Here is a 72,089-nt window from a genome sequence, read left to right on the forward strand (position 1 = left end):
CCGCCTTGGCGAAGCGGGCCTGCGCCTCGTGTAAAGACGGCCAGCCACATCGTTATCACCATCAAGCAATGGCGTGCGCCTATGAGTTATTTTTTGTTTTGTTTTGGGTGGCGGTGTGGTCGCAACGCGCATTTTCGGTGAAACTAAGCGTCCGGAATGTATAAAAAGTTACAGATAGCTGGCGCTATGCTTATTTTATTGTAAAATAATTGTTCAAACCCAGCCCAAATCATCGAAAATTTCGTTGAAGCGAAAGCAAGCCTGACAAATGGTTCGTTGTGGCGAGGACTTTGTTGCATTGACTTCTATGGCTAGCTGACGGGGAATTGGAAATATTTCGTTGAAGCAAAAATTTCGTTGAAGCGGCGTTCGTTGTAGCGGGGTTCGACTGTATTATCTTTTTTAGGGTTTAGCGGGGAAGTCCCTTAGGGGCTGGGGCTGTTAACATCTCCTGTCGTTGTCGTCGTCATAATCGCCGTCTCATGTAGTCGCGCTACTGAAACACCGAGAAACTCGTTTACGCCTCGCGGTAGAACGTAACACGTTCTCAAAAAGCACCAAGACCCTCACTTACGCCTTGCGCTAGAGAGCTTCGTGCTTCAAAGACAAGACTTTTACGGCAAGGGTGTATACCTCTATACTCGGTTACAACTTAAGAACGGCACCGAAGTTGCCGCTCTGCCTCATCACCGCAGCCGGATGTCACTCCGCGCAGCACAAGTAGCGCGTTACTGGGAATATTTTGAACATGGCACGAGCCGTTTTTGTATCTTTTTGGACCTAATATGCTTATAAACTACTGCAGCGACGGCAAACAAACTACGTGAGAAAAGGCAGACGATATTACGCATTCGTGGCAGTCTCCTTTCAAAACGCGCGCGCCCGTTGACATCCGGGTCCGTCGCTTAGGCGGAGTGATACCGTACATGAGCTGGTGCCGTTCTTAACTTGTTCCCGAGTATACCCTCCAACAGTTTCATCTCCGTTGGCAAAAACGCCAAGGTGCCAAGAAAGCACTTACCTTATTTTCACGCGTATCACCCGCACCAAAAATGCAAAAATTTCAATGGCAAAGTAGGGGTACAGATAACACGCTGGGTTTTTTCTTTAGTGCAGCTTCTCCTACGTAGTAACACTGAAAGCCTTCCATGGCAGTGATTGCGGAAAACATACAAGGTAGAAAAAACAAGGGCGAGCACACGCTAACGCTAACTGAATTTTATTAGTGAATTGTGACTTTCACCTTGCATCAGTGTATTCTACTTGCTAAATATACGTGCTTTTTTTTTTTTTTTGTCTATATAGTATGTGAGCAGCAGCTTTGGCCTTTCCTATATCAAATGTGCGGGCAATACGCAAGGATTTTTTTTTTTCTTTTCCAGTGGGCATAAAGTGGGGGTGTGGATTATATGCAGGGGTGGGTTATACGCACGGAAATACGGTATGCGCTGCGTGCTTTGCCCCTCCCCAGGTTTCCTCTTAGTGGAGATGGCCAGGGATTTGTTTTTAACTCTCTCTCTCTCTCTCTCTCTCCCCCTTAAAACTGGTGCTTCAGGAGTGGTTAGGAGCGCTTACATTGAAGCCACATCTTAAATGACATTTAAAGTTCTTGGTGGGGAGGGGGTGCTTAGAATCTCAGAAATATTTTTGTTTTTTTAAATCCCACGCCAAATTGTTTGGGTATGGAATGACCATGAATCAAAATAGATGTGCTTGTTTGAAAGAAAAACTGAATTCTCATTTTTTACTTCCCATTTCTCCTCAGCCAAACCACAAGCGTCAAGCAGGTGGAAGTCGTCATTTCAACCCTCGACTTCCTGTGCCAGTTCTCCCTGAAGCTCGAGAATGCCGAGCAATGCCTGCACGAGCTTCTTCAGGTGGGCCCGCTTTCGTAGGAGTTCCTGCGGTACTGCTGCCAGATGCCACATGCGTTTTACTGTCGTGGTGCCTTTCGCTTGTATCCGAAAAAGCGTGTGAAGTTGCACGCTGAATTTGTGTGGAATTATTTGCAGTTTCTGCTTTTAACCAACAAAACTTGTGAGCCCATCTGGTAAGCAACAGCTACCAGGGACACTGCTTGCAACAGGAACTCTGCAGCAGAAATTTTCTTCATCACAAAAGGGACCCCTTCCCCCCCTTTCTTACCAGCCCCAAAAGACACACCTGTCTGCTAGTACACCACATAGTTGCTGTCATATTGGCTACAAAACTACTAGCTTGGCATGGCTTCAGTTGATTTTGCAGCCAGCTTATTAAAAAAAATGTTGCCGGCATTGTTAGAGTGTTAAGGAGATACCATAATCCGATCTGTGTCTAAAATAGATTTTCTGGTTCATAGCTTCAAGCTGAAATTCAGTGCACTCCTACTTGTTTGCTTTATGAAGGGCAAAAGTAGGGGTTGGGGCATGGCCAAATTTGGCAGTTGTGGTGAAATATCTGTTTTCATTGGAACGGGCGATTGGGCGAGTTACTGCATAATGCTTAGAAATAGCGCAAAAAAATCACGACACAAGAAGGGAGAAGAGCACAAGCATGGCGCTCTCTTGTGTCCTGCTTTTTGCACTATTTCTAGGCATACCGTTCTTGTTGCTCATGTCACCAAGCGGGAGCAGGCTTTATTTGTGTTGGTATATGCTTAAAGTTGATCTGTAGTTGGACCCAGCTGGTTTCTGCTAATGGCTTCCTGGATCTGGCAGGCCATTATAGCAGAGACCAGCTGGGTACCGACAACCCCTGGTACCAACTGTTCTTCCTTTCTGATTGAGGGGGAAAGCGAAAGCGCACGTGTGTTTGAGATTTCGGCGCATGTTAAAGATCCCCAGGTGGTCATAATTGATCCGGAGCCCTCCACTACGGGGCGCCTCATCACTTGCGTTGCATTGACGCGTTAAACCCTATAATCAATCAAACCAACTGTTATTTCATACTGAAGCCCAGCTGAGACCAGCAGGAAGCAGCAAAGATCAGCTAGAACCAGTTTATAAATGCTTTCTTTTGGGCGGTGTTTTTCTTTATTGCATCATTGCCTTTGTAAGGCATAAAATAAAGCTTTTTAACACTTCTTCCGATTTTTCAATTTAAGCAATGTCTTTCGTGGCTTTAATGGCTGAGTGAGTTACCAAATTCCAGTTCTTTGAAAACGAACAAGGTTGCATTTTCTCTTTATGGCCCCTTTAAAGGGGCCCTGCAACACTTCTTCAACTTTTTCTGTGTAGTTTTGAAATCTGAAGTGCCTGCAGAATGTAGTCACCCAACACAGCCAGTACTTGGATTAGAGGGTGGCGAGGTACCTCGACCAAAAATTACTGCTGTATGCCCATCAGGTAACTTGGAAACTCGCTCAAAAGATTTTTCTCTCTTTTCCGGTCTTGACATTCTTCGATGGCCCGAATTACGTCACTAAGGCCATGTAGCTGCTGTTGGCCGCATTCTGTTGCAGCAATGAACGCTTTTCGATGGCAACTTTAAAAATAAAGCCACAAAAACAAAGGCAGAAACGGAGGAAGGCATAAATGCTACGACAAGCAAACCAAGCAGTGCCGCTCCGTGCTGGCAGTAACTATAGCTTTCGCAGTGTTTCCAGGCGCGAAGGAAAGAGTGAAAGTCTTTATCGAAAGTGTTGCAGGGTCCCTTTAAGGGGGCAGACTGGTCATAGAGCTATTTTTTTATTTACTAATCAATTTTAATAAAACTGCACTGCATTATAGAGTTTTTTGTGCTGATTTCAAATCTGCCCTTAGATTTTTTGTAAGTTGATTGTATTTTGAGTTAATGATTAATTGCCATTATTTTGAGTCACAATTACAAAATAACCACTCCATACAGAATGGCAATTACCATGTGACCCGCCGTGGTGGCTCAGTGGCTAAGGCGTTGCGCTGCTGAGCACGAGGTCGCGGGTTCGATTCCCGGCCGCGGCGGCCGCTTTTCTGATGGAGGCGAAAAGCAGAAACGCCCGTGTGTGCGAGATTTCGGCGCACGTTAAAGATCCCCAGGTGGTCAAGATTAATCCGGAGCCCTCCACTACGGCGCGCCTCCTCGCCTGCGTTGCGTCGGCGCGTTAAACCCCACAATCAATCAATGGCAATTACCATGTGGCTAGGCAGACAAATATAACTAAAGAATACAGTCAAAACCCGCGATAACGAAATCCCGCTGCTACGAAATTCCCGCGGCAACGAAATATTTTCGCATCCCCGGCGAACGTCCATAGACGCCCATGTATTTTATATCTCGCGGCAACGAAACATTTTCGGAAACTGATCCCGCGTTAACGAAATTCGGTGCAAGTTTGGTCGGCATTTTACCGACCCGTTGGAGGGTAACTGTATCCAAAAAGTGCTCAAGTGCATTTTTTTTGGACTCAAAGTGCGTAAACTTCAGCCACAGCACGTTTGCATGGCCGCCGCCATATTTGTTTACAAAAGACCGCGCAGCCGGCGGCCGTGGAGGCAGCCTCGCAGCTGCACCACCAGGGGGCGACACATGGTGACTCAAGTCGCGGCTTTGGCTTGGGCTACGCTAGCCCACTACCGCTGAACAGAGCGCGTGTGTTTGTTGTTTGTGTGTGGCGATTGGCATGTTTGCTCTCAGTAAGATGCCTTCGCCAGCTCAAAAGTGGAGGTTTTTATCGCTACGAGATAAGGCAGCCATCATCGCCCAAGTCAGTGGCCCAAGGGAGGATAGCGCCGACGAGTTTGGAAACGCCCTGCGCGTGTTTCGCAACGCCTGCAACTAGCTCAACCATTTTGAAAAGCAAGGATCCCACCAGTTTTCAATGGCGCACGTGCGCAAAACAAAACAGTTACAGCTGTGACCTTTCTGGACGTCTAGAAAGCGGTGCTCGCTAAGTTTTGTAAACAGCATTGGCGCAACGAGGTGCCACTCTGTCTGGCAAAGTTCGTAAACAGAAGCTGGACTCCACTTGCATGATCGGACGTACTCGGTGCCGAGGGCCAGGGCGGAAAACGTGCAGAGAAGGTGAACCCACGGAATGTTTTGGATGCGTTTGACACGATCTCGTTCTTGGGCGCGCACGACGACTAGCAATGAACCACTTGTACAGTGATAGCTGAACTGTGACGTTTTCTGCAAGGTGAGGCTCACGAAGTAATATAACCGACTTTAGGAAATAAATTTTTGGTTTGTGGCCAATTTTCCGGTCGTTTATGTTTCATTCTCGCGGCAACGAAATTCCCGCAAAAGCGAATTTTCTTGCTTTCCCCGGCGGTTTCGTTATTGCGGGTTTTGACTGTACAACGTAGGAAGAACTTTTTTGATTCAGCTATTTTTGGTCGTTGTACAACTCAGTGAACTTCGCTCCTCCCGCGCTCTGCCAGAAATGGCTCGCAAGTGGTGCCAGTCGAACGCAATAATAATTTTCCAAAGCCTCCATTTGAAAAATTTGTTTCCAACATTGTATTGTCCACAGACTTTGGTATCAGAAGCAAAAAGAATTGCAGTTGTACCTGCTCTGGGTTCCAAGATATCAAAGATGAAATGCTAGCTTTGCATTGCAAGAAAAGTGCCGTTTCACCATCAAATTCTGCGTTGAGCTGTAGAGTGCACATTAAAATGCTATTATAATAAACAGCAAAATATGGTGCCTTTTGATGAGGAAATTTACAGACTGATAGAAAAATGGCCATGGAGGCTGAAAATGCCATTTTTCAGAAAACGCCTCCTTTTTAACGTTTTTCGGCCCCAAAGACCCAGCTGCCTCCTTAAGGCTTTCAGTCCAAGAGGCACGCTTTAGTGAACCTGTGGGCCCTTGTTTAGAATCGTCCTCTCAGCCAGTCATTGAGCTTTGTTGGGGAGACTTACTGCACTCATTGCTTCTTTTCATCTTCTTCTAGGAGTCGACGACTGCCAATTACCTGTCCGTAGCGCTCTCCCTCACCAAGGAAAGCGTCGTCGAGCCAGCTTTCAAGCTCGCCGTGATGGCCAACTTTCAGCCAAACTTCAGCAAGACTGAGTAAGTCCCTAATGGCCCTTTGCAGGGTGGTCAAACTTCCAGGTGTATTGAAATTTTGCGTACTTCTGGTGGGAAAAAAAAAAAAAAAAAAACCATTGTGATTCAAGTTGTGCCAAAAGCGGCGTCTGTGACAAGTCGAGTTCACAGGAAGCATTTAATCAAAAATACTGTCGATATTCACCCCAATCAGAAGTTCGCACTTCTGACATCTCAAAGGATTCAGCTCTGCAAACACAAGCAGTTTTACTCTTTCGTTACGGCAGAAAAATGCCCTATTTCGGGTGCTTCCACAAAACTTTTTTTTCTCTCTAGAGCTACTGGGCACATTTACCATTGCTGTTCATGAAATTGTACCTTATAGATTGCTCCTTCGAACACATAACAGCAGTTTTGTGAAAGGTACAATTATTTACAGCTTATTGGTCAAATAAGCAGAACAAAATGCACCAAAAGTATGCACACAACACATATAGGTGATTGTATTGAGCCTAAACCTAAAATTTATTTTCGGAATTCTAAGACATACAAGTTGTTCCTTCGTTCTTAAGCTATGATTCAATATATAAATCAATGCTGTTCACCCAAGTCTTGGATTTTTGCGCGCCCACCAACCTAGCGGCCTGACGGCTGTGCCACTCCGCGAAGCCACTCGAGGGTGGGTCGGTACCCAGGGGTGAGACAGCTGCGCATATTGCGCAGTTCTGATACAAATGTGTTTTCCTGCGCCGGGCTGCTCCAAAAGCTTGAAATTCCCAAAAATTGCACCAAACTGCTCCAAAATAGTCTGAGAGCCAAGGATTGTAACGCTCCCGTCAGTTTCGGTGGGGGAAAATGCTTACTGACGGCATAATTTTCCAGCACCACAAAGGTGATGCTGTTTGTAAAGGTTTAATCGATTGACCATTTAATAAAAAACCCGCTTAAATTTCCCCTGAGGTAGTCTTTTTGAAAGTCACAATGTCGGGTGGCATTTGTTATATTCTGTGAGATTTTAAAGTCTTCCCATCCAAAACCATAGCAAAGTCCTGTATAAAAAATACTTATGTGTACTGAGGCGACAAACTACTTGTGTAAGTTGATAAGAAAACGGCAATTTTCGGAGCTCCGTATCTCCGGAACGACATCACGGGGCGCCCCCATCTTGGTGTGGAGAAGATTGGGAAACATGGCCGCCGAGCGAAGCAGTTGCTCGTGGTACAGGCAGAGTGCTCTTCGCCGATTTCTACCGTGGTTTTGGTTATGAGGCTGGCTGGGTTTACATTAAGTCGTTTGATCTGTTGCGGGGAGTTGCACGACTAGAAAAACCGGAGTTCATCCAAAACAATGTGGTGCCCGTGAATTCGCCGTATTTCGGCCTTGAGTGCGTGCTTGAAGTGAAATTTCGGACTCGTTGCGGTGTTATAAAACGCTGAGTTATTGCGGCCTTTGACAGCGAGCGTCCGAGCGGCGGTAATGGGACGATCGACACTGCAGAAGTGGCGGCGCAGGCTACACCGCCGCAAAATGTTCAAGCAGTGTCCGGTAGCGGGACGGGCTATTATTGCAGGCTAGTAATAATAGTTCGTCTATCTGAAGCGAAATTTAATGCCAAGAGGGAGGTGGCTAAATATACCAACATTACTCAAATTACGATCGTAATGAACATGCACATTGGGAATTGAAATGGGAGGGCTGGTGGGGTGCGACGACTGTCACCTCGTTTAGCGCAACTTTTGCCGTGGCTCTACACTTGTGCATAAAACCCAGTCTGGGATTAGAAAAATATTAATTTCTGCATTCACATGATAGTAAAAATGCGTTGAAATTGCTTAGTTTTTCAATTCAATATTTCCAACGGCACGCTATCTATGCATAAAGCCTAAGAATTTAAAAATGGTTTGCGTAAGGGTAGTGGAATAGAAAAAAACTTTATTGAAATGCTGTATCAGTGTTATGTACGTTCAAAACAGATTAAGAAGTGCACTTTTCTCCCCGGAGTCGCCAAAAATTTGATTTTTTAGGCTCCTGAGGTGACGTAATAAATGACGTTCTTCTACTCCAAATTAAGGTTCTTCTGCTCCAAAATCGAGATTTCGCTGCTCCAAAAACTGCTCCCAAATCTGATTCAGTTGTCTCACCCCTGGGTACCTCTAAAATGTGCATCCAAGCAGACGTGTTTGTGTTCTCACACAAAATCCTTGTAACATCAGTGGCAAAAAGCCAAAAGAAAAAAATCCAGCGCTCCTCAGAAGCGGCCTATGTCGCTCCACAGCGCTATGTTTACATGAGCGCCAGGCTATCTTGGATGTGATAACGCGATATAGTGCAGTGTATTTGGCAAAATATTCCCGGCGCACATTGTCCAGACCCTACACATGAAACTGAGAAACCGCAGTCATCAGATAAGAAGCACGTTTTGTTTATGAACACAGCACGAAGTCAAAAACGAACCTTCCCTGGCAGCACCTGTCGAAGTCTAAGGCTGTTGAATGGGAGCGCCTTCATCAGAACTAAAATCTGACGAAGCCCACCTCGCCAGCCAGCGTCTGCGACTAAGCACGACGCCCTGCGGGAGGAGTCTCCTCACCAGACTGGGAATGGCGTCCCCCGAAGAAAGATCCGAGCAAGTACGCGACGTACAGTGGAATCTCGGTGATACGAATTCGGTTGATACGAATTTCGTTGTGATACGAATTTTCAAAATTCCCCGGCCAAAATGCATTGTACGCAATGTAAAAAAATTCGGATGATCCGTTCGCATTTATCACCCGGTGCGGGTGATACGAACACGCGAGCCGCGAGCAGATGACTGCGGCGTGGATGGGAGGCGGGAGTGTTTGTGCGGCCGTGTGGCCTTGGTCGCACGGAGGCAGAAAATCATTAAGCGTGAACCACATGAAGCGTTTTCTGCTCATGAAAACGTGCCGCGCACGCCACAGGCGCGCTGACGCCACCGCGAATACCACTCGCATGCGGCGCGCGGCGCAGTAAGCCGCGGCAACATGGCGGCGTCAACAGCCGCGAAGTAGGGCGGGTAGCTCGACCGACCGCTTCTGACCGCTCTTAAAAGTAACAAAAGAAGTTGCTTATGAAGTAAGGGAGCTGATAATGTGTCCGAAAACGACACTGTAAAGCATCGTCCGCGCGGCTAGGGAAAGCGCCTATCAAATATCCGCCACCGTGGTAAGCCTAAACATCTCCGGCGGAGCCAGCGGGCTGTCCGGAGCGCTTTCAAACTGGCGCCATGAAGAGTGTGCCTCCCCGTTGGCGCAAGTCGGCAGGCTCCTCCCACTGTCGCGCGTCATTTTACGAGCGAGGTAAAATCTGACGTGGGGGCGAAATCGTCGACGCGGGCATCAAAAGAACGCGCGCGCAAACGCCGACGCGCCCGAATCGCATGCGGTTCACGCTTGAGTTCGTGTGCGCGCGTCGCGTCGGCGATGAGCGCGCGTTCTTTTGACGCCCACGCTGACGATTCAGCCCGGCACTCAGGCGCCAGCCTCTGCCTCGGTTACCGCTAACGGCATTGGGAGGAGCCTCACGACTTGCGCCAATGGGGAGACGCGCGCCTCATTGTGATTGCGGCAATTTCGGAGCGCTAGCAGCAGCTGGCTGGGCCACCTCCGCGGTGGATATTTGGCGTAGATGACATTTTATAGTGCTTCTCCCATACTGCCCGCTCCTTTCCCGCATGAGCAATTTAATTTACACCTTGAGCTCCGTTTTAACAAAAGGTTAGAAGCGGTTGCTGAAGCTACCTGCACCTCTTCGCGGCAAGAGCCGACGCCATATTGCCGACGCCTGTGGCATGCGCAGCACATTTCCATTTTTTCTAGTTTTCTGATGATACGAATTTTCGGGTGATACGAATATTTTTGCCGCCCCTAGAGATTCGTATGACCGAGATTCCACTGTACCTCCAAAAATAAGAATAAACATTGACGTTGCACCTATACCCCGCAAGATGGACCCTACTCACCACGCAGGGAGAAGAGAATCAAGAGTGCGCACTCTCGACAAACGACACAGGGACCGAGACCGCACGGTTTACACCGACGACGCCGACTACGCCAGAAGGGGAGCCATGACCGCCGTGGTTACTTCAAGAGAGAACCACCTCACCAGTATCACCTTGCCCTTCACAACCACTACCCAGGCAGAGGAAGCAGCCATTGCTCTGGCCATCTCCCAGACAAATGCGGATACCGTTATTACGGACTCGCAACAGGCTTGCCGAAACTTCCTTCGTGGTAGAATTTCCAAAACAGCTCTGAACATCCTGCTGCAAAAGCCACCCGAAAGAAAAGTGAAGATTATTTGGACGCCAGCCCACTCAACCCTCAAGGGCAACACGACCGCCCATGACATCGCCCGAGATCTATCCCGCCAGGCGACACGAGGGTGTAGGTTAGAGACTGCATGTCCTTTGGTTACGTATCAGGACATAACGGGGTACTATAAGTGCCAAAGAATGATCTATCCCCCCGGTCATGCATCCCTAACCAAAGAGCAGGAGCACTGCCTCCAGCTCCTCCAAACGAATACGTTTCCTCATCTGTCAAAACTTCACTTGCTCCATCCCACCCAGTACTTCCAGCTGTGCAAATTTTGCGCTTCCCCGGGCACCCTGTACCATATGGTATGGGAGTGTTCGGCAAACCCCCAAATTCCAAGAATCGCACACCCTTCCCGTGAGCAGTGGGAGAAGGAGCTGTCCAGCTCCAGTCTCGATTCCCAGCTTAGGCAGGTGGAAAGGGCCGTAGCGGCAGAAGTCTCTAATGGAGTCCTGGAATGAGGGCCCCACACCACATTACGATGCTCCCAATAAAGTTTATCCTCCTCCTCCCACATTGCTACTGGAGTCGTCACTGCTGCTGGGGTAAAAAAAAAAAATCAGCAGCAGCAGTGGCCGAAGACCCTGAAACCGCTGTTTGCCTTTGCAGAAGAGCGCACAGTGAAACAGGACGCCATTTTCACCCAACTCGCTGCGCTACCCTGGGTTCAAATTTCACTCGCGCCGCGGTCTACCCACGCGAAATGTAAATAAACGGCAACGAAACCGAAAAAGGGGTTTCCAATGAACACGCCAGCTGGTGGCAGTTATCTGAATAGTGCTGTTTTTAGTTTTTGCAGGAGATTTGAAAATCATTGTTCACCAGTGAACGATGGCCTATGGCGTGGTCACGAAACAGTTAAAAGCTTCCGTAAAACTTCTTCATGGCATGAAGCAAGTACACATACACTTCTGCTGCTGTGAGTTCTTTAAACCTCATATTTTGATATGGGTGCTGGTGTCATCTCATGTGGTGACCTCAAGCACAAGTGTTTCTTAGTGTGATGAGGGCATATATCCTGACAAGCTTCTCCTGGTGTGTATTGTGATGCAGGTTGCCTGCATTTACTGTCTGCCTCACCAACGTGTAACTGAGGCCCCTACAAATAATGTTTCGTTTCTTTTTTGATATTGAGTAAGTTCCACTTGGGGCCTTCAATTTCATCAAACCTGCGGTGCCACTTAATGGCTGAATTGAAATAGGCGAGAACAACCACCAAATAATGAGAACCTTTTTGTTTTCATTGTGAAAATATTTGCAAAGTTGTAGAGTTTATTGATTAGGGGGCTTAACTCTTTCAGTACGGCGCCATAGGCCATCGGACGCCGGTGTCCGATGATCTTAAACGTCCCGCGAAAGCTAAAAACGGCGCCTGGTGGACAACTAACACCATCTGGCGTATTTATTGACAACTCATTTTTCGATTTATTATGTTTTGTTGATATTTCGCGTGCAGAGACTGCGCCAAGAGTGAAATTTGAACCCGCGATAGTGGCGAGTTGTGTGAAAATGGCGTCCGCTGTATTTGGGCTGTATTTATAAACAAAACGAGCTTCCTATCGGATGACTGTGGCTTTACACATTGATGTGTAGGGTCTGGACAACGTACGGTAGGGATATTTTGCCAAATGCACCGCGTCATATCGCGTTATCACCTTCATGATAGCCTGGCACTCGTGTCAGATTACCGCTACGGAGCGATGTGCGACACTTCTCGAGAGCGCTGGATTTTTTTCTGGTTTTTTACCACTAAAGTGAAAAGGATTTTGAGTCGAAACACAAAAAAAAGTGTGCTTGGATGCATGACTGACTTACACTCGAGTGGCTTCGAGGAGTGGCACAGCCGTCAGTTCTGCTAGGTTGACGGGCCCACAAAAATACAAAACTTGGTGTACAGCGTTGATATATATATTGAATCATAGCCGAGAAATGTAGGAACAATTTGCACATCTTAGAATTCCTAAAATAATTTTTAGGCTCATTACAATTGCCTATATACGTTGTGTGTATACTTTTTTGTGCATTTTTTTCTGGCTATTTGACTAATAAACTGTAAGTAATTGTACCTTTCACAAAACTGCCGGTATGGGTTTGCAAGAGCAATCTATAAGCTAAAATTACATGCATAGCAACGCTAAATCTGTCCACTAGCTCAGGAGAAAAAAATAGTATTGTGGAAGCACTCAAAATCGGCCGTTTTTCCGCCGTAACGAAAGAGTTAATGTGCTGAAGCTACAGAGGCAATGAGGTGACCCATAGTGGAGGGCTCCGGATTAATTTTGACCACCTCAGGAAATGCGCCAAAGTCTTAAACACATGGGCCTTTTTCGCTTTTTTTCGTCCTTCAGAAAATTGGCCGCCTGAGCCATGAATTGGACCCGCGTGTTTGTTCTCAGCAATGCAGCAGCGCCTTAGCCACGGAAGTTGTTGAGCCAACCAGAACAGAGTGGTTCACATCCCCCTAAAGACTGCGTATCTGAAATGAAGTCAAACAGCGGAGTCAAAACATTCGCGAGTGCTGCGCGTTTTCTTCCCTATGCTGTTGCGTTGTGGACAGAATCCTGGCTTCTTCTCTAATGCAAGTTACTGGCTGAAGGTAATTTTAGCCTAGCTGAAAACATGGCTACGACGGCAGCTATCGTTAAAAAAGACTGCAGCAGGTTGTCTGAGCAAGTCTCGTGTCATCGTTTAAATTAAAGGGAGCCGGGATTTAGTTTCTTCTTGTTTAAATTTCGATGCAGAGCAGTGTACTCATACATTGAGCAAATAGTTATGGGACAACAGGGGTCAGAAGTGTGTTGAATAACTCCGTAATTAGATATTTAGTTGCTCTAAAGCAGCGCTCCGAAATCCATATTTAGGTGTTCCAACATTCTCTACAATTGATATTTTGTTGCTCCAGAAATTGTTGCAAACCACAGCTTGGCTGTGCGCTCCCAGAAACCCATGGAGGAAAGAAAAGGTTAGGAGAGGCCGTGACGTCACATTTGTGAAGCCGAGTCCCGCCATGACTTGAGCCCACGGAGCCCAGCACTCTATCCCATCATCCTTTGCTGTCTCCGGTTTGATTTGACTAACATGGCGTCGCCCTGCCCTCCCGCTTCGAAGCGAAAACAGCTTCGTCGCTAATTCCTCGGTGCGATGTGATGTTCTAAGCTGTTGATTTCGCCTTCAATTTGCCCATTCTAATTCTCACCCAAAGTTTCAATCGAAAAACGGCCTTCGTTTTTGAGATAGAAGGACGATTTTTCAGCTCTTCAGCCCGGCAAAGTAGCGTTTGTCGTCGTCATAGCAACAGGCTCGCGGGATGGCGCAACGACGGCAGAGTTTTCAAACTGGCCTAATCTAAAAACGTTTGTCGTAGTGACTGCGCTGGTTTGCAAGCGTAGCCAGGCAGCGAAATGCCAAGCGCCTTAAAAATTTGTCCGTTCTATTTGCCCAAATTTGGCGCCGCAGTTATAAACAAGTAAGCAACATTGTCCATGGGCTCAAGAAAAATGACGTAACTTCCTCCACACTTTTCGCAATGCATTGGGATGCCAGGGGCCTCTCCTGAGTATTCTTTCCTCCATGCAGAAACCTGTTTCTGACTGACCCAGAGTCTCAACTAAACGTTCAACGGTCTTTTCGTGTCGCTCTGATGAAGGTGAAAAGCGAAAACGCCCGCGTGTTCGCGATTTCAACATACGTGGAAAATCCCCAGATGGTCAAAATTACTGTATTTAAACGATTGTAACTCGACTCGAATGTAGGTCGACCCCCCCAAAATTGCATCTCTCTCTCAAAAAAAATGCGAGCGCGGAAAGCAGTCCAGTTGAACGCTGCTGTGAACAAGCTCCGAGAGAGTTCTTAAAGGGACACTGAAGTGAATTTGTCAAGCTCCCGTTTTTGCTTGCACTGTATAGACTGGCTCAAATTAACACACTATTCATCGTTTATCCGGTTGACAAACCGGTAATTATTTTACAAAGCGCAAAAGAAGAAAAGCTACCATGCGCGGTTCGCGGTGGCCGCACCAACTAAAGGCTGTGACGTCAGGAGGGGGGGCACCGTGATTGGACGATGCCCAAGGTTAGCAATCAAACAAGTTTCGGTTTCGGTTCTGTAAAACAACATGCTTGACATCCGATGGCGTTGTTGGATGGCCATTCTCGATATCTCAGTAATCGCCGTACCGCGCTTCTGCCATGTTGTCGGCTGTCAAATGTCTAAGATAAACCTCCCAGGGCGGCTTGGAATCGTAGAAATCACTAGACGAGGCCTACGCAGTGGATGAACGCCCTCCGCGTCACCGCAGACTCTCAAATGCCATGCGCTTTTCTCGCATATTCGGAGCTTGCCCCACTCATGTCTGTTCGTAAAAAGCTAGTTCGCATCAGGCCAAGGGTGTGCTGATTGAGGCCTGGGCCCACTGCCCGCAAGCAGTCGGTGCTTATGGCAACAGCACGCCAACGAGAACTCGCTAGCGCGTCATTGCCAGTGTGCGCGCGTTCTGCGATCTCGCTCGTGGAGCAGTGAACGTTACGGCCCAAAAAGGGTGAACTTAGTCCAGAAAACATCGGCCGCATACGAAAAAATCAACTTAAAAAAAAAAACGTACTCTCGGGGATTCGAACCTGCGACTTTCGAAACATAATCCCAGCGCCTCAAACCGCTAGGCCACGAGCCGGCACAGACTCGGCTGGATATATAAGGTCTATAATGTATAACCAGTTTACACTTTTATTTATTTTAAGCATTTCAAGTACTTTATGTGACTATTTGTTGTATAGCGCTCCTGCAGTAAGCGTCCCCCAGACTTCCACAATATCTCACGTCTAGCAATTGCATTTCTTTGACGGAAAAGCGTTCGCAGATGTGCGGTCGTGCTGCTGACCGCTGTGCTTGTTTACCCAGCGCAAAAAGTGCTTCCTGCTCCCTAGTTTTGCGCTGTACGGTAAAAGTTTGTTGATTTTATTTTCTTAGTACCTATATTGACTTCGCTGACTCTTCTCCCGCCTTCAATTGGCCTTAGATTTTCCTACTAGCGTAAAGTCAGCGAAGCGTCGCATGTGCACTTGTGCAGCGCTTGTGTGGAGTGACCCGGACACTGAGTTTGACACAGTGTACAAACTAACAAAGTAAAGAAAGGCACATTCTTTCATTCACAAAGGTGTTGTGGCTTAGTTTAAATTGAGCGAGCGAATAGCGACGACCCGTCGGCGGCCGGCGGACGAAACGCTGGGCCGACTGACTCGATCGGTATAGGTCGGCTGGTCGGTGAACCGTGCAGTAGCGCAGCCATTTTCCAGCTCATCTCCTGCTGACGGCACACGAAAACGCCACAGAAAATGGGCGAGCGTAAAGAGAGGAGGGCAGCATTTTCGAATTGATTTTTCTACTAAATAAATTCGCGTAAACGCGCCCAGAGTGGTCGAAACAAGGCCTACGGACTCCGAACTACAATTTGCGCTAGTAATCCCGCAATGTTTACAAATCACTTCAGTGTCCCTTTAAGGCCCAGGGCACTCGTGACAGACGGGACGATTCAGCACAACACAGAAGTGACATAAACACGCGACAACGCGGCCGCCTAGAAAATCGTATCACAAGAAGAAACTCTTCCGTCAACTACCAATACCCCCTATACGGCGGCTCTTCCATCAATGATCAATGCTCCCACAAGAGCCGTACACGTGGTGCATGCAGTAGATTTAAAGAAGAAAATCTTTGTATAAGCATGCGGAATAACCATGCACCGTGGGTTGAGCGGGAAATTTTATTCCCAGTCATGAGAACACATTCGCTGCGAGATGACAACCATCGAAGCTACCGGCAGCAGCCACTGCCGCGCGATATCAAAACAAACAACATGGCAGCTGACGGAAGCGGCCGCTCACCATTTCCTTTGATTCGTGAGTACGTTACTCGCATTCACGAAGCGTTTTGTTCGTCTCTAATAAAAAAAAATAGTATCATTGAATCCCTTGAATCAATGCACGGCGGTGACGTAGGCACAATCACATCACGTTGTTCAGTACACTTCCGAACGCGGTGGTGGAAGGTTAGCTGCTCAAGGTACGGTGGACATAGGGCACAGATCGGGTTCGCCAACTTTCAAATCGGCATCACCTTTATTGACACCAAAATGTATGCAGTGGTAAACGTCACGCTTTGACCATAGCCGTAGAAATGAGGGTGTTACGCTTTCCTCAACTCATAGCACCCCTGATTTATGATTTCTTGTGCCGTTACAAGCGGCACAAAGTTCGATTTTGGTTCTAAGTCAACCCCCCAACATTTAATTGTCAAACTTGAAAAAAAAAAAAGGGTCGACCTACAATCGTGTAAATACGGTAATACGGAGGAGCCCTCCACTACGGCGCACCTCATCGCTTGTGTAGCGTTGGCGTGTTAAACCCTACAATCACCGTCATCATCTTTTTGTGCATCGCACGCAGGTTTGTGCAGTCTCTCATCTCGGTCAACCGAAAGCGGAAAGCCCTGGAATCGCCCGAGAGGCGGGAACGGCCAGCGGTGCCCGGCCCTTCTGCGGCCACTCCGCACTGCAACCGCTACTGCAGCAACCACAACCGGCGTCTCTCGGTCGAAAACAGCATCGAGAGGATATCGCGCAAGCTGGAGCAGAGCTTTGACGTTTGTGCCTCTTTGCTTTGACTTGATTGGCTCGGTTTTGGTCCAGGGGCCTTTTTTTAGCTGGCTCAGGATCTTTGGTAATTTTGCCTAGAGTCATGGCGGTGGTGGGGTTCCGGCCGGTACCATTTTGTTTCCGGGGACGGCGATGGTCGTTGTGGCTTCAAGGAGCCATGAAGACAGAATACAAGTTGGGTTTATTAGAAAGACTGCTTAGTCCCGATAACAATGATACCAATATTATCGCAATCTTCGAACAAATAACGGAGATATAAAAGAAAACGTGTGAAGCAGTCGCGACCCCCTAGCCAATTTCCCGCAACTTTTCTATGACGTCATGGAACCTTGTTTGTGCGATTGGCGGCCGCCTAACTGACCTGTCGCGACGACACATGACTGGACGTCTGTAATGAGGCCTCTGGTTCCATTTGACCGCATCACTTGAATGCTAACGTGCAGTTAACGCACTGAAACTTATGTTTTATTGTTGGCCCGTATGACGTCATTCTTGCTCATAACACGTCACTGTGGCGCAAAATTTGAAAGTTTTTAAATACTTCTTGCTTTTCCTACTTCTTTCAAATTAAACGAAGTTGTATTTTCTCTTCATGGCTCCTTTAATAATAACGCCAAGCCCACTTACAATAGCCGCAGTTATAGCGAACACTCGGTTACAACGAACGACTGTAGCTTTATTTGTAGGCATTTTATTTTTAGAAGCTTTAGATTTTAGTTTGGGGTTCAGAAATTACGTGAGGATGCACTAAGTATAGTAGTTTAAACAAGTTTTTAGCCCGCCTGTCGGTTGAGACAGTCTCCAGTACCCCGCTCATACGACACCCCGGTCACACGATGCTTTCGCGCGGTCTCTTTGGAAGTCATATTATCCAGGAATCCAATGTATTATGCCTATTCAACTGAGACTGCACCTCCAGGTCATTTTCATAGCTTTGAAATAAAAGAGCTCATGTGTTATGCTGCATTGATTGTCTACCACCAAGTCCGCGGGATGGAAACGTCTGACGGACTTTCGCTCCTTGATCAAATGTGGACGTGGTGTGTGGATCAACCCTCTCAACTTTGTTTTGCAGATGGGTGAGCTGAAGCAGTCAGAGATTTTGGCAGTGTATGAAACCAAGATATTCAAGCTCAAGGTGGGTTTCTCAGCCTTTTTCTCCCCGTTTTGTTTGCTTTGGTATGGGACATTTCCAGCATTTTGGTTGCCTGCATTACTGCAGGCTTTTTTTTTTTCTCTCCCTCTTTTGTTTCCCCGCTCTTTAAATGAGCCAAGCTTACTTTTTTTTCAATATTTCGTTCAAAGTGGGAGTATTTTAGCTGGTTGGGTTTGGGCGAGTTGGTTCATATTGACTAGGCCCTGTCTGTTGTGTTTGTGTCTCCTCCCCGAGTCTTGTGGTTTTCATTCAAGCTGAATTTTCAAGTATTTGAGAATGTAAAAAAAAAAAAAAAGTCATTGAGAAATTACCAGAGTAGTTGGCAAGTTGCAACATCTTTGTATGTTTTCTTCAACACCTCCTTTATTTGTTTGAAATTTGCCATATAATTTCCAGTGTTATCAGGACAAGACAGTTATTTTATGGAAAGAGAGTTGAGCTTTGTCTTCAGGTCCATTTTAAGGAAACCCTGTCATAACTTGTGCTTCCACTTTAAGGGAAACCTGTCTTAACTTGTGCTTTGTCTTCCGGGCTGCTTCGAGGGAAACCTGTCTTAACAAGTCGCCTTTCTTCTCCCTGTCTTGGAAGGCGCGGGAGGAGGAGCTGTTGGCGCTTCTCGAGACGAAAACGGCCGCCCTGCAACAGGCCGATCGTCTAGTCACCAAGTACACCTGCATTGAGGCCAAGAATGAAGCTGAGGTCTGGTGTTCTTTGTTCTGTCCTCGTTTACAACGTTACTGTCCACAAACGTGCGAGCATTTTCTTTTTTCTGTCACTTTTTAGCACACTTTAAGATGTACTGTTTGGGAATGCTCGAGTGACATCGCCAAACTCTGGTGGGATTCTGTGGTGTGGACGTCTTGTTTTGTTTTTCGCCGAAAATTATTTCAAGGAAACTTCTTTTTTTTTTTTTTTTTTTTTTTTCCAGCTGATTCTGCTGCTTGCACTTTTAGTGGCTGCTAAAGCAGGCTGCTCGAAAAACATTGGACTGTAGAAACTCAACAATGAGCACTCAGCACTTCTTGCTGCAGTAGAGGAAGTTTGGCCGTACAGCTTATGCTGTATTATTTTCTGAACTGAACTGTACGCAGTTCCTTATTAAGCTTTCGAGTAGTTATATTTTTGCCTCGTTGTAATAGCTAAAGCTGTGAAGGTCTCTTGCTATGGTGCACTCGTGTTAATACAATGCAGATTTTGTACAAAAAAACATGGTTTCCATGAGCTAGTAGCAACCGCTTGCGTTGCGGTATTGAAAAAAAAACACCAAATTCACTGGCACTAACACAAAAACGGCTGCCCTTAGTTAAATTGTAAGGGCTTTGTTATCTTCCGTTTATACGTGTATATTTTTTGTGGTGCGCAAATAGTTATTTTTGGTTTCGAAGCTAATACAAAGTGAATAAGGATTTCCTTGAAATGGTTGCGAATCGAAGCAAATATTTTTGAATCGAAAGGAATATTCTGCCATTTTCAGTAAGAGAACTGACATACAGTCGAACCCCGCAATAACGAAACCGCCGGGGAAAGCCAGAAAATTCGCTTTTGCGGGAATTTCGTTGCCGCGAGAATGAAACATAAACGACCGGAAAATGGCTACAAACCGAAAATTTATTTCCTTTTAAGTCGGCTATAGTGCTTCGTGAGCCTTACCTTGCAGCCAACGTCACAGTTCAGCTCTCACTGTACAAGTGGTTCATTGCTAGTCGTCGCGCGCGCCTAAGAACGACGAGATCGTGTCAAACGCATCCAAAACACTCCGTGGGTTCACCTTCTCTGCACGTTTTTCGCCCTGGCCCTCGGAACCAAGTATGTCCGATCATGCAAGCGAAGCCCAGCTTCTTCTGTTTATGAACTTTGCTAGACAGAGAATGGCACCTCGTTGCACCAATACTGTTTAGAAAACTAAGTGAGCACAGCTCTGTTGACGTCCAGAAAGTCTACAGCCGTCACTGTTTTGTTTTGCGCACGTGTGAACTGGGATGGTTGAGCGAGCTGCAGGCGTTTCCAAACTCGTCGGCGCTATCCTCCCTTTATACTCCCTTCCTCCACTTGGGCCACTGACTTCGACGATGGTGGCTGCCTTATCTTGTAGCGATAAAAACTTCCACTTTTGGGCTGGCGAAGGCATCTTACCGTGAGCAAACACGCCAATCGCCGCACACACACAACAAACGCACACGCTGTTTAGCAGTAGCGGGCTACGTAACCCAAGCCAAAGCCGCGACTTGAGTCACCATGTGTCGCCCCCTGGTGGTGCCGCTGCGAGGCTGCCTCCACGGCCGCCGGCTGCGCGGTCTTTTGTAAACAAATATGGCGGCGGCCATGCAAAAGTGCTGTGGCAGAAGTTTACGCACTTTCAGTCCGAAAGAAATGTATTTGAGCACTTTTTGGACACAGTTAACCTTCAGTGGGTAGGTAAAATGCCGACCAAACTTGCAGAAAATTTCGTTAGCGCGGGATCAGTTTCCAAAAACGTTTCGTTGCCGCGAGATATAAAATACATAGGCGTCTATGGACGTTCGCCGGGGATGCGAAAATATTTCGTTGCCGCGGGAATTTCGTACGCGCGGGATTTCGTTATCGCGGGGTTTGACTGTATACCATTTCTCAAACCTGCTCCACTAACTCTATTGTTTAGACAAATAAATGGCTCAGTTAGAACAATTACCAAAATTTTTCTGTGGCATAAAGCAAATATACAGTAGCTTTCTGCTGCCTTTAGTTTTATTTATGATACTATATTTCATGTGGAGTAAACTTTCATCTCGTGGTGACCTCAACCACAAATGTTTCAGTATTAGTGTAATAATGGTATATATTCTGACAACCAGAATGAGCACGTCTTTTAAAAATAAATGTAAATGGCAGTTACATAGACGTTTATATCAGTTTTGGTAAGGCAACTCGGTGTATAGGGCAGCACGCGGCATGAAAAATTAGCCTTATTCTTTTAAACCAAACTTTTCATTTGGTCATGGAACTGTTTCTAAGTACTAACTGTCCATAAATCTTAATTTTAAAGAGAATTTGGGCTGTGATTGTCCCTGTGGGCACTTAATAGAATCTTCAGCAAAGAGCATCTATTTCTAAAATATGAAAAAGGGTTGAGACCTAAATTGGTGCAAGTGTGTGTTAACAAACATGCTCAGTCCCGAAACCAGATATGGGAGTTATAGAGCTTAAAGGGACCCTGACACTTGCCGTCGACTACTCGGAATGTATTTTAAGGTAAAGTCTATCGTCCCAGCAATCTACTCCCGCAAAAATTATAAAAATCTGTTCACTATCGCTGAAACTACGCTCAATGAAAAATCGCGCATAATTGTTCCCTCTCAACTCGACCGTGGACAACGCGACGAAAGCTGCGCACTCTCTCCCGGAAAGAGGGGGCGGCTTGTGGCGTCATTTCCGGCGGCCTTCGATATATGGCAGGCCGGGGAGTTTTCCCTTTTTCTCCGAAACGCGGGGGGGGGGGGGGGGGTCTGTTTCTGGTTAGGTGCCACAAAAAAGCAGGCATGGCTGCCTGCTTGTAAGCGCGCGCTCGGGTTGGTATGGCGTTGATGAACGTTCGTTGTCGAGTGGTCTGGTTGAAAGGAAAGTATCGAGCTCATCACTCACTCTGCGCACACTCAAAACAAAAAAGAAACGGCAAAACTGCCTACAGGTTCAGGCATAGAAGAGGGTCGCACACAGCGCTGATGGCAGCGGATCGTCGCAGGAAATGGAAAAAATTAGCCGCGAAGTTGACCAGTGACAGCCGATTGGACAGACGTGGCACGAATGACGTCGTATAGGTCATGGCAGGGGTGCATAATGAGGAGAATTGAAGAGAGCGCAGTTGGCTTTTCTGCGTCTTTCACAGCGATTTGCGCGCTCACCGCTTCACGTGCACACTTAATATTTGGCTCAGGTATTCCTGGTAGTGTAATCTAAACGTCGCGCAGGTTTACTTGCACTGCTCAAAGAGTGTTGCAGGGTCCCTTTGACACCTTCTCAGGAAAGCTTTATCTCGGTGTCTAGGAGTGCAAAGATAGCCAAATTCGTGTTCTCTTATGTCCCGTATAGAAATAGAAGGAACATTACTGGTTGTGAAAGAAGAATCGAGGACTGACAGTACATAGCTGCGATCTCTCCCATCCAGAGGGTATTCATCTGAGTGCAACCAGGTTATCAAAATGGGAAAAGAGTAGCGTTGGAGTAGAGTTGACGCAAGGGCAAGAAGATAGGAGGCACTCCCCAAAAGCGTCTGTCTGCAGTCGTGTAACTGCGCGACACCGGTGAATTATTGGAAAGCCTGTCGCTGCAAACAGGGAACGTCTGTGCATGTTTGCCGTGGTCGATTATACGCAAGGTGCGATGCATCCAGGGCCCAACTAGCTCTAACTCGTTGCAAAAGGATATTCAAGGACGCTATTCTTTCTTCAGCCAATGAAATGCAAAAAATTGTCTGTCTGTCCGTCGATCCAGCCAACCGGCCAAAAGTTGAATTCTTGGGCGAGACGTTTATAGAGGCAAAGCATTGCCAAACTGATAAATCTAGAAAGACGCTCTATATTTGTCGGGATTGTTCAACAAAAAGATATTATGTCTTATTTGAGGAAGAATGTCAACACATAGCCAGTGTTTTCGGCGTTATTTTAATTAAAAGTAGATGTAGGCTCAATTTTTGCGAGAGCAAATTATAAGAGCGTGTTGAAAAAGAAGTTTCACGCAGAATACAAGCAAGCCTGCTGCCCAGACTTCGCACTTGTGGCTCGAATGCTACGTCCCAACAGCAAAACTGAACTCCGCGAACTTCCAATGGGAGACAAAAGGGGAGCGGCGTGAGAGGTGGGCAGGTTAGACAGTAGATTAATAGGGGCAACAGAAGGCTATCGTCTTTCGACGACATTTGCGGTGACACGAACACACGCATGGCCAATTTTCATGCATTTGTTTAGCAGGGCAGTTCTTTGTTTTCAAGGCCTAATTTTGTATATTCTAGATCATTAAAGGGACCCTGCAACACTCTTTGAGCAGTGCAAGTAAACCTGCGCGACGTTTAGATTACACTGCCGGGAATACCTGAGCCAAATATTACACGTGCACGTGAAGCGGTGAGCGCGCAAATCGATGTGAAAGACGCGGAAAAACCAACCGCTCTCTCTTCAGTTGTCCTCATTATGCATGGCCTAAGGGACGTCACATAGGCCACGGCTGCCCGATCGGCTGTCGCTGGTCAACTTCGCTGCTAGATTCTCCCATTTCCGTCGTCGTCATCGCTGCGTACGAACTTCTTCTATGCCTGAACCTGTAGGCACAGTTTTGCCGTTTCTTTTGTGTTTTGAGTGCGCTCAGAGTTTGAGTGATGAGCTCAATACTTCCCTTTCAACGCGACCACTCGCCTACAAACGTTTATTGCTTCAAAAACGCCCCACCAGCCCGAGCGCGCACTTGCGAGCAGGCACCCATGCCTGCTTTTTTGTGGCACGAGACTGGAAATAGGCCCCTCCGCAATGCGGAGAAAAGGAGAAAACTACCCGGCATGTGATATATCGAAGGCCGCCGAAGAGAATGCCGCGAAGCCGCCCCCCTCTCCGGGAGAGAGCGCGCAGCTTTCGTCGCGTTGCCCGCGGTCGAGTTGAGAGGGAACGATTATGCGCGATTTCTCATCGCGCGTAGTTTCGTTAATTGTGAACGGATTTTCATAATTCTTGCGGGAGGAGATTTCTGGGACAATAGACTTTATCCCAAAATACATTACTAGTAGTCGATGGCAAGTGTTGCAGGGTCCCTTTACAACAACTGCCCATTTGTGTTTTGAAACTTCAAAATACTTTATTTTGAAAAAGATTTATTCGACACATTCTACTATTAATGCTATTCGTCTGGAGCCACTTTCAGAAAACGAGTACACAATGTCGCTTCACGAGCCAGCTTGTCCACGTCTACGTTTCTAAGCACTCCTACGAGGGAAGGAACCCACTGGAAGTGAATGCTAAGGCCGTTTTTATTTAGCTGCTGAAGAGAGCATAGGGACCTTTGGCAAGTCTGTCCACAGGAAATCCAAGCTGCTAAAGGTGGTATCCGTTAGAATTACTGCACACTGCAAACAAATGGTGCATTTTAAAAAACTGTCATTGAAGAACATTTCCGATCACTTTGGCGACCACAACATCAACATTGTGTTACCAAAGGAATGAAGAGTACCGAGGCATTCTTACTGTTCCGTGTCTGGACCAACTCAGTGCAGCCACCGGCATAACTTCATAAGCTGAACCTTATCTCCTCACCTCTGTGCCCAACGTGTGGGGTAACAAGTTTTGTCGGACAATTTTTCATGGACTGCTTTGGTCAGCTTTGGGGTCAGGGGTCAGCTTTGTTTAAAGAACTTCGAAGGAGAGCCGCTCCGCATGCCTCTTTGGTTGATGTCATTTTCCTAAAGGCCATTAGATCACAAGGAAAGACATTTGCGCCTGATCCTTTGGCTTTTGAGGCACGCAAGCCTCATTGCCTCGTGGTGACTTCCCCCACTTAGCTGTAAAAAAGTGCTGATCGGAGGAGCAATTTTCAGCATACCAGGCAAGGCTAGGTCCGCCCGTCAATAGGCATCACCACCACCACAGTGCTATTCGTTCCAAAGCCAAACCAAATATCACAACATTTACTTCGACGTTCAAATGTTTCGAATATTCGCGCCTCTAATATTTTTTTCTCTTTGAAATGCTCTTAGCACCACATAAACTAACCTGCATAGTTCTAATTTCAAATTGATATGGTGCTTTGCTTTGGTTGCAGGTGGAAGAGCTTCGCAGTCTTCTGAGGGTATCGGAACGGCGAATCGAGGATTCTCAGGAAAAGATGGACACCGTAAGTTCCCCAACGTTTTTCTTTTTAACGATGGAGGAGTGTTCTGTCTCTCTACGATGGCAGAAGGAGCAGTTTGTTAATCCACCCTCCTTCACGTCTGTGCTGAAATATTAGTTTTAAAAGACTGCGGGGAACCTTGAGTGCAGTGTTGAAATTTATTTCTTGCTCCGGACTAAGCACGCATGTAACGGGCTGTTGAACATTCCTGCCACAGGCTTAGTAGAAAGTCTGGTGTAGTTTATCTGTTGGTGGTACTCTAGTGACGCTTGTATTAAGGGACACTGGGGTTGTATTCTCGTGTTCTGTCCCTTTCAAAAGTGTCCCTTTTGAGCGAGCCCTGATTGGCTAAAAGCAAACTGGATGTGACGTAACGCAAGCGCAGCGGACCTACTGCGTTTGACCGCGGCTTCTTCGAGCAGGCAATTTGAATTTCAAACAGACGGTTTTTGGAAGCAGTCATGAATGCGCCGATTATCGCCTCATTGGTGGCTCGCCGGCGGAACAAGTGGTCGAGAAGCAATCTAGACACGTTCAATATGCCCCTAGAAGCATTCCGCCAGCATTTCCGCCTCTCGAAGAGGACCGGGCGGTGGCTGTGCGATGAGCTCTGGGACAAACTTGGTCAGTGGACGCGCGCGGCTCAGCGTCGAGGAGCAAGCGATATCGCTGTCGCAGCCCTCCGTGAGCCTGTGCATCATACGCCGCCACCGCACAGTGAAATAAAGGATTGTCTGCGAGCTTGATAGCTGTCGAGCAGATGACCAAAATTACACAAGCACTCCATATGACATTTTATAACCTTTTATTGGTACTTTAGGCATACACATACCAGCTTAACGTTCGTAGACGTCTCGCGCAACAGGTAAGTCGTTAAGAAGCGGAAATCCCCCCCTCTTACACATTTTTCCACTCGTAGAGCACCATACAATTCAACAACGTAAAGCACCATTCCTGGTCCTTGGAAAAGCCCGCGTCGGCTTGCCACAAGTGCGTCGATGCCAAAATATGTAACCGGGAAGTTTTCTTGATGCGCGGGCATTGTCACAAACCTCAAAACGGAGTCCAACCGAAAAAAACTGAGTAGCCGCAGCATTGTTTACGCTTCACTAGCACAACAAAACAGCTGACTGCAGCTGCCATCTTTGCACTTTCCTCCCCTTGCGGTGAAAACTTTCAGCGTCGTAACAAAAAAAATTTCATCGCGTTTAGTTTTCCAAAATACTTTTCAAATGAACACATAAAGAATACTCTAATATGGTTTTAGTTCTTTAAAATGCACTTCCAAGAACAGTTACGGTATTTGAATCAAAGGCCCTTGGGCTTAACTTCAAGTACGTCACGATGAAAGGGATGTTTTCAAAAGGGACAGTTATGAGAATACCGCCCCTGAAGGGATTTGTAAACATTGCTGGATTACTAGCTCTAATTGTAGTCCGGAGTCAGTGTGCCATGTTTCGACCATTCTGGGTGTGTTTACGCAAATTCATCTCGTAGAAAAATCAATTCGAAAATACTGTCCTCCTCTCTGCAACCTCTTTGCCAATTTCTACGATGTTCGGAATGACTTCAGAATGACGACATGGCTTGGCTTGACTGCGCCACTGCACGGCTCGCTGACCCTCTGACAGAATTAGTTGGTCCAGCGTTTAGTCGGCTTGCCACCAATGGGTCATCGCAATTCGTTCGCTCAGTTGAAACTAAGCCATGACACTTCTGTGTCTGGGGGAATGTGCTTTTAGTTTGTTAGTTTGTAGACTGTATCAAGCTGTGAGTCCAAATAGCTCCATACAAGCACACATGCGATGCTTCGCTGACTGGTATGCTAGTAGAAAAATCTAAGGCCAATTGAAGGGGGGAGAAGAGTCAGCGAAGTTAATGGTTCTAAGGAATTAAAATCAAATGAAACCTTTATCGTACAGCATAAAGCAACGAGACGGGAAGCACATTTTGCGCTGGGTGAACTGGCACAGTGGTCGGCAGCACGACCACACATCTCCGATTGCTTTTCTGTGTGAGGAATGCAGTCGCCAAAGATGAGATATTTGTAGGAAAATGGGGGACACTTACTGCACAAACGTTGTTCAAAAAATAGTCATCTAAGGTGGTTGGAATGCTTAATGTTCATTTATTTGTTCTGGGGTACTGTTTTTATACTGAATTGATCATTTTTTGGCCGTAATGTTCGTTGCTCCACGAGCGAGTTGGGAGAATGCGGTTGCGGACACGGTTGCGCAGCCTACTCAGGTAGTGTCTTCGGAGGAGGCCCAATGCATGATACAGTCCCTCGGGGACTCTGTTTCTGCCACAGACCATTTGCTCAGATGCTGTTGAAAACAATGTGCGCCAGCTTCACGTGCAGCGAACAAAGCTGACCGGCTATAGCTTCTTTTCTGCAAATTAGTAGTAGCATGACCTTTTTTGCATGCGAATAAAATGTTTTGAGCTGTTTCGTTTTTCTTTTTCTTTTTTGTCAACCCGCCTACAGCAATTATCGGTTATAACAAAGGAATTTCCGTGGGATATTGTTATAATTGGACTAGACCATATTGGAGTTTATTGAATGTGGTCACTGGGGGCAGCCTGTTCCTCAACAGTGGTAAATGTTCTAAAAGTTCCGTGGGCTTAAAGGCCAACTGCACTCAAAATTTCGACCGCGCGAAATCACTGTTCCTGCATAGTATGACTAAAAAGACCGCGATGTACGAAGTATGACGCCTAAAATGTGCGTAATTACGCCGCAAGCGACGAGCACAAACGATTTTGAAAACGAAACTGGGCAAAACGCGGCCATTACGGGCAGGCAGAAGTGACTTATCAGCCGTCGGCGCGAGCGGCCAGACGGCCTGGCCTGACGGCGCGAGCTGTGCAGACCGGCCGACGCGGCCGGCTCGGCCAGCCAGGAGGAGAGTGTGAGTGTGCACGTGCGGGGGTGTGGGAGGCGTGAGGAAAAGCGAGCGCTTGTCCAGCCACACCGCGTAGGCATGATGTCACGACGACACTCCAAAAGGAGAGAACCGCATGGTTGACGAAGCCTCTTCGGAGCCACGAAGGCCAGGAGTACCGGTGGTGCGAAATACGAGTTTCCTGGATTCTCCCGCTGCGAAGCAGGCCGATCGGCCTGGACGGCTGGCATGTCACTTCCGCTAAATGGCTGTTTGCGCGACATGCCGGCAGGTGCTTTGTCGTCTGCAAGGGCGTTATTTTGAGTGCCTGAAACTGAATAACCACGCATTGCACAGAGCTACCGGTCGCGTCGCAGTAGTTCTCATGGTACCTACTACACATTTCGAAGGCATTTAGCCAGGGTGAAATTTGAGTGCAGTTGGCCTTTAAGTGTGTGTTCAGCAGCATGTGGCAACTATCACACCTCAGCGATTCAATGCCATTGCCTGCAGCTGGAGAGGCGCAACGAAGACACTGTCCAGACTCTGAAGGCATCGAAAGCCAAGATCAAGGCTATGAAGGGACACATCGAGGACTTGGAACAGAGGAACAACGACCTCGACATGAAAGCGAAGAGGTGGGCTGCTCTTATGCAACACTTTCGTGAACCTGGAAAAATCTGTTGTTTTTGGGTAGTTCAAGAAATATTTTTTTCCTGCCACATAAAGAAAATGATTGATGCTAAAGTGTAAAGTGTGAAATGATGGAGGAAGGATAGGGCTTTCCAGCAGTATTAATTCCAAACAATGGCTTTATTATGAATATTATCAAAAAATTATCAAAACAAGAAAAAGTAACAAAAAGAAGAAAATGATGGGAACATCATTGCTACTTTGCACAGGGTAAGCATAAAAAAATTGAACCATACTCTGAATACAGGGTCATTGTAGCATAATACTGCAAATATGACCTCTGTAAGTACAAAGGTTATTTACATACATAAAAAAATATAGGCACTAGTGCCTATGATGCCACCGCGCGAAGCAGTTTTTCAACACAGTAAAATAAGGCTTGGCTCCACTGTGCAGCTGGCACCAAGTGATCTCGCCCGAACGAAGTCAACACTCTGCAGATAAGCGCTGTGACCTTTAGAAGAGGCTGGATATGTCTACATCAATGCGCGGCAGCAATAGAACGGCCCGAGGAGGAAGTGAAATCTACCGGCAGATACCTGCTGATGCTCCGGGGCAGTTTGACACACTTTCGCCATCCGTAGTGAAGTCTGCTGAATCGAAGTCACCTTACATGTCTGTGCTGCTATTGAGAGATTACAGCTCAGTTTCATGGGAATGTGTCAAAATTCGCCATTACTGTGGAGCATCAGCAAGTGGCATCGACGCCACAAACCAAAACCAGGTGCGCCTGACAGCAAAGGTGCTTTAAAAACCCCCCCGCTGCAGAGAAAAGAAACTCGAAAGCAAAACTGATAAAATACTTTCTTTTTTACCCTTTGGATGGCATTAGCAGTCCATAATTGCGTGGAGTGTGCCAAAATTTGAATTTGTATTCATCAATAACATACTATCGATGAGGATATGCACGGTCATGAAAGGGGTAACAAAAAAAATGGCAACGCATAGACAGAAAATTGCCACATAGCTTCGTTAGCACTTCAAAGCGTTTCTTGTCTCATGAACCGTGTGTCCTAATTCCACGTTTTCCATGCTTTAGTTGGACAAAGGTTGTAACTTGCACTCGCGATCATCTTTTTTTCTTCCGCAGGCTTGAAGTGGTGCTCAAGAGCTTGGATTCGGCTCAGCAGGAAATCCAGTCACAAGCTGAAATGATCGCCATGCTTCAAAAGCACGGTGACACCCTCAAGCTCAAGTTCGATGCGTACGTTTCCACTTTGATTCTCTGACAGCTTCTTCCCATGCTTTCATGTTGCTAGGGTTCACAGTTGGTACCCCTCAATGCCTCCAACTGTGCCCCATCTTCTTCCTTCAGGCTCACCAAGACAAACGAAGAGCTTGAGTTGGCGAACCAGAACCAGGAAAAGGTCATCAAAGAACATGAAGCCAAGATGAAAGGTTGGGGTCATTGTTTCAGACAGGCAGTTCTTGAGCATTGTGTTGTTTCTTTTTGTCAATAATTTAATCTTTGTTTGAAGATATCTTATAAAGACTGGTAATAGTGCTAAGGTATTTAAAATTTTTAAATCAAATTTGCCTTCTCGGAGCTGCGTGAAATTGATACAGTAGCACGAAGATGCGATGAAAAATGTTTTGCTTGTAAACATGCCACTGCTTGTACATTTTCACTGTTGGCAGTCAATTTCGTTTTGATTGTGTCCGATAGTTGCAAAGCTTCTAATAAATAGCGATTGTTGGGATGAGAAACGACATTTCACAGCTTTTCTTTTTTCACCGTGTGAGCTCCAAATTGCTGCCACTAGCAGGAGGGCTAGCCTCTTCATGGTTCATCAATAAAACTTCTCTTTGTCTGTCCCTCTTCTTCACATTTCCAGACATATTCATTTGGCCTGGTCGATCGTTTTAAGTCCGGAGCACTTTAGCGGCCTGGTTTGTCGTTGTAGCTCATCTGGTGTTACAGTATCCAGTCACCATTGTCACGGGGTGTCACGCACCGAAACAGAGGCTTCGAAAAAATCGCCACTTCCCTGGTCGGGATGGAATCTGGGTCCCTCGCATGACGAAGCCGATATCAATATTGCACCACACAGGCACACGTCGTAATGAAAGTGTTGCGGGTGATTTTTGCACTGTGTCGTCACGGAGGTTACCGTTGCTAGGGTCAGAAATAAGTACACAGTAATATAAAATAAGAAACCACGAATTAATGCATTAATTACCCTGAATTAATAAAAACTCGAAGCATTGGCTCTGTATAGGCCTTTTCAGTGGCTGCGGTGCCCTCTCTTTACTACTCTCTATGTCAACGCCAGGCTGATACTGGAAGTAGTCAAGAGAGGTCGCCACAGTCCCTCTGGTGGATCACTCCTCCGCACTGAACAGCTTTCACGTTGAGTGGAACTGCTTTAATTTTTTGCTCACCGGCCTCGTTGCCTTCTTTTTTTCTCTCTGCTTGTCCTTTCCCAGACCAGGCCAAGTGCCTGCACATCCTGCAAGGCAAGCTGGAGGACAAGAGCACGCTGGTGAAGTCCCTGGCGGCTGAGAAGTCCAGCCTGCACGAGGCCGGCGTCCTGCTGCAGAAGGAAAAGGCAGCACTCGAACAACAGGTCTGGCAACGTTCACCATCCTGTGACCTGCTAGCCTGCGCAGTTGTCTTGCTCTTGTACAGTTACCGTATTTATACGAATATAAGGCGAGGTGTTTTTTTTTTTTTTTTTTTTTTCGAAAATCTGTAGTCTCAAAGTCATACCCCACCTTATATTCAAAGCTCAGTATGTATGGTATGTATGAATGTGTGTGTGGGGGGGGATTTTTTTGCTCTCCAAACTACCCTCGCCTTGTAATCGTGACTGCCTTACAGTCGAATAAATAGAGTACTGGCAACTCGTTATTCTAAGCCCATGCCGATTGGTCCTCTGCGTGGTTCATGCGAACGGGGAAGTTTGAACTAGTCTATGAGTGTGCACCCATTAAAGGGACACTGAAGTGAATTTGTCAAGCTGCCGTTTTTGCTTGCACTGCATAGACTGGCTCAAATTAGCACACTTTTCATCGTTTATCCGGTTGACAAATCGGTAATTATTTTACAAAGCGTGAAAGAAGAAAAACTACCATGCGCGGTTTGCGGCGGCCGCACCAACTAAGCTGTGACGTTGAGAGGAGGGGGCACCGTGATTGGACGATGCCCAAGGTTAGCAATCACACTTTCGGTTTCGGTTCTGTAAAACAACATGTTTGACATCCGATGGTGTCGTTGGATGGGTATTCTCAATATCCCAGTAATCGTAGTACCGCGCTTCTGCCATGTTGTCGGCTGTAAAATGCACAAGATAAGCCTCCGAGGACGGCTTGTAGTCGTAGCTATCACTAGCCGAGACTTACGCAGTGCATGAACGCCCTCCGCGTCCATGTGCTTCCCGCACCCTAGTTTTACGCTGTACGGTAAAAATATCAGTTGATTTTATTTCATTAGTATCTATATTGACTTCGCTGACTCTTCTCCCCCGTTAAGAGGCCTTATATTTTCCTACTGGCATACCAGTCAGCGAAGCGTTGCATGTGCGCTTATGCAGCGCTTGTGTGAAGCGACCTTGACTTGGAGCTAGATACAGTGTACAAACTAACGAAGTAAAGAAAGGCACGTTCTTCCATTCACAAACGTGTTGTGGCTTAGTTTCAACTGATCGAGCGAATTGCGACGACCCATCGGCGGCCGGCGGACTAAACGTTGGGCCGACTGACTCGGTCGCGGAAGGTCGGCGAGCCGTGCAGTAGCGCAGCCAATTGCCAGCTCCTCTCCTGCTGACATCACACGAAAACGCCACAGAAGATGGGCGAGAGTGCAGAGAGGAGGACAGCATTTTCGAATTGATTATTCTACTAAATAAATTCGCGTAAACGCGCTCAGAGTGGTCGAAACAGGGCCTAGGGACTCCGGACTACAATTTGCGCTCGTAATCTCGCATTGTTTACAAATCACTTCAGTGTCCCTTTAAGGTGAACAAAAAAGGAAGGTTTTTACGCCTGGACATGGTTGGGTCACTTGCTGTCGGTAAGCAACTCTGAACAAGAGGGAAGTTTTCTGTCGCTGTGTGAGGCAAGCTTTCTCTACCAATTTCAGTGAGATGAAGTGTGATGGCTTGATAGAGCTAATAGCAGCCAAAATTCTTTTCCCAGTTAATAACCTTGAGTTGCAGGGTTCATCTCTGTTTTTTTTTGTTTTTTTTTTTGCTAGTTCTCATGGCTGTAATGGTGTTGTAATAACAGGAACATTTCTTTGTTCAAAATGTTGCTGTTATACCTCAAGGAATGTTCCTATTGTACGATATAATTTGTTCAATTATATCTGCAGTTGTTTCTTTGTCAGCTATGATGCTTTAATTCTGGGGGCATATTTTTCTTAAAAGGTTGCTCAGCATTGATTAAATGTTGAGTAAAAGCCATTTGAATTTTTGTTTTTTATGCTTGCCAGAAATGAAAAATTGCAAATAAGTGATGTTTGATAGAAACCTGCTCCAAAATTCGTCTTTTGGTGCTCCAGGGCTGCTCCCAAACTCCTCTGTTACTGCTCCAATGCTTCCCAAAAACAGTGTTATTCCTGCTCCTTGAGCAGCCCCACAAGGCTCAAGCTTGCTTCAACCCCTGTACAAGCTTTCTGGTTGAAAAATTGGGGAAAAAACTGTGGTTGATTCCTCTGTGATAGGAATCAGTCAAATGCGAAAGTGAAATGTGCAGCGAAATCTGCAGCTGAGCATGATTTGCGGGTCGGCGGCTGTCTTGTGGGTGTGCTTGGCGAGCGACGTCCTGCTGGCGGGTCGCTTCAGCAAAGGTGCACTGGCGTCGTTTCCGTGACTGATATGACGTCAGTGAAATCTTGGCGTATCGCGGCATAAAACACTTTCGTTATGAAATATAAAACCCGCAAACGAACAACCCTAAGCATGACATACTCTGTAGTATTAAAGGTTGCTTCCCGCAACAAGACCCTCTGTGCAGGGGTGCACCCTTTACAGGCCGCTTGCTTTGTTGTACAGGCGTCACTTCCGTGACGGATATGACGTCAGTGAAATCTTCGTGCATCCGGGAATAAAACACTTTCGTGTTAAAAAAAGATGCAGCGCCAGAAAGCAATAGCTGCTGCCCCAGCAGAAATCTGAGGATGCACACGTTTGCTTATATCACCCGAGGCACCCCCCAAAAGGCAGATTGGCAGTGTGCGCATGCGTAAACCATTACTAGAAAAAGGTAGATGCAACGTCAACTTCTGCTGAATTTTTTTAATGTAAGGTATTTTTTATGTTACTTCAGTTTGTATATACAGTAATACCTCGTTACAATAGCCACTCAGGGGATCCGGGAAACATGTCTTCTGTAACCAATGTCTCTTGTAACCAAAAACTCTAAACACCGTGGTGAGTTGAATGTAATCACTTTGTTACAAATCAGGATCAAAGCATATTCAGACAGGCCGACAAGAAAATTCTCGCTATGGCTTAAAAAATTCATTCGTATTAGTTTTAGGGACTGCAGGTTGTATTAGCTTCCTTCCCAACTTTTGTAGGTAAAGCCCTTCACTTTGCAGGTGTTCCTGTTCTCGCAATGCCATTAAAGTGCTCTTGGACAATTGTCAGCCTTAACTGCCGACACTTTCTGTCCTACAATACCGTCGTCATCTTACTCCTCTAGTTCATCCTCTATGGCACCATTTACTTGCGTGAAGATCGCATGATCTGTAGGCTCCTCGAACGCGCAGACAAGTCCACATCTGCAGACAAGCTCCTCAAAAGTCTCTGGAACCTCTGCGGTCTCTTGGATGCAGGCCCAAGCTTCCTGTTCAGGGCAGTTTTCCACAAGGTCCTTCATATAAGGCCCCCCCTATAAAGTGTCTTCTAATTGGTGTAGAATTCACTCTTGGGACCCCAAAAAGTTGTCTTCAGTAACAGAGTGTTTCTTGTAACCGTGTATCTTGTATGCAATGTTGCTAACATGGTGAACATAAGAAAACCAACCAAACCATTTTAAAATGTCTCTTATAACCAACTCTTGTAACAGCGTCTCTTGTAAGGAGGTTCTACTGTGGCAGGCAAAACTATGTTAAAAAAATTTCAGATTTTTAATGTGCAGTGCTTACCTAAGCCATCAAACCATCCCCTTACTGGAAACAGCACTACTCATTGTCCAGGATACTATATAGCTACACCCTGAATCTAAGCAGACATTTGCAACTATTATCCTTTTGTTTGCCCCACTCAAGGATCTATGATACCATGCCAGCCCGCTTCCTTGAAATATTTCATTGTCTGATAGAAACATTCTTTCTCTTTTTCTCTCAACGCAGCTGCAAACTCTCGAAATCAAGTACCAGAAAAAGGAAGAAGCACTCCAGAGCAAGACCAAGCAGGCTGCAAAGATGGCCGCCGACTTGGACAAGCTGAAGAAGATGCAAGAGATGATTCAGAGCATCAGTGCTGGCATGGTCTGATGAAAACTCTTCCACCCTGCTTCATCCTGGCTTTGTATAGTGTCGCGAGTTGCTGCATTGTAATTGGCAAGAGTGTTAGCGAATAGTAGCGCATATACTATACATCGCCTCTCGTCTGTCTTCACTTTGACGACCACTTAAGTCGAGGTTTAACAATGTCTTGATAATTGGTTTTCCATCCTGGCTTTGTATAGTGTCGCGAGTTGCTGCATCGTAATTGGCAAGAGTGTTAGCAAATAGTAGCGCATATACTATACATCGTCTCTTGCATGACATTACAGTCTGTCTTGTTCACTTTGACGACCTCTTCAGTCGAGGTTTAACAACGTCTTGATAATTGGTTTTCCATCCTGGCTTTGTATAGTGTCACGAGTTGTGACATGATTGACGGAAGCATTTACAAGTGGTAGCATGTATACTACATATCATCTCCTTCATGTCATTACAGTTTGCCTTGTTCACTTTAACCATCTCTTCAGTCTTGAGAGCTTGGATGATGTGTTACAATTTTTTTATGGTCGTTTTCACAATATTTGCATGGCCCTTTTTTATTTGTTTTATCTCTATGACATTGCCGGCAGTGCATTTCAATTGCCACTGGCCCCTGCGCCCGTGCACTTTTGTATAAATGTACAATTTGCAATTTGTAATTGACGAGTTTTGCTAACTTATAATTCTGCAATAATTGACAGTCTTTTTCTGATGGAGGCGAAAAGCAAAAACGCCCGTGTGTACGAGATTTCGGCGCACGATAAAGATCCCCAGGTGGTCAAAATTAATCCGGAGCCCTCCACTACGGCGCGCCTCATCGCCTGCGTTGCGTCGGCGCGTTGAACCCCACAATCAATCAATCAATTGACAGTCTTGCGGACTTGGACTCACGTGTTGTCCGTGTGTTTTACGCACCTTCACAGCAATGTGAAAGTGTTATTTTTCATTTTTAAAATGTTATATAAAGTCATGTTTGTGGTCACAAAGGCCTTGAGTACATCATTTGAGAGGCTATCCTGTTTTTGAGTGTGCCAAGCTTTGAATACCAAAGCAGACAGGGACCTTTAGTGGACAAGGGATAATAAAGTCTGATGACACCTAAGCACTTACGTGTTGTGACTCCGAGAGTGTGAACACCGTAGAGTTGTCCTTCAAGTGGGTACATTCACGCTGCAGCCAAATAATAAACCGGCCGTGAGCCTCTGGCAGCAGCTGTTGTCATTTCTAGTCAGTCCCACTGGGTGGGTGTGTGAGAATTGTGGGCGGGCATGTTGAAGTCGCAGCCAAATGGGAATTAACGGAACGGCCGTTTGCTCCCGTGAGCTGCTGTCATCGTCACTGGCCAATCTACACGAGCAAGTATGTTGGCAGGCCTTAGGAAAATTGACCTGATCACATTCCTAAGGGACCTACAAATTCATTGACCCACTGGCTTAAAAAGCATCGTGTACCTGTACAAAAAGTTGTACAAATACATGAAAATGGTACTGATGGCCTAGTTTGCTTCGTTTAGAAATGTTTTTTACTGAAATAAAAAACAAATGTGAAATGCATTTTAGTTCATTTACTTTCACTAGGCTGTCAAGCAAAACAAAGTTTTATTTCTTAGTTTCAGTACAGAAGTGACATATTTTTGATATAAGCAAACTAGGCCGCATGGAGCATCTTCATGGGTAGACAAAACTTTTCGTATAGGTACACGATGGTTTATTAGTCTGTGGGTCGAATAGGAATGTTAACAGGTGGGTCCCCCTTAATGGGTGGTTACCTTAACGTTGAGCCTAATGACGCACTAGGAAGTGCTACCTCATTCTACGTGGAGGTGCGTGTACGGATTTCTTTTTATATGTCGGAGGTTGGACTTGTGCAACTGAAGTGGTGTGAAGGATGCGCGGTCGACCCTCGTTCCAAAGGCCCTGGGTTTGATTTGCATTCACTCCCGAATTCCCCTACCATGCCAAAGCTCCCTTATTTATGAAAAAGATCAGGGGTGAGACAGCTGCGCATGTTGCGCATTTTCGATAAAAATTTGTTTTCCTGCGCCAGGCTGCTCCAAAAGCTTGAAAATTGCAAAAATTCAGCCAAACGGCTCCAAAACCCTCTGAGAGCCAAGGATTTTCAGCGCCAACGCTCCCGTCAACGGCGAAATTTAACAGCACCTGCAAGGGGGTGCTGTTTGTAGAGGTTTCATCGATTGACCATTCAATAAAAATTAACCCGCTTAAAATTGTTCCCGAAATAGTTTTTTCGGAAGTCACAATGTCGGGTTGCACATGTTACATTCCGTTAGTTCCGTTAGTTTTTAGTCTTCCCATCGAAAACCATTGCAAAGTCTGGTACAAAAAATACTTCTGTGTACTGGGGGGACAAACTACTTGTGCAAGTTGATGAAAAAACGGCAATTGTCGAAGCGCCGTATCTCCGGAACAAGATTACTGGGCGCCGCCATCTTGGTGTGGTGAAGATTGGAAAACATGGCCGCCTGGCGAAGCAGTTGCTCGCGGTTCAGGCAGAGTGCTCTTTGCCGATTCCTACCGTGGTTTTGGTTATGGGGGTGGCTGGATTTACATTTAGTCGTTTGATCTGTTGCAGGAAGTTGCGCGACTGGGAAGACGGGAGTTCAAAAACGACCTGGTGCCCGCAAATTCGCTATGTTTTGGCCTTGACTGTGAAGCGTGGTGTGGACTTGAAGTGAAATTTCTGACCCATTGCGGTGTTGTTATAAAACGCTGAGTTATTGCTGCCTTTGATAGCGAGCGGCGGGAATGGGACGATCGACACTGAAGAAGTGGCGGCACAGGCTACATCGCCGCAAAATGTTCAAGCAGTGCACTGCCCCCCCCACCCCCAACCTGCCAAGAATTTGGTTTTTTAAGCTCCTTAGGGGACATAATAAATGTTGTTCTGCAACAAAATCAAGATTTCGCTGCTCCAAAAACTGCTCCCAAATCTGATTCAACTGTCTCACCCCTGAGAGATGCTTATAATTGAGCCCAACGAACATTTCACCGTAAAAAAAGGTCATGTGGCTTGCAAAAATTTTGGCACGGCTGGGGCTCGAACCCAGAGTTCTTGCCCTAAAACGAGTCAGTCTACTCCGAGGCTACTGAGGCTAACCCCAGATAGGGTGTCTCCCTATAACCACCCTACCCCAGAGTCCTTTTGGCAGTTGCTCAAAGAACAGGGGTGTTCGAAGCAAACCAGCAGATTTGCGCTGGGTGTGTACAGGAAGTGGCGTTCTTGTATCTCAGAATGGACTATCGCTTTACAATAGTGTTGATGAGGCGGCTTGTGGCGCCAACGACAGCTGCTGCCAAGTCTTGCCACTGCTTGTCTGCTGTGGGAATACGTAATAGAAGTCTGGCCGAGTGCAACCGGTAATGCTCTTCAGTGTTGTTTGCCGCTAACACTACTGCTTTTACCTTGGAGCGAACTGTGGTCGGCATGGTGCCAAAGTTTAATGGGCCCATCTACCTGCCGAACTCGAGGACGCCGGTTCGATTCGTAGCCACGGCATCTGCATTTCAGATGGAGGCGAGAAGCAAAAGTGCTCGTTTTGTCAAGAACTTGGTGCAAGCGAAAGGTCCCCAGGTGGTCAACATTGATCCGGAGGCCTCCACTACAGCGTGCCTCTTAGCTCAGATGTAGCCTTGCTGCATGCATAAAACCCCTAACGTTTGAATTGTTGCCCCAACTGCATGAGCTATTGTTACACGGTTTGTAGTTGTGCCAACGGGAGCGTCCATAAAATTGCACCGAATTGCAGGCCGCTGTGCTCTTTGGTGGTCACCTGAAAACTAAAAACATAAGATATTCGCGGCAATTCATTTTGTAGCACATGGCTCAGAGACAAAAGGAATTTCAATTTTATTTTTAAGAAACGCTGGATGGTTCCCCAGCTAGAAACTACTGCAGTAGCTTGACATAGGCCGAGGCACAGCAAGTTGGAAGGCGAGATGGAATGGTTTTTGCACGCTCTGGGTGCCTAAATTCGTTCCTCTTCAACATTAACCCGTTTGGCTCTAGCACTTGTGAAAATTCCCATCTGTCTCTTTTTCCTTGTAGGTGTTGCGCTCTGCGTGCCAACACAAACTTTTCGCTTTCCACCCTAACCATATTTTTTTTCTCGGGGCGCGCACTTCCTGCACCTGCTTCTTGGCCTAGCATTTCCACTTTGCCGATGGTGATAGTTTTCTGGTAACACTCCACGGTGGAACTAAAAGCTTAAACAGATCCGCTGTTAAAAACAAAACTGACCCACGCAATGGGATGCTGAGTTCGCTTGTGGCATACCTTGAAGTACTGCTCACCCCCCTCTGCGTACGCCTATAGTTAACTGTGTGGTGAAAAACCTCCACCCTTCCTGCACTAACACATCATCCATCACGACAGCCGGGCGGGCACTGGGCACTGTTGTGCAAAGTTAGTCATACCAGGGAAGATCATGCCGGGTAATGATTCACATAATGGTTCACGTAAGGCTCCCTTAAAGGGACCCTGCAACACTCTGAGCAGTGCAAGTAAACCTGCGCGACGTTTAGCTTACACTACCAGAAATACCTGAGCCAAATATTACACGTGCACGTGAAGCGGTGAGCGCGCAAATCGCTCTGAAAGACGCGGAAAAACCAACCGCGCTCTCTTCAGTTCTCATTATGCACCCCTGGCATGGCCTAAACGACGTCACTGAGGCCATGATTGTCTGATCGGCTGTCACTGGTCAACTTCACGGCTAATTTCTCCATTTCCTGTGACGATCCGCTGTCGTCGGCGGTGTGTGCAAACCTCTGCTATGCCTGAACCTGTAGGCACAGTTTTGCCATTTCTGTTGTACTTTGAGTGCGCGCAGAGTTTGTGTGATGAGCTCGATACTTCCCTTTCAACCAGACCACTCGACAACAAACGTTTATTGCTTCAAAAACGCCATACCAGCCCGTGCGCACGCTTGCGGGCGGGCACCCATGCCTGCTTTTTTGTGGCACGTACACACCGGAAATAGGCCACTCCACGTTGCGGAGAAAAGGAGAAAACTCCCCGGCCTGTGATATGTCGAAGGCCGCGGAAGAGAACGCCGCGAGCCGCCCCACATGTACGACGGTGCACGCGATTGGCATGCGACTGATCGTTACGGCTCGGCTAAACCCCCTTTTTCATTCAGCTTATTCTCTCTCTGTCTCGCTCGCTCTCTCTCCTCACTGTACGATCAATTGATATTCTCGGCACCAATTCACCTGTTAGGAACTGTTAGGACTCGCTCATCGTCCACGTACGGATGTCATATCTCACCAGTGAGGTTGCCAATTATCAATAGTGTCCAACGCTAGGCAGACTGGAAAGGACAGCGGAGTCTTGCTCGCTTGTACTGTGGTGAGTGCTTAGCAATAATTCCGACATCATCCAGCTCCACGCTGGTCTCTTAACACGACGCGGCGGGAACGGGATCCATCTACAGTGGAATTCTAAGCTGCATTCATTGCAAAAATTTCTCCCACCTCCCCTCGCGGGAACCCCTGTGTAGATGCGACGCATAGGGGGTTCCGTTGTTGTTTCCGTTAGGTTGATTCTCCCATCGCGTTAAACGTGCCGTGAACCTCCTGCCACGGCTATGACGCAACGTGGCGCGGCTATGACGCAACACAATCCACTTTAATCCAATCCAAGCCAATCCAGTCGAATCTAATGCCCCTCGTGAGAGAGTGTTCGCTATCGGAGAGGAGAGGGGGTGAGCGGCGGAGAGCGCAGCTCGCGCGGCGAGGAGAATGGGGGAGGGGTGTGGACGGACAACAACAACGCCGTATGGAGGGACAAGGCGAGTGAATGAGATGCAGTCGCATCTAAAACGTCGATTTCAGACGCAGTTTCAACTGCAGGCAATTTTTTACGTGTGCGCAGAAACCGACATCCCACCGATATCCCGCCACGTCCTTGCCGTCTGCCTTCAGCCAATCAGCTCTCTCTAAGCAGACACAACTTGGAATTTCGCCCCTGGTCGCACCTCGTATGATAAATAACCTAACCTATAAACGCTGGAAAACAGAAGGTTTGCTTGCAGTAAAATGAAGCTGCTTTGCTTTAATGCTTCATGCCTGCGTTGCCACAGTTCAGGACTCCTATGACGTAGCCAAGGCGTTGGCCTGCTGTTGACGCGTGCTGCTCTGCCTAGTAGTGCATGACGTCACAGAATTGGGACTTAAGTCATGCTCCCCATGAGCGTGCATGCCATGGACGGTCCGGCAGCGCGCGAATCGTGCGATGAGAACAGCGATGGAATGAGCGCCCTCCTGTCGTGGCGGTCGCCTGGGTGTTCGTTTCGTTGAATCTGAAACTGACACGAATAAACAAGACTGTAAATAAATATTTACCCTGCGATCGGCCATATAATCCTCATTTCTATGATTACTGCAGACCGAGGCAGCGCTTTGGTATGACCGTCACAATCTATCCAGGAAATCCTGTTTGACGCCTCTAGCTACCACAAGCCGGAACTTGTAACTCAACATGTTAACCGTTCACTTTTCAGCGCTGCTTGCTTACGAGATTTACGCGCCTTTTACGACCCCTCGAGATACGCTTTAAGCATTTTCCGGAAATGGCAAGTGTTGCCCGCGAACTTTACGGCTCGTACTGTTCGCTGATCAAAGCCATTTCCGAGCGAGTTGGCACTCGCAATTTACAACCGTTTCGACGTTCTCCTCACGAGTGTGACGTCATTTCGCCATCTTGACGATCTGGAGTCCTCTTCCCACGCTGTAGAGCACAACGATGGAGGAACCCAGGCGAGGCACCACGCACCGAAGAAGCTCATTTCGAGCAAATGACATTCAGATAGCCCTGCGCGACAAGGTCTTTAAAGCGCCTTCCACCGCGCATGGAGGACCTCCTGCTCCGCAGACCACATACAGCGAGGCGGTGCTTTCGATGCAAAGCGCGCCGGTGATCTCTATGGTAAGCGTCGCCGAATCCGTTCTCCATCACGTTTCGATTCGAGAGCAGCGCATTCGCGGAAGGGGGTGCCGTAAATCCTCCCTTGCAATGGCGGGCACGGCCGGTACGCCGCGCCCTCTGCCATCCATCTCGTCCGCTGGAGACTCTGGGCAGCGTCGCTTTTCAACGCCTACGACGGGTGTGGCGCGAATTTCGGTTCGTTGCCACTTCCCCCGTATGTGCATGCTCTTCGCGGATTTGCTGCAATTTATATGCGGCGGCGTGGCCAGACAGGTTGGGCATCAAATGATTTCCTTCTGCTACACAGTATTGTCTTCGAATCGTGTTGAGCCATGGCAAGACTGTTGCGGTATGCCGGAAGTAGGCGCAGGAGATGAGGATTACGGTGTTTATCGCACAGTGGGACGTATACGCCCGGATATCCAGCAATACGAATGTGCACGTCCGCGCACGCGTATACGTCACAGGGTCGCATAACTCTCGGTATACTGTCCCGAGTACGCGCGCCGCGTTGGGCGTACCAGGTATGGCAGGAAAGAAGTGCGACACTTTCCCGGTAACAGCTGGTACGCTAAAAGGACATTCATGTGCAAAATTTGTGGGAGCCATAGTGTGACCCAACAACCCGGAGCGATGAACCACAGTCACGGGACAGCGCTGGCGCCGTGCGATTTGCCGGCATATCACGTAGGTACTGGCAGTTTTGAGCAGCTGGTAACCGTTTTGACTAAATGGAAACCCGGTTTCACGCACGCGCCGTGTGTCCAGATATCTTATCAGAGATTTCCAATCGACCAACCGGTCTATGGGGAAACAGTTTTTTGACAGGACTTCATCGCTCCCATTAAGAAAGCTTTCGCTTTAAAAATAGCGGACGATTTATTGGCGCATCTTTAAAAATGCGTGGGCATCTCGTCCCTCTCCCTGACGAACCTGAGGCTCAGCCCAATGGTCACGCCTTGCCTCTGGCTTCAGGAGTCCAAAACATGGCGTTTCTCGCACGCCCCTCGTACACTGTGCCCACTGTGCTTTGCCTTCTAACCGTCGCAGTGGTCACCTTTGCTCGCTGTCAAGCAAAACTGGCTGCCTGAAGCTTCTCTTGTTATAAAACACTGTGGGCGTTTCGTCGCCCTAATACCCAATCCTTCAAATTTGGCATACTGCACTGGCTTTTGGCATTCTGCGCTGGTAGAAACTTGGAGGCTGACTGAAACGGTTCAACTTAAATTGAGGACGACTCAGCTAGCAAGGGAGCGAAAGATGATAGGTGTAACGTTAAGGGACAAGAAGAAAGCGGAGTGGGTCAGGGAACAGACGCTTTTTAAGGACACATTGGGAGAAATTAAGGAGAAGAAATGGGTATGGGCAGAGCACGTATTGGGAAGGCAAGATAACTGTTGGTCATTAAGGGTAACAGACTGGATCCCTAAGGAACGAAAGCGTGTGCAGGGGGCGGCAGAAAGTTAGATGGGCAGATGAGATCAAGAAGTTTGCGGGCATAAATTGGTCGCAGTTTGCGCAGGACCGGGGTAGTTGGAGATTAATGGGAGAGGCCTTTGCCCTGCAGTGGGCGTAGACAGGCAGGTGATGATGATGATGATGATGACAATGATGACAAGCGGTGAGTGCAGTCACGGGACCGTCGAGGTGTGGCGGAGGCATCGGAAGAGGCTAATGGGGAGTCATTCTTCGACAAGGCGTCTCCCTAGCAACGACGGCAACGGTATACTAACGCCTCTAACTACTTCCCTGCCCAAGTTGACATTAGCTTTTCCTACAACAATATTTGTCCCGCTCGCTTCTGTAAATTCTTTAACATGGCCTTCCTGTGTTCGGAGCTCTGCTGCCCCTTTGTCAATTCTGCGGAGCTGCGTAAAGGTTTGGCTGTGCCGTTGTCGCTTTTGACTCTTCACAGACTCGTACGTCTCTGCTAACAAATGATTCAACGCATTTATGAAGTGCCCGTTACCTTTTTTTCCGCTTACAAGTTGGCACGACCGAGCGCATTCGACGTGCGTATACTTTTGTTAGTGTTCCCTACTTAGCCAAAATGGGTGCTCTTACGCCAATAACAGCAGTCCGATAAAAGGGGACACCATACTAAGCCGTCAATTTCATTTGGTACGTTTGTCTCCAACCCGAAAAATTATATCCCTTTCTCAATATACAGTGACTTGACCGAAGTTGGGTGTGCATATTGTTTGACTGCAGTTTTCATTGAGGTGTGTCATGGTTACTTCAACTTCATAGCCATCACAAAAGACATGTCGCATGGTTTCCGGTTAACCAGACAACGGGGTGCAGCCTGCAAGCTCCAGCACGAGCAACACGCTCCTTAACCGGATGATTAAGAGGGCACAGTCCAGGAGAGAGCAAGAGTACAGCTGCAAGAACGTGCGTACCATTACATCTGCACAGTTCGCACAGGCCAGAAGGTTATTAGGAAACATAAATCGCTAATGAATTTGGCACAGAAATATGCGCCGGGAGGCGGCGGAGGCAGGCGCGGGGAGCTCTTCGAAGCGGGACCCGGCTTGCGAGGGTAAAAAAAAAAATATATTGTTCGCTCAGATCACGACTACTCGCTTTGAGCGTGGCCGGTAATAGTGACGGCGTGTGCGGCAGTGAATGGAGCAGGAAAGAGGACCCGCTTTGCCATGTGCCCTCCGTCTATAACCCATTAATTACGAGGTGTTCGGACTAATTAATTAATCACGTTCCTACTCTCGTGCGTCGATCTTTTTCTTTCCTGACGGGTAGGTAACTTTTCCCGGCCCGGAACTCGTAGAAAACGCGACGAGAAGGGTTACCGAAAAGGCGGCCGTACATTCACCGCACGACCAAAACGCGCAATTTACGAATGCATTCGTAATTTTCGTCTTGTTCGAGCTCCTGTGCATGCCTGCCTGACTGGCACGTACTTCCGCAATGCCGAGGGTTTGCAATAAACTTGCATTTGGCGATGTCGGTGCCGCTATGCCTGGCGCTGGATAATTGATGACTTCTCGCTCGCTGCTGTCGTTGGCTCCGTTTACACGTTTTCTCTCTCTCTCTCTCTCTCTCTCTCTCCGTTTACACGCGACCACAAGAAGAGAGAAGACTGCACTCAGTTCATTATCCTATGCCCAAGACGACGCCCCGTCATTGCTATGAAGGTGCACAAAAAGATTGGCGCTCCTTTGGGTCAGTGGACCGAACGCCGTATGTGGGGAGCACCTTCCTTTCCGGAGTGAAAAGTTCCTATCAAGGATGGCAAAAAAAATTCAGAGACTCTTATAAGAAGCCATGGAAGCAAAATACAAGTTTGCTTCATTAAGAAGACTGATTTGTCTTGATAACAACGATGCCTCGTTTTATCGCAAAATTCGAATAAATAATCGAGATATTAAAGAAAACAGATGAGGCAGTGGCGATCCAAGTCACTTTCGGCGATTCCTCTAAAACGTCACACAAAACTTGTTTGTGCGACTGGCTGCCTGCCGCCGATCTAAGCCACCTGCAGTAAAAATGACTGAGCGATTGTGGTGGGGCCCTATAGACCAATTTTATTGTTTCACTTGAATGCTAACGCACAGTTAACACAAACTCCTACCTAAAGTACGTCACAGGAGCGCGAAATTTGAAAGTGTGTCTATATGTCTTGCCTTTCGTTTTCCAGTTAAACAAAGCGTCCTTGTTCGCTGGAAATGAGCTGAGGTACCACGGAGTAGTTCTCTGAAATTGAACGGAGTTGTATCTTGTCGTCGCGGCCCCTTCAAGACTCTTTGTGCATGGAGGCTGAAGCAGGTGGTCTATAGACCCGTTACAGATACTCACACGCTCGCTGCAAGCATATTTATTTTATTTATTCCCAATACTCCTAAAGGCGTGAAGAGTATTACATATGGGAGTTACATTTGCACATATACTGCATAAGCGTAACAAAAAAAAACTAAAAAAAAACAACAAAGCAAAAAGGAAATACCTATTCAAACTGAGAACACAAGGACATGTACACTCGTAACCTGGAAAAGAACGATAGTGCAAAATTTCGTGCGTAATAAGAATGAAAAAAGACACGAATACAATACAAAGGGTTCAAACTATGACGCAAACGGGAAGAAGAACCGTTTGCGTCATAGAGAACCGATGACGGGAAGAAGAACCGTTACGACAAGCCTCGCCACGTAACACTGTCGCGAATGTGTACGCGTTCGGCGGTAAGATGAACTTTTGAGGAAGGAAAGAAATACCCCAGTTTTATTATTGTACAACATTTTTTACGGTGTATGGTTCGAAGCGCCTGTTCGGTAATCGGACGAAGTCTTGCTGAGTATTTTGGTTGTTGGCGTTCTATGCTGAAGAGGCAGTCACAAAGGGGACAACCGGGTTTCGCTGCAGTTTGTTGTCGGCGGGACAACCTTGTGGATCCGTTGTGGCTTCGACTTGGAAAACGTCGACAACTGGTACACGCCGCTCGGCGTGAATGAGTTTGACGTTGCTTAGTACATAGTTGAGCGCTTTAAGTCCTGACAACATATCCCGTCATGTGAATTTGCCAGTGATGATGACACCTGCCTGCAGAGGCCGACGGCCGACTTAAGAACAATTCTTGTTGGCTGAAACGTCAACGTAGTCACTCGATGGACCACCCTACGGCTATCAAGTAGTTACTGACGTAGCTTCGCAGTCACAGCTTATACGGTGTGCTTTGGTGTCCCCTGACTTCTTAATGAAGTTATTTGCATGAGCGCGTCTGAACTTGCATCAGTCGCCTTCAACGCTATACAGCAGGCTCACGTAGGGTATGCTCGTTTGCATTACATTGAAGCATTGCTGGAAAGCTTTAGTTACAAAATTTTATTACCATGTGCAGAAGGCTTTTTGGCAGTACATAAATGAATGTGGCGAAGCCAACTTTGCAAAGACCAAGTCACTGTATGTTCGACTGCTGTACACGAGCGACTATAAAGTCAGCGTCACTAGTCAATACAAATGCATTGCTGGTAAGACATCTCTTCGAGGACATATAAGTGGATGTGCATCGAAATATGAAGGGCCTAAAGCTATGCATTTTCATTTCTTATTTTTATTGTTTTTATGTGCCTGCGTGCGGGTGTGTGTAGCGCTTCCAAGCTTGATGCAAAAGTGAGACTGCGGCGCCATACGTGCGAATTAGAGGCCACGCGGACCATGACCACATATCTGTGTGTTTGGCTAAATAAGGCTGCGCAGCAAAAGAAACAGGTAAACTCTAACAAAAACAACTTTACAACAGGCGCTGGACCAACTGCTATGGCCGCCGGTCTGTGCCAGGTAGAGGGGCGGGGTCCACGAGGTCCTGGGCTGCTACCTGGATGCATCGGGCCTCATCTCGGCATTCCGTTTCCTGGCCCAGTGACTAGGCACCAAAGGTTGTGGTCGGAGCCCCAGTGACTTTTCTCTTCATTTTTTTCTTCTTTCTTTCTTTTTAAACTCTATTGGTGAGCGTGTGTGTGTGCGCGTGCGTGCGTGTGTTATCATTATTATTATCTTGTTATCTATCTCTCCTTTGCCTCTCCTATCCATCTTTCTGACATCCCCTCACCCCTTTCCCACACCAGCAGGCGTTCCGGTGTCCACCTTAAGGTGTGACAAATTACGCCTGCTGGTGGACCATCCTTTCATTTTTCATGTCAATAAATTTATTCACTCATTCCACGAAAAGGCACTTGAATTATGCAGGGATGGTAACCTTCCACAATCCTTGAAAGATTGGAGGCGTGGCGGGTGCTAATAACGACAAACATTCAGAGGACTCGAGAACAGTGTTCATAGCTTAGAATGGCAGAGTCAATGGCACAGGTGTGCGCGTACTGAAGTGACCACTTGTACAAATATGTAGATCTGTTTATAAATTCTGAAGGGTAAGCCCGTTTCAGCCTCGGGTTGGGATGGTCATCTGCTGGGACAAGTGAATTCAGCAGTTACACATTTTCTTTGTTCTGCTTATTGACGATTCCCCGAAAGGAGGTTTTCAATTGCTGATGAGTTTTGTTTACAAGACGAAACGGTTCATCGTTGGTGTTCTCTTCATGCCGCCACTTGGTTTAAAGATGATGTAGTTTCATTAGATCACAGTTCTATAGTTTGTTAGCTATAAGATGTTAGCTATGTTAGCATGTTATAGCATGTTAGCAGCTATAGAATGTTAGCTACGGTTACAATTTCAGGCACATAGGCACGTGAAAGTGCGTCTGAAGTTGTAACCACACTGCGTTTTTTCTGAGCATGAAATTTTTCACAAGTTAAAGCACACGCCTAAACAATTAAATAAAGTTGTAAACACATTGCGTTTTTCCTGAACACGGAGTTTGTCACAAGCCACAGCACACGCCTATACAATTAAGTGAAGTTGTAACCATACTGAATTTACCCTCAACATGGAGCTTGTCACAAGTTAGAGCACACGCCCATACAATTGAACCATGTGCACCAAATATCAACGCTCGCGTTTACATGGTACCGCCAAAACCGCTTGCTATGACGTCCATGGCTGCCATATATGTCTGATGCTCGGCCACACAATTTTTCACCAAGTCTATTCCGTATTGAGGCTTAGCCAAACAAATCACACCACGAACGTCTTCGCAGAAACCATAAGCGACACGTTCCGAAGCTGTTGCACGAGTACGTGTGCCCGTCTCGACGAGGTCCTGCTCTCACGGCCGTGCCTGCGGCTGCGCCGGCCGCGTGCCCGGTCCTGTCGACTGCGCCAGTCCGGTGGCGGGCAAGGCCGGAGCGCGGCGGGGGCTCACGCGGGAGCGAGGTTTGATTAATCGGGGACTGATAGGGCCCGGAGCATGCGGCGCTGCTGCATCGCATCGGGCCAAGCCCACGGGGCGACTCATCGCCCGACTCCGCGGGGATCTTTCTTTTCGCGCCGGCGGCGGCGGCGGGGCGCGGGCCTGCGTGCATGCGTCGGACGCCGTGCGGGCTCGCCTACATTTTCCAGTCCCGATCCCCTCCCACTCTCGCTCTCTCTCACTGGGCACAGCGCCTTTGAGCGTATGAGTCGCGTACAAGCCGGCTAGGTGTACGAGCAGTGCAGCCCGATGCGATGCCACGGGCGCCCGTGTTTATGCGGTTTCCTCCGTGGGGTCTACTACGGGCTGTCCGGCGACGCGGACCCTTCGCTGGGCATCGAAAGTCTGGCATGCGCGATCCACGCGCGGTATCCTGGACAGAGGGAGCGGGAAATCTTTGAAGCGTTCGAAATCAAGAAGAAAGGATACGCGTGTGTTAGTAGCCGTCGGTTTCACTTCTGGGAAAGGAAATGGTGTACTTATCATGAACATTTGACTCTGTATCGGCACGTGGCGGGTTACATTTTGTCACGGGCACTTTTTTTTTTTGATGTGGTGTCTTTCTCCGGTTTTTGTCGTTCTTTTTGTTCTGTTTTGTTTTTCTATCTTTTCCTATATATGTGTTCCTGCTGCAATAAAGCGCTCAGTTGTTCTTTAGCCCCTGTGGTTTGCGGTTCCTTTCTTCATCCTGTCGTTGGCGCTGTTTTTCTTCGTATTACAAATTGTACCAACTGGCCAGTCAGCAAATCCTTTTGCAATTTATATTGGCACTGCGCTATGAAGGAGTAAGGCAGAGTTGGCACGACTTATGCGGTTATAAATAAGTGCATAACAATGTAGCCTAATAAAAATGCAATTTAAATGTTATTGTACAGTTTCATCGTGTAAACATTTCGTGAACACAACTGTGAATAAAGGTGGAACAGGTGGAATAGCGGAATACAGAACACAACAGTGAACAAAGATGGAAGAAAGGTGGAGCAGTGGAACGCTATCAGTTGCAGTTAATGCTGCACAGTGGAACGCAGCGCTCGTCCGGTTTGTCTACCTTTGTGTCTTATTTACTGCGCTTCATTTATGCTATTCCCGTCAAAGTGATAAGTCATTCGCTAAGTTAACGAAAAGGTATATGGGAAACGACGTCCTGGTGGTTAGGCGTACTATTACCAGTGTTCTACTTTGCTGCTCCCTCCCTCCCCCCTCTCTCTCTTTCTCTCTCTCTCTCTCTCTCTGCCTCCCCCGTCTGCTTCGCGACTGGCGCTCGTAGACACGCAAGTGATATGCACCATACCGGGAAGCTAATACATGCATCAGAGTTTTTTGGAGGGGTAGCTAGCGTGTATCCTACGAGAAATCAATTGTAAAATACTGCCCGTCCAGCAACTATACTCTGTTTAAAACAAACATCTCAGTGTAGCATCAGTGGACGTACAGCTAGAATCTGCCACTGAGGACAGAGGAAGCACTCGTTTTATAAGCCAAGTACATGGGCGCACCGGTATACACTGTACTTCTGTACGAGTTCATGCTTACAAGTCTTTCGCCATGCTTTTACGTGCTCCCTGCGCTCCGCTTAAAGCAATAAAAGCTAATGCGCCATTCCTAACAAACAAAATCGAATCACAGTTGACTGTACCGTGGTCGTAATTTGGAGGCAAATTTTTCCACCAAAAACCGTACTTGTTCGTAACGCTCTCCAGGGCCCGTCGTCTGCTGATCGCAAATAGTGTTTAACTATTTATGGCAGCGCTGTACACTCACACTTACGCGTTTCCGCACTGACAACCACGTGAAAGGGGGCTTTTAGCCGTGTAGCCCTCGTGTGGCGGGATTAAAACATCTAAGTTCAATGGCTGCGATCAGAAATGGCCGCGGCAAGCACCACGCCAGCGACACGTCACGGAGAGGAAAGCAACCGGTCTTGAAGGTTAAGATGCTCGCGCTAGCCGCCAGGTGGTGTGCGCAGTGTTGAATCGCGGATATCTGGAGCGTTTTCCCTATGCCTGTACCCACATAGTATGCACACTTGATACGCGCTTGGGTACAGGTTCTTTTTTTTTTACTTAAAGAAAATTATGGTCACCTAGTCACCCATCAACAGCTGTCGCTGCACGTCGCATTACTTTGTGCAGAACGTCTGTGAAATATTTTGCGGATTAAGACGGTTTTACCTGTTATTTAGCGGTAAGCAGAGGTTGAAATGTAACCGACAATGACTCGTTGGTACCGAATAGGAAGATGACAGTCGCGGTCTATTGTAGTACCTCTGAGTGTGGGAATTTACATACGGCCCACGTTATATAAGCAATGAAAAATGGTAGGGCTGTATGTTAGCAAAGAAACGATTTGAATCGCAAAAAGTACGAAAGCCCAAAAGCTGTGGTGAGCCGCGAAAAGTCATAACCAAGTTATTGATGAACACGAAAGAATGGATGACCGCGACGCTGCCTGTCACAATTGGAACGAGTGTTGCTCCAAGATACGAATGATGAACTTCGCAATAATCTTTTTTCCGAAGGCGCTTGACACGGAGCGATTTCCGCTTCGCCCACCGCTTACGGCGTCAGCCGTACAGCAGCATCTCGATGCTGTTTACCTTGCGCAAGTTCCTGTCAGCGTCCGCTACTGCCGTTGAACCAGGTCCCACGGAACACCTTTTTTGACCCGCATGGCCCCGGAACCATTCATTCTGTCCCTTTGCCACACGTTGTCAAACGGCCACCGCGAAAAGTGCATTTGTTTTCAGCGTGCGGGTCGCTGCGTAGCAGGTGTATTTCGATCGTTTCCGCCGACCCACCAGAGCTGACAGAATGTCCCCAATCTTTCTGGACAGTACACCGCTGATTCATAACGTGGGGGGGAGCTGCGCACCGCTTTAGAGAGGGTGGGGGGGTTGGATTGGCCGAAACGTCACTTTGCGCTAGGCTACAGCCTACACCTTGCGACCTTGAAATATTTATTGAACAGCCTTGCCGGACCTGTCACCTTTATTTGCCAACGGCGGCGTCGACCGCCGTCTCCCGCTTAGTAGGTCTTGCCTCCACGTACGGCTCCGCCAGAAGAGGCCGCGGTGTCACATCCAAGTCATGCCTTCGACGTGACTGTCGTACTAAAGTTTTGGTCCGACCTTTAACCTACGAATACTTATTTGTGTGTTTAGTGGTGAGGTGAATGTGAAAGCAAGCGTCTAGAGAAAGCGGAGACACTGCGCATAAAAAGCAGCTGCTTGGGAGACTTTCAGTATTAGGAGTTTGCACGTGACGTGTTTGGTTGCAAACTGGGTCTTTCCTTTTCTACAATTTGTCTAAAGTCGGAACTACTGACCGTAACAATCGCACTGTCCTCCGTCAGTTGCATGATTGTGGAACCCTGAGTACACCATGTTCCAAACACCTCAGATGTCTAGGAGAGCTGCGTAGCGGCCGTCAAACGCAAGATTAGCTGAAACGCTTCTTGCCTCCGGTTTCAGTAAAAAAACATGAAGGGTCTTACGATTAGATAGTTTTGGTACTTTAATTTCTGTGTTTCTTTACCAACCTGAACTTTATTTTTTTTATTTACTATAAACATATAGACGTCAGTAGTATAGGTAAATTCCACAAGTAGTGTGGATATATCTACTTATCTAACCTTCATCTTTTACAAGATTAAATAAACTTCTTCTCCTTCTTCTTCTTCTTGTGGTCGTATTCTGAGTCTGTCCTCCTCTCCATGTGTTTCCTCGACCCAGCTGAATGGAAGATACCTCAATGCTTTTACATGGTAAAATTGGATTCAAGGATATCTTCAACTGGAGTCTCGAGTGGCGGAGGAATTCACAATACCTGGGTTAGTCTCAAAGTGGCCGCATCGGAGTTCCTCCCCACTGTAACTCGCCCTATGTTCCCGTACCACCAGCTGCTCACACATAAGAGTTCTCTTTGGACGCCGCAGACAGACATCCGGTTGATCGGAGTGCAAATTCGGAACACGACGCAACGAACCCGCGCCAGACCGCCACACCCTCGTAAAGTGGCCCGTGCCGACTGCGAAGGCCGAACGAGACTACGCTTTCGGCCAGCGCATCGGACACAGGTTAACCACTGGAGACACAGCCCTCACAGATCTGCGGCGTCGTACGGGCCGCAGTAGCATTCCTCCAAGAAGGCCCTGGCTCTGAGCCGTGCACCGGAATGCTAGCCATCATGATGAAGAAAAATGCCCTGTCTAAAGATAGGGCGGTCTCAGTTTGGCTACGGAGAGACACAGCTCTTAATAGGGCGGCGCAATGACACCGAGTGTTTTCGCACCATTAATCTTGCGCAGCGGCGAACAATGAAACGCCGGCGAACTCAGCAACGGTCCGGGCGGCATGCCGGTATCCTTCGCTGAAACAGTACCGCGAGTATCCCGCGCGCAAGCGTAGATGGGTTAGGCATTCAGGAAAGAAAACCCCGGGCTCGTCACAGCAAACAAAACGCGTACCGGGGAGCGTAATCTCAATAATTCCCCGCCAACAGGAATAACAACCAAAGGACTGCCGCTAAGTGAACTCGAGACGGTGGCACGTGAAATGTATGCAAATGACAGTCGGGGACGATTCGGACCAATACCTACTGCGACGACGCGTTCGTATGCGCTAGTCGTTCATTACGACCGGTGGAATGAAATAATACCGCAGAGAGAAAAAAAAGGCACCAAAGGGGATACAGTGAGCGCCGAGTGATTAATGGCGGAAGAAGCGTAGCGCACGCGTTCCTGTGGAAGGTCCGGGTTAAGCTGGTGAACACTATGTTGCAATACGTCCGTGCGTTCGCACAAAGAAAAAAGGTGGGACGTCTCGCAGGCGCGGAGGAAGCGCGAGAGTGTAGACGCTGCGCGCCTCTAACAGACCGAAAGGTCGCGCAAAAGCGCCGATGTATCGGGTGGTTTACACCGCAGTTAGGTCACGTAGAGAAAGACCGTGATGGCGTCAACGCCCACAGTTGGAGTCTTTCTAAACGCTGACCGCTGCTGTGTAGTTGATAGCGGTGGGACGTGGTTACGGGCGTGACTAGTGCGTTAACAATGCCCGGAGCCACCGCGGGAAAGCAACGCTAAGGCCGGACGCTCAGTCATTATCCGCCCTGACTAATGACTTTTGAAATTATGCGCGACCAGAACAAGAGGGAGGCTTTGGCGGAAGGTATGCTGCACGTATAAGGCACGCGGTAAGAAGATACGCGCGCAGCTGAACCTTTAGGAAGCCGTATGCGTAGCAGTCGGCCTTTCAACGGTCATTAAGAGGCATGCTCAGTAATATGCGTGGTTTGGTTAGTTGCTTCTTGGATGTGGTTCCGCAAGCGATGGAGTGCGTTCTACAACCTGCGACTAGCGGCAATCAGGTGCATTAACAGAACGCGTGTTTAGTCTTGCCAATCGGCTCAGCGGCCTTGCTCGTTTTAGGGGCTGGAACTGTTTGGCGTCTCCTGTCGCCGTCGTCGTAATCGCCGTCTCATGTAGTCACGGTACTAAGACATCAGGAAACTCATTTACGACCCACGCTAGAACGTAACGCGTACAAAAAAAAAAAAAAACTCCGGGACACTCGTTTTCCAACGCCTCGCGCTAGAGAGCTACGTGCTTCAAAGACAAGAGACTTTGACAGCAAAGCTGTATACCTCTACCCCCCAGACGTCGTATCAAAATGAGACAGTACCTCCACGAGAGGATGGAGTAGCCCCCCCCCCCCATCCTTTGTTGGACGGAGAAGAACAAACACTACTCAGACAAGCACAAACAAACACACTACAAACTCCGGCATGGTTACACCGCCTAAGGCATGGCACCACCAGCCCACCCCCCCACTGAAGCCACTGCAACGTCACACTTAACCAAGAACATATATTGTGGGAATGTACTAGCACTCAGAACACATCACACTAAGGAGTGGCTGGCTACCGCCTGCAATCACCAAGATCAACGGGACCTGGTGGCCTTCATCCGAAGTGCTACCAGCAGCTGCCTGGAAGACGGATGCCACCCCAACCACTGCGATAATAGACAAAAATAAAGTTCTCTCTCTCTCTCTCTCTCTCTCTCTCTCTACCCCCCAGCGGTCTCATCTTCGCTGGGAAAAACGCTAAGGCGCCAAAAATACCTTTATATACTGCATGCTTCTCCCCTCCCCGGGTTTTACGTTAGTAGAGATGGTCCGGGATTTTTTCTTGTTGCCAACCGGCTCAGCGGCCTTGCTCGTTGTTCCCAGCGTAGTTTCTCTACTGCTCTTTCATCAAACACACCGCGTGACATAACAATGCCAATGAAACACTAATGGCACAATAGTTGTGTTCAAGCTACGGGGATACAGACTTCAACTGATGCCGGAAAATTACCAGGTGCACTTGCATGACTGACACTGAATAGCATCATTCGGATTGAACCTGCAGCTCCAGGATTGCTTCAGTGAAAAATTTGTTCCGAAAATAAGCGCTATTTTCCTCTTAAGCTTCGGATGCAGAAAGACGTCTTTACTATCCCCACTTCGTTTAGGCACTCCGCACTTGCTACGTGCCGCCTCACTCATCAAGTGTACACCACGATGGTCTCAACGCGTTCTCAAAGATGCAGCTTTTCCTGGGAGATTTCGCCTGAAAATTTCAGGTATGTCTATACTATGTGTGTTTTAAAGCACGTCGGTTTTCCGGTCTGTCACTAAAAAACGTTCTTGCCGCAAGAACGAACAAAAACGACCAGAAACAGGTACTCTGCTCTCCGCAGCTTTTCTGTTGGTACTATTTTTCGAAATCGGCTCGTATGTTCGTGCCCTGCAAACTTTGCGCAGGGTCTTACGCGTATTACATGGTACATCAAACGATCGCGAAGATCCAAGTAAGAACAGACTTCTGTGGAATGACTTCTCCTTGTTGGTTTACACAGGCTCAGCTGCTGCGTGTTACTGGACGTATCTACAACGGCCAGATGTCTCACACTACGAACAGAAAATATTTTTCTGTTAAGGATGCGCCACCCGGAAAGATTTAATTAGAAAAGAAGCTCCAAGCAGCTAAAATGTGAAAGCTGTCGGAAGTGCAGAGCAGTGATTCGCGATAATGGGCTGTAGCGCCGTTATCCGCTCACTGCTACCACCCAATGCAATTCAAATTTCCCGCCTCCGCTGTGCTCACGCGCCTTCTGCCTGAAACTGCGACAGGGGGAGTTATGTTCTTTTAAATGCAGAGCATTTTAGTAACTCACGATGTCACCCGCGTTGGCGTCCGTAGTCCGCACGCTCACTGCGCATGCGCGTCGAGTCGAGGCGAAAGCGAACACTCTCTCGCGAGGGGCATTGGATTGGATTCGCACACTCTCTCGCGAGGCGCATTGGATTGGATTCGATTGGATTGGCTTGGATTGGATTGGATTGTGTTGGCTTGGCTTGGATTGGATTTGGATTGGATTGGATTGGATTAAAGTGGATTGTGTTGCGTCATATCCGCGGCACGTTGCGTCATAGCCGCGGCAGACGCGCTTGGGCCGGCGCATGTGCAGTACTCTCTCTTCCGCGGTTTCCTCTCCTTCGGGCACGCTGCGCATATAACCGGTGTGCCGTTCTCCGGCCAAGCAACATCCGCGCTTGGCTCAAACACCTAGAGTCCACGCCGCTTTACAAGTATGCCAACGTCGTCGACTGGGACCGGCTTACGCAGTCCCCTCAACGTATATAAGCGGTGGAGCGCGCGTTCGGAATTCAGTCAAGGGATCTTTGCTTGGCTTTCGCTTGACGTGACGCTTTGCTTGACTCAAGTAGATGCGACGCATTTACTCGAGTTCCCCCCGTGGGAAGATGCGGGCGGCTTTTAAATGCAGAGCATTTTAGTAACTCACGATGTCACCCGCGTTGGCGTCCGTAGTCCGCACGCTCACTGCGCATGCGCGTCGAGTCGAGGCGAAAGCGAACACTCTCTCGCGAGGGGCATTGGATTGGATTCGCACACTCTCTCGCGAGGCGCATTGGATTGGATTCGATTGGATTGGCTTGGATTGGATTGGATTGTGTTGGCTTGGCTTGGCTTGGATTGGATTTGGATTGGATTGGATTGGATTGGATTAAAGTGGATTGTGTTGCGTCATATCCGCGGCACGTTGCGTCATAGCCGCGGCAGACGCGCTTGGGCCGGCGCATGTGCAGTACTCTCTCTTCCGCGGTTTCCTCTCCTTCGGGCACGCTGCGCATATAACCGGTGTGCCGTTCTCCGGCCAAGCAACATCCGCGCTTGGCTCAAACACCTAGAGTCCACGCCGCTTTACAAGTATGCCAACGTCGTCGACTGGGACCGGCTTACGCAGTCCCCTCAACGTATATAAGCGGTGGAGCGCGCGTTCGGAATTCAGTCAAGGGATCTTTGCTTGGCTTTCGCTTGACGTGACGCTTTGCTTGACTCAAGTAGATGCGACGCATTTACTCGAGTTCCCCCCGTGGGAAGATGCGGGCGGCTTTTTTATTACGAGTACGGTACAACTCCCAGTTTTGTGCTGACGTTCTGCCTCAAACATGCCTAATGTTTTATTCTTGCTGAACAATTTCTACAGGTACGTTGCGGGCCACCAGTTTTTTTAGTTCGGCAAGTTCTTGCCCATATATACCTGTTGATCAGTGTTGATTTCAACTTTTGGCCGCTTGGCTGAATCGAGTGACAGACAGACAGACAGACAGACAGACAGACAGACAGACAGGTCAGCTCTCAAAGACGGTAGGGACCTCTATGAAGCAAAGTGGGCTAACATTGTTTTTTTTTTTTTTTGGCAATGGCATGCCTGCTTGTGACGCAGCTAAGACTGTACAACGATGCGCAGTCGCACGCTTTCTGTACACCCGTTAATGTTACAGGGTGATTAGGAAAAAAAATTGAGCTTGATCCCCCTTTCACAAGAATCGGTAAAACACAAAAGTGAAAGGGGCCTTCACAGGAGCAGTTGAATATTAAAGGAACCTCCTTCATGTGCGAAGGGTTCACGAGCCTGACCCCGCCAGACGAAGTGACGCCGACACGCAAGAAACAAAAAAATAACTGGTTTATTCCGGTACAACAAAACCAAAAATGGCATGCGCAGAAACAGCAGCTTGAAACACATAATGGTCATGGGAACAACGCGAAGGCGGAGGGCGCCTCAATTCACGCGCGTCCCCCGTACACGAAGGCACTGGCATCGAGGCGCCAACTGTCAACGCTCATTAGCGTCATGATGCGCTGCTTCGCTTCGTCTATCCTAGACGGCAGCAGCATCTGAATGAGTCATAGGGAAGGACATGAGGTGTGTTCGTAGAGCTGCTCACGTCTCTGTTCATAGCGCAGTATGCAGAGCGCCACCTACCTCCCGTTGTGGCGAGAGGCGAGAGAGCTCGTGGGCTCGAATCCGGGTGCCGCAGCGTCAATGGCGACGTCAACGTAAGTGAGATCTTGTACCCGGGCATAAGACATTTTCGTGTTAATAAACAATTGGGGAACTTTCACCCTACGAAGAGGGATGTCCAGCGAAACTGGTGCTTTGGCGGGATTTGCTATGTTGCGCTTTAGCTATATTGGCGATTTCTTCTGTAGAATTATAAGGACAGTGGCGCCATCTTTACGTTACAGACTGAGGACACACACGATTGGTGGGTAGAGAGAATGGCGTATTTGGTGCGCCGCAGAGGTGGCCGCCTAAGAGCGTACGGCGTTGCGCTAGGTCATGGAGGAAAGAGACGCTGCGCGATGCGAGGATTACCGCATTTTCGCACATATAACTTACCCCTGCATTTAATCCGCACCCCTACTTTTAGCCCGCCGGAAAAGAAAAAAAAAATCCGCGTATTGCCCGCACATTTGATACAGGAAAGGCTGCACCAAAGAAACACGTCACATACAATGTAGACAGAAAAAGAGTATATTTAGCAAATAGAATACACTGACTGCAAGGCGAAAGTCACAATTCAGTCAGTGTCACTGCTCTCGCTAGAGCTATCACTTCAGCCACAGTCGTCACTGTTGTGCACAAGGTCATCGTCACGACACAACGCGCATTGCCACGAAGCTGCACTAAAGGAAAAACACCGCGCATTATCCGCACCCCTACTTTGTCACTGAAATTTTCCAATTTTTCGTGCGGGTTATACGCGCGAAAATACGGGTATTCGCTCGTCGGGAAAGACGCGACGGCGATGGCGAGGAGTGCGGAGTGGGGCTGCAGCCATACTCCTTCTGCAGATAGTCTTGCTTCACTGTGCGACAACCAATGTCGTAAAGCCAGCTTACTGAAACCAAGCTTACGCAGGTCTCCTAAAAGTCGGCTTCACGTGTGAACACAAAGACATTGCTGGGAAGACATTTTTCGGGTGCAATATAAGCTGTCTTATCCCGAAATAAAGAGGCCCTAGGACCTCCGTTATATTTGTGAATTCTATTTTTCATACGCTGAAAATTCTCGGTGTAGGCTCGGTTTGCCGCCGGATACGATCTGCTGGATCCTAGCAAATAGATAGCTTCGCCGTAAAAGCAAGACAAAAGCTTTGGGGTTATGACAAGACATCTCCGCCTCTTACACCTTATGGGACATGATACGGTGATCGGAATAAGCTTGCCTTTAACCAGAACGTTAAGTGGAGTGCGAATAGTACCATCGAACGGCACGCTGCAGCCAAAGGGAATCAGTAAAGAGAAAGTGCCATTCTTGCGCTGTCAATAAGGCTGTTGTTGCGGGTACAACAGTTACCACTATATTGATTAAAGTAGCAAAAGTCACCAACTTCGTAGTAGAAAGGCTCCAATCTCGAAGTCTCCATTGGTACGACGTTGGCTTAACAACATCCCCCCAACCTGCCCCATCCCGCCGGGAAGGAATTTAAGGATGTATCATATAACGACAGAGTGAATCAATTGAAGAGATGGAACACCTCCGTCATGAAAGCTAAGCCGAAATTTAGACGAAAAGGTAACAAACAAACGTGTGGGGTCTCAGCGCATTTAATGCGCAGACAACAACAACAAAAAAAGCACCGCAGAAACCGGGGCGCATCTGCCTTCGGCTCAGCACAAAGTAAAGCAGAGCGCGCGGGCGCGCTCTGACCAGACATGATAAATGGTTTTTTGCACTTCTCCAAAAATGCTGCGCCAGCGGGTTCGCCTCCAAGTTGGCGCACTGGAGGCGGCCGTATTGCAGGCACCACACCCCCTAGCTCAGAAAGCCTCGGGTGTTTTTCTCTCGAATAGGTCTTCTCGTTACTCACGGTGCTCACTAAAGGAGGCCGTCATTTTTAGCGTGTCTACAGACAGGGACAGTGGACGTGTACCACTTCCGAGTAGCCACCATGCCTGTTTCGAAATTGGCACTGCCCAGGCCTTCTTACGTAGGTGGCGTTTTACTGGAGCGCGCGGCACGGGCTCAACAACGGCGTTCCCACGCGTGAAGAGGTCCCGCAGCAGCATAGGAAGAGCGGTCCGCCCGAGGTAGGTGTGGACGCCCCAGCGGTTCATCCCGGAGGTGGTGAACCGCATACTGACGAGAAGACCATCCGCGCTGCTCGTACGAGCGGCGTATGCCTGCATGTATACGCCCACTGGAAGACGGCAGGGAGAACACAGCCTCAATGTTTCCTTCCGATTGTTTCGGCGCCGTAAGGGTCTACGCGGCAACTTAGACGTCTCCCAGATGGCTAAATAAGCTCCTCTGCGACTGCACCGGGAAAATGGCGTTCAAATGTGGTAACGTTGCGCGTTCGTGAGTTTTAGAAATCGGGGTGGCTTGCGCAGCAGCGTTGAACGGGTGTGAACACACCAACATGGCTGTAGAAAGCGTGAACAACGGTTTCAAGAGAAGAACGCGAAGACGATACTAAGACGACTCTTCAGACGACTCTCAGGAAGACACGAAGACGACTCTTGTCCCCGTCGTTAGTTCGCGCTTTCCACGACCATGATATACAGTGGACTTTCGATAAACAGAACTTCAAGGGAGAGAAAAAACGGAACTCCATTTAACAGGAGTTCCGTTAAGTGAGAGAGATGTGAAAAAGTGCAAATTTGTATGCGAACACACTCTTAATGACATTTAATAAAATTCTAAGCACTATAGAATGATAGTTCTTCAGAAAACTACAAGACGTTTAGGTACAAAATTCACAAAGTTTATTTGGCAACAGTTGGTAACTGTGCCCTGAAAAATGCATGAAAATGCATCAAAGAGCCGCTGTCGAAGCCGAGAATGATGTCCTTTCTTTTCTAACGGAAGCGCAGAGTGTGCACGCCTCAGGCCTCGACTTCACGAGTGCTTACGAGACACCGAATTTAGAAGACGGCAGCGTGGTAATGAAGCACGAGTAGCACCACGATGTCACGAACGTGGTGGCAGGAGCTAAGCCCTGTAACCTCGGTGACTTGAATCGAGTCCGGGAGATTAGAAGAAGAACTGTGGTATTGCATTCGTCTTGCTAACACGGTTGACTATTAACGAGACGAGGCCTACGAGGCCAACTAGGCTAAATAAAGAAAACAAAACGTGAACAGCCTGAACAAAAAAAAAGCTAATGCTATTGGCCATGGGTTTCACAAGAAGTTCCATTTTCTGTTCCGTTTACATGGTGAGGCAGAAATTTTAGTTCCGATTACCGAAAGATTTTTTACTTTATCTGAATACAAAACCAACCAACTTACAGGATACAGTTCCGTTTAAGCGGCTATTCCGTTTAAGCGATTTCCGTTTATCGAGATTCTACTGTATTACCAACTCGCCCAAGCTTCTGCTCTTGCAAGTGAACACTAAAGCAGACTCTCAATAACCGAGCCAGTGGCTCCTTCAGTGGCCTCAAGCCCAATCGCCATTGTCATCTCTGATGCCATCCTTGCCCTGAAACAAGCGGTGTGTGTTAAATATCAAGTAGAATACACTGACTGCAAGGCGAAAGTCACAATGCACTAATAAAATTCAGTTGTTAGAGTGCGCCCGTCCTTGTTTTTTTATTCGTTGTCCTTGTATGTTTTGCGCAATCGCTGGCATGGAAGGATTAGTCAGTGTTACTGAGTAGGAGCTTCACGGCACAATTCGCACTGCTGCGAAGCTGCACTAAACGAAAATCCCCGCGTATTACCCGCACCGCGACTTTGCCACTGAAATTTTCGAATTTTTGGTGCGGGTTATACGCGCGAAACTATTTTTTTTTTTTTGGTAGAAACGATTTGTTTCGTCGGGTGAATTATAGAAAATCAATACGAAACATCATATGATCAGAGGCAAGGATTAGCAACTGAGCAGCACAAACACATCCGCAACTTGATAAGATAATTACGTTTTTGCTTTCGAAATAATTACAAATTATTCTGCAAGGTCGCGAAACATGCTAGCAGTTCCCAGTTATTACACACGTATCAAAAGAGACCGCGCGCTACGACGCATTATGACCTAACGCTGACGTCATCGTACCCGCTTACGGCACAAACGAGCGGTGACGCCTTTCCGCTCCCGCTCGCACGCCATCTGTTTGGGCAGCGCCTCGCGATTTCTGGGGTTTTCAGAGAGTCCCGCTAGATGGAGACACAGGATTTCTGGCTTGCGCCTTTTTTTTCCTCACGGTTAACGCCACCGACGACACCGGCTTTTCTGCGACGACGTGGGGACTTTAGCGCAAAGCGTTATAACGCAGCTTTTTAAATCGAGAGCTTTTTAGTAGGGCTGATCGCGTCCTGTACAAAAGGGCTGCATTTCCCCGTAGACCGGTTGGTTGAACGAAAAGCTCTAATAACACCTCTGGACACATGGCGCGTTCGTGTAAGCGGGCTTTCATTGGGACAAAACTGTTACATGAAAATCGCGAAAAGGAACGGGTCTATACGCCTCGAGCGCGGCCTGTAGGGGCGCCACTGAAATCCCCCTAGCGGTCCGTTTCGAAAGCAGCCGCGGGAGTCGCCGGCCCGCTCCCCATTGTCGCCGTTGCTTTCGGGGCCCGTTCACGACTGAGATTTACCGTTCGTAGGCGTTGGAAACACATATTTATGTGGAGCAGTCACTCTGTTCGCAAATGCGGTGTGTTTACAAGAGTGTAAATATGTGTGACGCGATCTTAGTCTGGTACATTCGGTCTGTACAAGCGCCAAGTGTGCGTCACAGGTTGGCGTCGCGAAACCGGGATATGCATATGGAGATGATTGTGATTCCACTGCCCTGAAATTTACTAACAGTGTCTCCGTAAGCATAATATCCCCAGATGGTCATGCCATGGCTATACAGTACGATATAAATCAGTTTTGTGCGCTTATATAACCTAGTGGAGCGCTCACACCTGACAGCACGCCAGTTATGCTTGGCAATATCATACCTGAGATATAGATCACTACCCTGGACATTAATTTCGCGAACATTCTACGAAATAAGTACGATGGATAATTCAACATTATACCGGGGATCAGCGCACGACAAAAAACAAAAAAAAAATGCTGGGGCGTCTTGTCGTGAGCTGAGCGCCCGCAAACATTCATATATGTTACGTATATCCACCGCGAGCAGGCCGGAGACGGGCTTCTACAGTATAATGCCCGTTCGCGACTAAACGTTTCTTCGAAGCATAGTCATATGACGCAGGGAGCCTGCAGAATCTAGCAGAAACAGAAATCAGAAGGCCTTATCAGATATCCCACTCACGACACCTTTTATCAGTTTTGAACTTGTATACCTCAAAAAATGCGTTCGCCGAGGGATCACCTGTTAGTTGAAGTCTATAAACTAGAGTGACGTGAACGAGTAGCTTGTGTGTGTGATTACTAAAACGTTCTTTCCTTGATTTCGCTCCGCAATCGTACAGAACGATACGTAAGCGTCCCCCTCCCCTCCCCCCTCCCCATGTCTCGCGAAATAGCAGTGCATTTCGCACACTAGTTGGTCTCGTAAGTTCTACCCCGCTTAACTTTATACGAACGCCTTCAGCATTTCAGAAGCTGCACTGAGTTTTTTTTTTTTTTTCATTTCTGTACCGCTATGTTGTTTCTTACGGACTTGCAGGCCATTAATTTTTCAGTGGTTTAATTCACTTTTCTTGGTTCTTGCTATAAGGCATGAGTGCACATCTTTCACGACGCAGAGCCTTGGAACATACTTAACATTTTTGCGTGGCTTATATTCTTATAAACGGCACAAGTTATTAACAGGTATTGGGTAATCGCATCCCCGAAATGAGGCCGCATTTGTTGTCCGCGCTACAAAACAAAACACACCTCTCACTGTGCCAGTATCAGGTTTAAATGAAGCGACAAAAAAATTCACTTGTCCCGGACGTATTCGGAGGTGACAGTGGTGGTATGCTGCTGCCGTCGCCGACGCCCGTAACAGAGGCCCAGAAGGACGCAGAGCCGCGTTCCCGGATAGCTATTGTTGGTGTTTGAGCACCCTACCAAGACGCAGCGGCTTTTGAAGTGACCTAAACGTACTGTTTACTTACAGACGTCACCATATAAAAAGTTTTTTAGCGCTTGGAAGGGCAAAAAGAAGCGAAAGAGAACCAAAACACTGCATGAGCCCCTATGGGCCCCGCAGCGCTAATCCCGTCAACTCCGCGGAGAAGCGGCGGCAGGCGGCGCAGCGATCGCAAAGCTCGAGGCGTATAGATAAGAGAATACACGCATCGATCATGAAGAAGGAGTACAATAGTATACCTTTATCTAATAAACAATCTATTGATATACGTTTAGATCTTTCGTAACTGCGTCTACTTAGTGCGCGAAAAATCGTCGCGTGGATTCGTTCTTCGTCTGCGATTTGGTTCCGTGGAGGTTTGACCGTAAACTGGACGCACTTTCACGATGGGTCGACGTTCTTTTAGCGAAGGCTTTGACGCGCTTTTCACGCATTTTTGATGTGAGAAAGCTTTCGCGCTTCTCACATCTTTCCTTGTGGAGGGAGGGCAAAGTTTTTATCTGCGCTTACGGAATGCAGGAGAGTGTCACCTCTGCACCTGATCGACCCCAAACGCTCCTTCAGGACGCCACCTAAGCAAGTGTGAGGATGCCATCTTAATTCGACTGCGCTTAAATGTGCCCTTCACGAAGAATTCGAAATCTAGCAGGCCTCCGTAGGTACTTGGTCTTAATGAAACATACACAAAAAACATTGAGCATGTCATCTGGCTGTTTTCAAAGTTCGCGGTGCTCCAGTAGACACTGATTTCATCTCTGTGTAGACTGTGTATCCGCACTACGTGGGACTTCAAAGGAGAGGTGTTTTGGGTCTTTGGTACGGTCCAGTCCAGGCTTTACGTGTTGGCGAAGCTGTTTTTGTGTTCTTGCGAAGCACAGGTCTGGATAGCGTTTTCTGAAGAACATTACTGGGAGACAGTGTGTCGGTATTTAGGTTTTCGTGGTCATTATTATTATTTTTTATTTTTACCGTCTCATCTGTCGCAGCAAGCTGAGCGCAGTGGCTTTACTAGCATCGCCTCAACCCTTAAAGAAGTCATGAAGAGAAAATACAACTTTGTTTAATTTGAAAGAACTAGGATTCAGTATCTCATTCAGCTCCATTACAGCCACAAAAGATGTTTTTTAACAAAAAAAAGCAAGAAGTATTTAAAAACTTTCAAATTTTGCGCCACAGTGACGTGTTAAGCAAGAATGACGTCATACGGGCCAACAATAAAACATAATTTTCACTGCGTTAACTGCACGTTAGCATTCAAGTGATGCGGTCAAATGGAACTAGAGGCCCCATTACATAGGTCCAGTCATGTGTCGTCACGACAAGTGAGTTAGGCGGCCGCCAATCGCACAAACAAGGTTCCGTGACGTCATTGAAAAGTTGCGGGAAATTGGCTAGGGGTTCGCGACTGCTTCACACGTTTTCTTTAATATCTCCGTTATTTGTTCGAAGATAGCGATGATATTGGCATCATTGTTATCGGGACTAAGCAGTCTTTCTAATAAACCCAACTTGTATTTTGTCTTCATGGCTCCTTTAAACGTATTCTCTCATTCTCCCCCCGACAGGACGTATCCGCGGCCTAACTTTTCTTGCCGTTTGTGTTTGCGTTCTGCCATCTTCTCCCTTCCATCGTATGCCATTTTTACGCAGGTGAAGGTTTTTCTTTGTTTTTTATTTACTTTCCTGACAAGCGTCGGGTTGAAGGTGGGTGCCTTAGTAAATTTGTGAACCTGTTGTAAACTTATGCCTTTGTAACTTTGTTAGTTATTTTCCGGAGTTTTGTTCTGTATTTCTTAAAAATTTTGCAACTCCCCGTGTCATGCCACTACTGCGGGGCGTCACAACCATCAAATTTCAAATCACGACCATCTCTACGAATCAAATTATGGTGTTTAAAGCCCCAAAGCGAAACCTTGGTGGAGGGCTCAGATGTACACCGAGTGGGACACACAACTTTTGAACTTGGTGATTGGTGTACTTAGAAGTGCGATGAGTGGAAGTGAATTACAAAATAAAATTTGTACGTAACCTAAGGGGAATTTCCATGCTGCACCAACTTCGCGTCTCGTGGTCCTATATTGTTTAATTGATTGATTGATTGATTGATCGGTTGTAGGGTTTGACGCGCCGACGCAACGCAGGCGATGAGGCGCGCCGTAGTGGAGGGCTCCGGATTAATTTTGGCCACCCGGGGATCTTTAACGTGCGCCGAAATCTCGTACACACGGGCGTTTTTGCTTCTCGCCTCCATCGGAAAAGCGGCCGCCGCGGCCGGGAATCGAACCCGCGACCTCGTGCTCCGCAGCGCAACGCCTTAGCCACTGAGCCACCGCGGCGGGTATATATTGTTCAATTATGACACAAGTACCTTAATATCACTGGGTGCTGTCGAGTAATCGGATGACTGAACAGTCGAGCTTCACAGGACTCTTTTGACAAGTAGGTATTTCTGTGCAGCGTCGCTGGAAAGTCGCACCAGTCTGAGCGTTGACACTGCTATAGAAAACCATATGAAGCTAGAGAAAAGAGTCGCGCGGTAACGACTACATACTTTTATTTTTTACCTTCTCAGCTATGAATATCCTGCCGACAAGCGACGAAATGTTTAGGGTAAAATAGGGGCCGCCGCCGACGTGAAAGAAACTTGGCGCACTCAATCAACCTTCCTAGGCCCAGCCACTGGAGAGTTCAGGCCATCGTCTACGGTGACCTTCAATCACTTCTAATGAAAAAAGAGGGCACCTGCCTGCGGGCGCGAAGTGGTCGTCTTTCACTGACGCCCAAGGAGAGTTCAAAGGATTGTTAATGGGCTGTCAAAGATGCTGCGAATGAGTAATAACCTGATAGGCCGAGTCGTAAATGTAGTATAGGAACAGCAAGGCACTCGGGGCCATCCACTGCTAAGGCGCCGTTACTCCTGAGGGGGCAGAAGCTCCAATTGGTGTGGGGAGGTGCCTTTCGAGTGTAGAATTACGTTCCCTCTATCCAAACGATTCTCTTTGGAACCTGGTATGCTCGACGACACCTTCTTATTTTTCTCGTTTCATTGAGCCTCAAAGAGGTGCTGAAGCAGCGATCGTCATTTGTGCATGAAGGTATACATCCTTCACGTCATGCATATAGTCTACGAAACTCTTTGGGTACTTGATATATAACGCTGTTCTCGACTAGCTATCTGCATCAAACACTTGATGCGAGAGAAAGACAGCAAATATTGCATACGGGATGCCACACTGGGGATAAAAGAACAAAAGAAGTTCGTATATATGTTTTTCGATGAAAACTACAAATGAAGTGCGAACGTTACCATTTCATCTCTTCTATGAGGGAGATCGGTAGTATTGCTTTTGAAACCTGAATCGTCTGTTGCTTGTCGGAAGATGCTTTGCAGGTTTCCTTTAGTCGCACACTCGAGCCACAGGCTCTAATGTCCTTACTGGAACCTCTTGTTAGTGTTGGACTTGGAATGGCGCCGCAAGGAGCCGTAGCGAGCGTTTTATGAGTTTTTGGGTCAAAACTTTTTTGCAGGAGTATTTTTATTTGGTATAGTAAAAATCAAACAGCCATGCCCTCTTAATTAAATGACCACTGAAAATATCACTTGTGCATTGATTTATGGACCCATATATATATACCCAATGCTTTCCTTTTGCTCAACAATGTCCGCAAGTAGGAACATTGCCACGAGATTCAGTAGTTTGGAAAAGTGTTGACTACATAAACCTCTCGTAAAACGTTCCTTTAACTGTTATCCGTGGGGTTGAACTTTCCCGCTTAAGTGGCCCAAGAAGAACTACCACTAACGCGCACACGATTCACGCTGATAGGATGCAGCCGTCTGTCATAAAAGGCACCCGCCATCATAAAGTTTCATACTAATACATACTAGAGGAGAATCTGATGCCCCTTTCAGGGGGAACCGCGCTTCAGCGAGCGTTCCGTCATGCACCGGGCAGGCACGTTCCACTTGTCCTTGGCATGGCTCATGAACAGGCTCAAAAGTCGCCTCTGGCTGCAAAAAAAGCAACAATACTACTGTAGAAAATTAATTTAATTTGTTTCGTCATTACAAAATTGGAGCTCCAGAAAGTTCTGTGATTATTTATAAGCGTTATGCAAGATGAACAAGAACAAAATATTGCCTCCTTTGTTGATTTTGGCTTTGAGACAAAACCAAAGCCTTGTGGCTAACCAAGCCAAGTCGGCGAGGAACGTCGCTAGCAGCAATGGCGGCGCCCACGACGGCCCGCGACTGCAGCGCCAGATTTCCCTCTAGTATATGTTAGTATCAAAGTATATGCGCGCCGTGGAAATATTGCACACCTTTTGTCATCCATAGCGTCAGGGGCGTCAGATGTGTTTTGAAAGGGGGGGGAGGGGGCGGAGGCTCATTACAACCGCTGAAAATGATGATCATGTTTTTGTGGTCCTAGAAACCAAAGTGGGTTTTTTTCGGCGTCTGAAATAATTCTTCCACATAGGTCGGCGCTGGCATTTCCAACCGAACCTTCCAACTGGTCCTCAAGCCTATACGCCTCATCACTTGGATATGTACCTTGAATACATTAGTTAACAATATGCACCGCTTTCAAGATTGGTGGAGTAAAAATGAAAGTGTGAGTGGGCATGTATGCGTCTTTCTTAGGGGGGACCGCCATACACGTTCAATAGAAATGACATCTGCTCTCACTGAAAGTTTGTGCCACCTTAATGTCGTGTGCTGACAAGCTTCGCTTGTCGTCCACTTTCGCAGTGTGGAATGACTCATGATTTTTCGTAACATCCCTTATGTCAGTGTAAAAAAAGTTCACCCTTTTTTGTCTTTATTTTAACAGCGAAGATCTTAGGAAATTGTGGTTTTTCGTGTCCGCCGTGTAAAAGAATACCTAGAAATTGCCGAGTGCGCGCACGTGAGCGCCGGCCTCGCGGCTACGGCCCGGCAGTTAACAAAAACAAGAAAATGTCGAGCGCTCCTGTCGTTTGCAAGCCAAGCATACCCACTTAGAGAGATTGACCAATATTGAAAAAAAAAAAAAAAGTTTAGCCTTCACCGTAATCACGGCAGCACTTCCTCAGAACGAGAAAGACACGTCATAGCGTACGCCCCTCCGAGGTGTTGTCGAATGATTACCACTTCTAAAAAATGAAGGAAACTCACACTTATAGCAACAATAATGGAATAAAGGTCGTTGGGGCAGGGAAGAAGCAAATCGGCTGCAATCGTAGAATTAAACCTTTGTGACGGTCGTGAAGGTTGCGTACAGCTTCGCTACCTTCAAGTCTTACGCGTTAGTGTGAGCTTCCATCATATTTTTCTAATAGTTATGTAGCTGCTTTCACCCTTACAATCTAGGAAGAGAGTTCTACATATTGGGAAAAAACGCGGGTTATTCTAGCATGGATATGATCCTATGATCAGGATCAAAAAGATTGTAAGGGTGTCATCCTACGAAAACATTTCTCAAGTGAATTCAACTGATTAACGGGGTTTTATAAATGATTAGCAAGTAAAGCATTAATTAATTGATCAGAATGTTATTCGAACAGCCCCCCCCCCCAAAAAAAAAAAAAAAAAACAAAAAAAACCGAAAAAGATATCAGAACCGCACATGCCTGGATTCGTGCGACAGTCACAACTGGAACGCAAACTCAGTCCGCAAAGACCTTGAGGGTTATAATATATGCAACAAGTGAACAAGAATGCTGTTCTTACTTTGAAACTTGCGGCAGATGTAGACATTTCCTGCCCAAGATCCCGCCAGATAGTACGCGCCCCGTTTCCCTGGAAATTGAGGGATCAGTACTCCATCGGCACACAAGACAGCACGCGTACCGTTCCGTTCGCTTCTCCCCGACGGTAATTGTACACAACAAAGGCACGCCCCTCGACAACACGGTGCCAATTCTTCCTTTTCGTGTTCACCGCCCTCGAAAGTCGCCTAGCCGGTAGCCTATCATGTCTTGATCCCCCCTCTGCCCGGAACGGTGCTCTCCCGGCAGCACAGGGGACTCCGTAGTTGGGGAGACGGGCAGAGATTCATATCTTATTTGTCGCATCTGTCGGGGAAGGCGGAGGTCGAAGAAAGGAGCAAAAAGAGCAGCTTCGGGTCCCATTCTCTCCAAACGATCCCCCAGCAGAGTCATTTCTCCGCCCAGCCCGGCCCCTTTTCATAGAAGCCAGAAAAAAGGGGAAGAATAGAAGTACGGGACGGCAGTTGCTTCCATTCTTTGGGGGGGCGTTGAAAAAGCAGCCGCCGTGGGGCACGCTGTAACATGCCTAGCCGCGGTTTTGGCTTCGGCTACGGATTTCAGGTGCCCATTTACGGTTTAAGTGGCCGCCAGCTGTGCTGTAGCCGGTTTGTCTGGGCGGCCTTATTCTCCGCCGACGCGCTTTTCCTGGTGCGGGTGACACCAATCTAGACGCCCAACATTTCCACTACCTACTGCCAGCTCCATCACAGACGTTCATTCAAGGCTATGTTCGTCGATTTTGTGCATTCAAAAACTGTTTTACAACAACGGTTTTGGAATGCACAAAATTAACGCACGTAACAGAACGCCGAACGTACAACAAACTTAATTAGCAGATGACATGTGCCCTTCTACTGCTAACAATGCACTCCATCGTTTGAACGTGGTTCCTCTTGGGCGATAAATTACACATGGGGAACTACAGCGAAATACGCAACAAGGGCTGTTGAGCATACCTAATCGGTTTCTCAAGTTAATGTTTGGGGTGCATAGAGTTACGAAGCTGTCGGTTGGGACCCATAAGGTGATCACACGTTATCCTGTGGGAGTCTTGTGGGACTTCCTATTAAGCTCCCTTCTTGCAATTTATTTAGTTACTCACTCTACCTCACTCGTGGTGCAACTACCCACATAGACGACTGATTAATTGTAGGGTTTAACGCGCCGACGCAAAGCAGGAGATAAGGCGCGCCGTTGTAAAGGGCTCCGGTCTAATTTTCACCACCTGGGGACCTTTAACTTGTGTTGAAATCTCGAACACATCAGAGAAGCTGCCGCCGCGGCCGGGAATCGAACCCGCGACCTCGTGCTCAGCAGCACAACGCCTTAACTACGCACATAGTCAGCGCCTCAGTAGCGGTAGGCCTGGCGCCACAGGTGCATCATCAGAAGGTCCCGAGGCAGCAGACAGCTTCGGACACGTCGTAGCCGTTCAAGTGAAGATTTAGGCATAAAAAAACCTCTCTATCTTCTCGTTGTATTGAAAGCAAGGTACATCTATACGCCTGAATATGGCCGAGGTGAAAGATAGGAGGTGTTGAAAGCAAAAAAATAACTGGTCGCGACAGTGACTGACACGTCTGTGGTGGAACCATTTGGACCGAGGGCCTGATGTTCCGTGTGATTTTAGTCGCATATTAAAGGGAAGCGTTACTGTTTCCATTGATGGCGTCTGTAACGCGAAAACGTGCGAGGTTAAAGGAAAAACGTTTCCCGTGGCCGGTATCAAACTCGGCTCCCCCTCGTTATGGAGCCGGCGTCTTCCCGATTGCTCTATTTCGACATGGCCGAAGCGGTTTGGATTTGGAGAGGGGCGATGCATGGCCGTGCACAACTTGGCAGAAAAATCCCGGACCCCATCGTGTAAACACGAAGATGATTGGTCATGAGCCAACAGCTCTGTGCAGCTTTTGTAACCATGACGAATCTGTCGAACATGACGTTTTTCACGTCTCAGAATTCAGTTCCTTGAGGTTCCGCTTCGCAGTCTGCGGATATCCCTCTTAGTGCCGGCTCTACTATCATTGGGGCCTTCCGAAACGGGGTTCTGCCGCCAGGATGTATGCACTGCCCTTCTGTGCTTCATTGAAAATTCTAATAGATTCCCTTTGTGATTGTGATTGGTTGCTCTCGCCTTGAATTTTCCGTTTTTTTTTCTGTCGCTAATGGAACTAAAACTCTTTCCAACCGGTCTAAATTATCTTTTCTAAGCGCCTCGTAATTA

At 47.5% G+C, this 72,089-nt stretch overlaps 1 protein-coding gene across 1 annotated transcript; it reads left to right on the forward strand.

Moving 5' to 3' along the window:
* Window positions 1-1,765: 1,765 nt before the first annotated feature.
* Window positions 1,766-36,054, forward strand: LOC144142281 (uncharacterized; the record flags this gene model as incomplete). Its single annotated transcript, XM_077673656.1, is given in 11 exon segments — window positions 1,766-1,877; window positions 5,856-5,974; window positions 16,728-16,923; window positions 18,012-18,074; window positions 18,681-18,791; window positions 24,870-24,941; window positions 28,337-28,461; window positions 29,607-29,720; window positions 29,832-29,914; window positions 30,944-31,083; window positions 34,815-36,054. Coding segments are annotated over 11 exon segments (1,279 nt in total), but the record flags the coding sequence as incomplete, so codon positions are not given.
* Window positions 36,055-72,089: the final 36,035 nt, after the last annotated feature.

Source organism: Haemaphysalis longicornis, unplaced genomic scaffold (genome assembly GCF_048455015.1).
Source record: "Haemaphysalis longicornis isolate Haplotype H1 unplaced genomic scaffold, Haemaphysalis longicornis Haplotype H1 scaffold_6, whole genome shotgun sequence".
Lineage (NCBI taxonomy): Eukaryota > Metazoa > Arthropoda > Arachnida > Ixodida > Ixodidae > Haemaphysalis > Haemaphysalis longicornis.